Source organism: Nothobranchius furzeri, chromosome 11 (assembly GCF_043380555.1).
Source record: "Nothobranchius furzeri strain GRZ-AD chromosome 11, NfurGRZ-RIMD1, whole genome shotgun sequence".
NCBI classification, from domain to species: Eukaryota; Metazoa; Chordata; class Actinopteri; order Cyprinodontiformes; family Nothobranchiidae; genus Nothobranchius; species Nothobranchius furzeri.
This window is the reverse complement of record NC_091751.1, coordinates 71,153,353-71,224,822: the sequence shown is the minus strand read 5'-3', so window position 1 is coordinate 71,224,822 and position 71,470 is coordinate 71,153,353. Positions and strand designations below refer to the sequence as shown.

Genomic DNA, 71,470 nt, shown 5'->3' with positions numbered 1-71,470 from the left:
CCGAGTCGTGTTCTGGAGCATCGTGTGTGCGATGGGAGGCGCTGCTGGTCCCTCACTGACCTACATCTACATGCACAACAACAGGGGGTGCCTAGGTCTCCACGGCACCGGGCCGAAGCTGCTCCAACTTACCCAGCTTTTCCCGGGACTCCTCCAGCTTCTGGATCTGGTTCTCCAGGAAGAACATGGCCACTGCGAACGCCAGAAGCGCCAGGAGCTGCAACTTGGGCGGCATAATGAGTCTGAGCAGCCCCATCAAATCATCCAGAGGAGGTCTCGGGTCAGTCCATGCTCGGAGGGGACGCAGCGACCACCGTGACTACAAAGCGGCTGGCTCTCTGAGCATGGCCCTGTCTCGCGCGCTAGATATCCGTCTGTCTTCAGGTTCTCCAGTTACCACAAATGGGATCTGTCCATGATTAATGATTGCTTCCGGACAGTGACGCGTCGTAAAGCCCAGGAGATGTCCCTCCGGAGATAGGACCTGTCCCTCCGGGAGGAGGAGACGTTGCTGCCAGCCGCCGTCGCCACAGTCCTGTGGTGTGTGGAGCTGTCTCGTCGTCCCGTTCCCTGCCGAACCACGAACCAACCGTCAGTGGCGATCCGGCCATTGGACGGATCACGCGTCCACCGCGGATGTGGGGGTTTCTATTCGTCCGTACATCGCCGCCTGCTCCATCCGGATTGGACGGTTTCCCTCAGTGATTTAAAGCGGACAGCAGAGGGCGCTGTCGTTCACCTCGAGGATACTTGAGGCGATGAAGAATTTTTTAGGAAGCCCTCGTTTGCGCCAGAACAAAAAACTAAAATAAATAGTAAGCTGGCAAAGTAACATTATTTCTTTAAACCCGCAATATCCGATTATGTTTAGTCAGTAATCTGGAAAAACGCGAAAACGAAACGTTGTAGTTTCTGCTCATTTACGTTCGGGCGAAATTAAAGTCCCCTTAGTGAAAGTTAAAAAGGTCCTTTTGTAGTTTTGCTAACAGAGCGGGCTGTAAAATGTCGGGAGAAGTCTATCTACTGTGGCTTCTTTCGCTGCTAAAGACGGTGAGTTGATTTAACGTCAAAATGACCGACTTTACTCCCAGAAAAACGTCGTTGTAACCGACTTTCGGCCCTGCTGTGGTTCGTGTTCCGTGTTCTAATCCGCGTCCTGGTCCTGGAGCGGCTCGTAAATGACGTGGCTCGTCCTGATGCGAATCAAGCTTTTAAAGTGTTACACGTTTGACCGAATGATCGAAACTCCTAACGAAACATCTGCACGTGAGCTTTAACGCGGATAGGCGATGATCGAAACCGAGACCCTGCGGTGAGGCGGTGATTTCTGCTAGAACCGGCTAGAACCCGTTCTTTATGGGTTCCACGTCGGTTCACCAGTGTCTCCATTCAGCTTGTGGGCTTTATTCATCACCGATATGTGATTTATAATTAAAGCCTACGTTGTCTCACATTTCGAACACCTTTATGCACGTTACTGTGGTTCTAACAACAGGAAGCGTTAATCTGATGAATGAATGACTGATGAGAGCTTCTTTGGCTCCTGTCTGTCTCCAGCTGTCGGTGTACGGGGCCGAGGTGACCTCCGAGGCCTGCAGGGAGCTGGGCTTCTCCAGCAACCTGCTGTGCAGCTCCTGTGACCTGCTGGGAGAGTTCAGCCTCACCAAACTGCAGCCAACCTGTCAGCGGTGCTGCCAGCAGGAGGCTCAGGTGGAAGCACGCAAGGTAAGTGTGTGTGTGTGTGTGTGTGTGTGTGTGTGTGTGTGTGTGTGTGTCGTACAAACTGAAGCTGCAGCTTCATCTTAAGAAGACAGACTCCTAACAGGAGTCTGTCCCACTAGGTCACATCCTTCAGCCTGTAGACATCTGCTGAAAGCCCCCCATCGGTGGGTTTGTTGAATCAGGTCTGTGCCCTTTTGTCAGAGCTGCTCTCTCTGACCCTGGGGTGGGGGGTAAAAAACAAGGTCCAGGGATGGAAAAAGGACATTTTTCTCGTTTGATTTCAGTTAGTCCCCCTAAGTGGTATCCTAGCGCCACACTGAGCTTATGTAGGGGAAACACTGGTTGTCACAAACCCAGGGGTAAAATTTGATGCTGCTCTCAGGTTTGATGCACAAATTTTGACCTACGACTAAGCCAAGCTACGCTAAGATCAAGCCAATGCTGTCGAGGGCTCGTTCAGAAACCGTTTTACGTGCATTCTTATTGCCACGCCTTCACTATTGTAATGCTGTGTTTGCTGGTGTGAGCTCAGGTGCACTTGCTCACTTGTCCCGAACTCAGTGGCGAGATTGTTGTCTGGTACTAGGAGGAGGGGGCATATCAGTCCTGTATCTGCCCAACTTCACTGGCTCCCAGTTGAGTATCGGGTTAAGTTAAAAACCCTGCTGTGGGTGTATAAGGCCCTACGGGGCACTGCTCCATAGATACACCCCCTCAAGGGCCTTGCATTTCCTAGACAGGGAACCCTTGGAAGTGCCATGCCCTAGATACAACCCTAGGGGTGATTGTGCATTCTCGGTGGTGGCCCCAAGCTCATGGGACGCGTTGCCTTTGCTTGTGAGGAAGGCATCATCCCTCCAGTCTTTTAGGTCTCTTGTAAAGGCCTTGTGTGTGAAATCCACAGAAATCGTGGTAAAAAGATTTGACTCTTTAGCACCACACAGTTTAGAGTATGTATTGCATCTACGGGAGCCCCCGAGGGTCAAAAAAGGAAGTTTTCTTTCTTCATTTTTTAAAAACTTTTTTAACAAACAGAACAAATACAAGACAAAATAGATGGAAAGGGCAGTGTGTCATCATCTACACACCTTCATCAACGTCCTTTTCCCATTGAGTCACAAGTCAGACTTGGTTTTATTGTGATTTTAGTCTTTTATTGTTTTGCATTTGTTTTGAAGTTCACTTTTATTATTACTTATTTTACCTTTTTTATTGTCTGAGTGTTTTGTTTTGATATTCTTTTACTTAGCTTCGTTTTTTTATCGTGAACGTGTACAGCACCTTGGGTCCTGCAAAGGTAGTGGAAGGTGTTATAGAAATAAATGATGATCATGAGTAAGAAATGGATTAAAGCAGTAAAACTGGACAGCGCCATACTGGCCCATTAAGTCGTCCGACCGATGCGGCACAGGGGCGGGAAGAAGGCCCTAGCACTAGCTAACGGCACGCGGGAGACCCGGCACAGAGTCCCGACAGAGCATGGTAGACCTGCCTCGATTAAAACCAGCACCTGTTCGGGGAATATGTTCGGTCGATGAGATGTAATTCCTCGGAAGCACAAATGGACTGGATTGCTGGACATGCTAACAGCTATGTAGGGAGCAAAGCACACGAGGCTTGCAAGATGAGCACAAGGCCGGCGTGTGTAACCTCCAAGCTGGATTCAGGGGACTGTGTCGACATTTTAGCTCAACAAGTGACCAGGATGCTGGAGAGAATGGAAGGAGACGAGCTATGCTCGCTGTACCCTGTTTATAGGGCCAGGACCTGCCTAGGAGGCGGACGTACACAAAGCTCTTCAATGATTGGATAAGGGATGAGGATCAATCCAATAGGTGATGGCTTACAGGGTGGAGCTATACGAAATAGAACCATTGTTTCTAGTAGAAATTAAAACGTCCGTAACATTTTTACCGAATCGTTCAGTTAAAAAATCATTGACGTAGATATTATAGAACAATAACTGCGTTAAACGAGTCTTGACTTAAATGTTGTTCGTATTTATTGAGCGCTGAGCAGAAAAATGTTGCACTAGTGGCGCTTACATCGTAGTTTCGGTTCGGTCCGACCGGAATTTGGTTTCACACACAGGTCAGATTTACGTTTTCGGTTCCGAGGTGACTCTTTTTCTCAGACCTGCTCTCCAGCAGCCAGACTGGGATCTAGGCAACACTACGGACTGACTGGCCGGCTGAAATTACGCCTCTGATCTGCGAGAAGATTGAGCCAGCAGGGGGGTTCCTGCATGCACGATTTATTTTCATGCTGGATGCTGTTGAGTAAACTTCTGTCTATAGCACGGAGCTGCCGTTCCAGAGCTGCTGATCAGTGGGAATGGGAAAAGAGTGAAGGTTGGTTTATGCTTGACGCGTTCGCGAGGTCCGCGCGGCGAAATTGCGTCATTTTAACAACCACGCCCCTCCACCGCGCTTCCGCACAGCGGGCTTGGTCCGCTTCACCTCATGGTCTTTCTCCTGTCTGCAGCTCTACGCCGGAGCCATCCTCGAGGTGTGTGGATGAAAACTGGGGAGGTTCCCTCAAGTCCAAGGTGAGTCTGGCAGGATTTAGGAGCCCACCTGCTTTACAGCAGCAGGTTGTCGCTGAGGGGTACGCTTCTTCCTGCATGTGGCCATCTGCTGAAGATGCCTCTGCTCTCTTTAGTTTGGAGACGTCTAGAGCTCTGTTAGGGATGCTTATCTCAGCTGTACCCATGCATGGGCGTCTTACCCGTGGGGGGTGCAACACCCTCACTTTTCCAGCTGTTTTGCTCACCTCCACACCAATCTGGTTTCTTTATGTCGCACTCACTCTGTTCGCCTCATCTCCTTCTTCACCTCCCGCTTCTGACTGCCGATGTCGGGTTTCCAGGAGAGCAGGAGAGGGAGGGACGGAAGAGCTCGACTGAATTCATAATTTTACATCTTGACATTAGCTGTACAAAGTCTGAGTTTGATAAAGTGAAGAACAACAATTTGCAGAGGGTTATAACAGGCGCGGCGCCAGGTTTTCATTTTTGGGTGGGCCACGGTAATTTTGGACGGACCTTAATAAGCAGCGACTTAGTGAAGCAGGCAGGTCGCGCTAGAAAATTTAGTTTAAAAAGACGTCATAAACGTGTTCCCTCGTCATTTTAATTTATAAAATATGAAGTAAAAACTCCCAATTTAATTTTCATTCATTTGTCATTAATATTTAGTCTGATGGGAATCTTTTCTTGATTGATCTAGTTACATCCGCGGTGTGCGTAACGATTAAAATGTCAGCTCATCAGTGTGCATCGGGGTAATTCTTTCAAAACAACCAACATCCTTGAGTTTATCCGTCAAAATAAAAGTCTAATGGAAATATCTGTAAGCTGCCATTTAACTGTTTTGCCTTCTTGTGAAGATTGTTGCAAAGAGAAACAACTAAACCTGATTAACCCCAGAGCCACGCCCATGCGCTGTACTCCTGACTGTAAATGAGGGGAAACGATTTAATCGGATCCTTTTCTCTTCAACATGGATTAATGTAAAGTTTCATTCAGTACAAACTTTAGTTACACCGATCTAACGAGACAGAGCCTGGATTTGTATTCTGAACAGTTTCAACATGTTTAAACGGAGACACGCGTGACGCGTCTAAAATCTGCACCTGCTCCACTATTATGGAAATTAAACTAACAAGATGAATAACATGAACTTATTTTAGGCACAGACAACACCCCCCACACTTTTGAACAACGCGCCTGTACCCATGTGCCTTAAGTCACCCTGCAGCTGCTCGTTTGCTCCTCATCATGTCTCTCTACCTCCTGACCTCCATCTGTCTGCTCCCTTTTCCCTCAGCCTTTGTCAGGAGCGACAAGCCGAAGATGTTCAGGGGTCTTCAGATCAAGGTAGATGATTGTTAGATGAATTGTGTTTCTCATGAGCCAGAGTCGAGTCTAACCCCCCTCCGCTCTGCTGTTCTCCGGGCGCTGCAGTACGTCAGAGGCTCCGATCCTGTTCTAAAGCTGCTGGACGATAACGGGAACATCGCTGAGGAGCTCAGCATCCTCAAGTGGAACACCGACAGCGTGGAGGAGTTTCTGAGTGAGAAGTTAGACCGAATATAACAACATCATCTTTTTCTCTCGTCAGAAAGATGTGAAGGGGTTAAGGCTTCAGGAGAAGGAGCAAAGGTTTAGCTTTAGTCGTTTTTGTCCGCTGATCGTTTGGTGATTTACAGATTTCTGCACCTGGGCCTTGGTAGATGTTTATGAAGTTACTGCTGCACATGACTAAAGCTCATGTGGACCGTAGCAACATGGTGGATCTCTAGGGTCTGTCCTTTATTCTCTTTATCATTATTATTATCCTCTAAATGACGCTCTGAGTTGTGACTAAAGGAATCCGAGTGAAAGAATCCCAGTTTTCCTTCGGACGCAGCGAGTTGTGCTGAAACACACGAGAGTGAAGACCTGACAGGAAACCAGACGTGGGATGTGAGGTCTGATGGGAATTTGTGTGTTTCCACATCTGCTGTGTGGAGCAGAAACTGGGTTTGTCCGTGATACGCAACAATAAACGAGAGCTGTGGCTTTTCTTTCAACTTTGTCTCATTTGTTCTGTTAACACACACACACACACACACACACACACACACACACACACTCAGCAGGCGCTCCTGGTGGTTCGGCGACATCTAGTGGTCGTCAGTGGAAACTACAGCCTGGTGGTGTGGGTTAGGCCTTTCATCCGCACATGTGGCAGAGATGTGAAGTGAAGCCCTGTTAGGATGAGATCAACGTGGAGAACATCTGGATTTCTACTGAAACCTAACCTGTGACCTTCTACAAACTAAAACATCCAAAGCTGAGGCATCAGGCGGTAGAAGCCCTGTGGCTGGTGGGAGGTCTGCTAGAGGTTCCAGGGGCGCCTCTAGAACATTCTGATAGGGGTGGCCAGACGGTGCCAGAGGTCTTTGGGGCGTCGCACCAAACTGGTCCTAGTGGTAACTCTGGGAGAGTTTCGTCTGTGGCGATGTGTTGCATTGCTCCTTTCTTTTTTTTTAATTAAAAAAAAAAAACAGTATGGATCCAAAACAATTCAATTTTACCAACGCAAACATTTCAGAAAAATACATTTTTAGTTATTTAAAATGTTATTTCTAATATTTCAAAATGTTTTAGTTTAATTCTCCTGTTGCTGTGTTCCCAAAAACTATGGGGAGGGGGGGTTTGGTGCCTATCTCCAGCGGTCAATGGGCAATCAGGCAGGGTACACCCTGGACAGAGAGCCAGTCCATCGCAGGGCAACACAGAGACACAGGACAAACAATCATGCACACACACACACCCCTAAGGACAATTTAGACACACCAGTTAACCTAACAGTCATGATTTTGGACTGTGGGAGGAAGCTGGAGAACCCGGAGAGAACCCACGCATGCACAGGGAGAACATGCTAACTCCATGCAGAAAGATCCCAGGCTGGGAAGCGACATGTCTTCTGGGTGTTTAGCACCAGGTTGTTGTGGCTGCACCAGGACACCAGCCGTTCAGCCTCCATTCTGTAAGCGGACTCGTCCCCATTAGAGATGAGTCCGATGATGGTGGTGTCGTCGGCAAACTTAATTAGTTTGACAGACTCGTGCTTGGAGGTGCAGCTGTTGGTGTACAGGGAGAAGAGCAGAGGGGAAAGAACACAGCCCTGCGGTGAGCCGGTGCTGATGGTCCGAGACGTTCTTCCCCAGCCTGGCTTGTTGTTTCCTGTCTGTCAGGAAGTCAGTGATCCACCTGCAGATGGGGTCAGGCACGTTCATCTGGGACATTTTGTCCTGGAGGAGGTCTGACATGATTGTATTGAATGCAGAGCTGAAGTCCACGAACAAGATCCTGGCGTAGGTACCGGGGGAGTCCAGATGCTGCAGGATGAATTGTAGAGCCGTGTTGACAGACCTGTTTGCTCTGTATGCAAACTGCAGGGGGTCCAGGAGGGGGCTGTGGGGGAGAACTAGGTGCTCAAATGACTTCATGACCACAGATGTCAGAGCCACAGGTCTGTAGTCATTTAGTCCAGTGATTCTTGGTTTCTTGGGGACAGGGACTATGGTGGAGATCTTGAAGCAGGCAGGCACATGAGATGCCTCCAGTGAGGAGTTGAAGATGCTCGTAAACACTGGGGGCAGCTCTTCAGCACAGTGCTTTAAGCCGGGCGGACACTGTGCGACTTTTTCACTTTTTTGAGCCGATTTTCCAGTCGTCCGAGAATCCACGAGATCGGGGTGAGTTTAGCGCCGAGCGTCGTGTAGTGTACAGGGGTTACGAGAGGCGATTAACACCACGTGACCAGCTGCCAATCAGCAGTCATGAGCTCGCACGGACTTCTGGCGTGTTTGATATTTAGCTCGTCCCTCGTGAGGGTATCGCACTGTTGAAGCGGCGCTGCGAGCAGCTGCGACCCAAAAAGTATCAACCGCTCACGGCGCATGCGCAATCCTGCATCAACACCGCTCGCCCGCTATTTCCCTAATAACACACGTTGTTTTTATTTCTACACGTTTTTTTTTACTCACAATGATTGTCAAGAAAGCGTGTTTGTCGTGTTCGTGTCAAATTAAACTGATCACAAAACACAGATTTACTTTCTTTATTTCGTTTTCCTCATCCAACCCCCATAAATCCCTGTGTGTCCTCCTGCAGCACTCCCGAAGGACAACAGGCAAAACAAGACAAACAAGTCTGACGTGTTGAGTAAAAACTGCTATTTTTAGCACATTTTTAGGTCCGATGTGTTGCTACCAGACGTACAGTGTGAGCACATGACTCGTGAGATCTGCTCTGCGAGGAAGTCGTACAGTTTGAGCTGAAGCTGAACGCTGCGAGTGAAAAAGTCGCACAGTGTCCGCCCGACTTTAGAGCGGCAGGAGCCACGCCATCAGGGCCCGGGGCTTTTCGTGTGTTAAGAGACCTGAACTGCTTCTTTACATCTGCTTCATGACTGTGCAGGTTTGTGGTGGAGGTGTGTGATGTGAACACCTCATGAGTGGGGAGTGAGGGGGAGGGTGATGGCTCTGTAGTGGGGAGTGGCTGACCAGGGTCTCTATTGTTGGGGCTGGACAGGAGCGAGGCCTGCCTGATGGCTCATCAAACCGACAATAGAAATAGTTTAGGTTGTTTGCCAAGAGCAGATTATCGGTGGAGGCGGGGCTTCTGGGGTTGTAGTTGGTGACGTTCCTGAAACTTTTCCACACAGAGGTTGGGTCGTTTTCAGAGATTTGCTGCTGCATTTTGTCATGATGCTGGTGTTTTGCTTCGACCAATTCTTTGCTGAACCTGTATTTAGTGTCTCTGTAGGAGTCCTTGTCCCCCCTTTTAAATGCATCTCTCTTTTCTAACCACAGCTGTTTGAGTTTAGGGGTAAACCAGGCTTTGTCTTTGTTATAACTCACCCTGGTGTGTGATGGTACGATGCTGTCCTGACAGAAGTGGATGTAGGAGGTGACGGTATCTGTGAACTCATCTAAACTGTCTGAGGTGGCCTTCATTACCTCCCAGTCTGTGGTCTCAAAGCATGCGCGAAGCTCATCTGAGGCGTCTGTGTTCTGCTGTCTTGTTGACTTCACAACAGGCTTGGAGAGTTTTAGCCTTTGTTTGTAAGCTGGGATCAGATGGATGGTCACGTGGTCAGAGAGTCCAAGCGCAGCGCACGCCACTGCATGATAGGCAATGTGTCAATGGGACAAAACAATGGGAGAAATTTTGTGTTTACAGTATAATATGGATAATTTACAAGCTAACTGTCAGGTAAACATACAACAAGCAGTAATATAACAACTTCCAGAAGTAGTGTGGGTTAGGGTTCTCCTCAGGTAAACAGCCTGTGATGCACTAGTCAGTCTAGTAGCACATGTCCACGAGTAGCACGGGTAGTTGGAACACTTATCGAACGATTCTCAGGTGGATTCAATCCTCTATCGGCAATCAAGGCTCACGCACGTCCGCAGGCAGCCCCTGTTAATCGATGCTAGATAAATGTTATTTTTATTTATTGTTTATTTAACCAGGAAGGTTCCATCGAGATTAAAAACCTCGTTTTCAAGGGAGTCCTGGCCAAGAGGCAACAAAAGTTACAGTTACAAAAGTTACAGTTACACAGTTAAGTTAAAAGTTACAGAAGGCAGTTACAACACAGGGAACCGTCTCAAGGGCTCTCAGTCTGGTTTTAAATGTACTCAAGGAGATAAATGAGAACGGAAGGAAAGGACAGAGCGGTGGCGCTAATTCACCACCTCGTAGCTGCCAGCCACGACAAGAAAAAGGTGATGTCACTTGCCTCGTCCAATCATATTCACCAAGCGTCAGTAAGCCTAGCAACTATGAGCAGGTTGGTTCTCCAGCATGTGTTACCATGGTGACTGGGAGGGGCTTCAGGCTAGCCACGTTCGTAACAATGGCGCCCCCAAGGGGTGGCCATGGACCAATTTGGTGTGCCACCCCAAAAATGTATTTTGCCCCAACTGGCCACCCCTATCAAAATTTTCTGGAGGCGCCCCTGGTTCGTAAAACAGATTGGGGGGGAGGGGGGGTTTAAATCGGGAATCTCACAAGAGAGCCTGGTTCTGGAAAATCCTCACTTTGTGGAACAGCCCCTGGAGGCAGAAACGGCAGGTCAGGTAAGAAAAGCCGCTTTAATGAATAATGGCGGGTAGGATGACACAAACAGGGGCAACATGACCCGGTGAAGACACGAGGATGGGTAGGTCAGCAAGGGGCAGGGGGTGGGTCTAATATTTCTGAAGGGGGTGAGGAGCGGGGAGAGGTAAACTCACAGAGCAGTGGGGGGGAGGAGCAGGAGGAGGTGAGGAGGGTGAGGACATGAGGTAAAGCAGCATTTGACCAATATTCTCAAAGGAAGAGTGCGGATGTGCTTTATAAGTTCTACAGATGTGATTATCTGAGCTTTTCTAAGTTGTTTACCTGTAAATGTTTAAACATTTTACACAGTTTATTTTTGTTATTTAAATACATTTCTTGCACTCTGTTCCGTGTTGGAGTCAGAAGTTATTTTAAAATATTCTGCAACGTTTTCATATTTTAATAGATTTTCTTGAGCCAGTTTGCGCTGAAATGAGCCTTTATGAAGTCCCCCAGACCCCCCCCCCCCGTAGCCTGGATATCACACTCACAGCATCAGTGAGCTGACATACCCGGTGCTGCAGCCTCCCTCCAGCAGCTCTGCTGCATGTTTTACAAGAACACATCAGATATGTTGTTTAGTGACGATGAGTCCCTTCTGTAGTACGGCTGGGGAGACTTTCACTGGTCTCATTTGAAATAACAAAACGTTGCTTTAATGTAAGTTTGAACACATTTTACATCATTTCTGGTGACAAATTAATTTAAAAAACAAAAACATGCGAGGAGCCGTTTCATTCTAGTGAGCCGAACCGTACGAACCGGTTCTCTTAAAAGAGCCGGAGTTGCCAGGAGGTTATGGGTTAAAGTCCACACCACCGTGTTAACAGAAATAAAACATTTACTTTAATAAACACACATGAACTAATGAACAGACTCATAAATAAGACCAGATCATTTAAACCTGCGTGATGACGCGGGTCTGATGCGTCTCAGCCGTGATAAACAAAGAAAATAAAAAGTTCAGTTTATCGTTAAAGGGTTCCTGATTTTGACAGAATTATTACTGTTATTGCTTCTGCTGCGGTTGTTTTCCGGTTAGGTGTAAACATTTACAGAAGGAAAAATAATGTTTGAACTCCGAGGTTCTGGTCCAGCTCTCCTCCTGGAGGCTCCTGCTCCGGAGCTATGAGTCCAGGCCGCCCTTCATCCCTCCGGGGAGCAGGATGTAGGCCACCTGAGGCTGCAAGGACGCAGCGGTCCAGGTGCTGCAGCTGCACGGCACCACGTATCCTGGCCCAGAAACAGACGGCTGGCGTCCGGTGCAAGCCGAACCCCCGAACCCCGCGGACTGATATCCATATGTGTGCGCGCTGTAGGGGAGCGCGCCCGCGGCTAGCGCGTGCGGCACGTCCGCTATCGGCTGGACTGCTCCGGTACTGACCTGTGGCTCGAGCAGCGAGAAGTACGACGAGGAGGAAGAGGAGGAGTGAGCGAGGGGCGGTCTGGAGTTGTCCCCAGACAGGAGGTAGGAGTCCAAGGGGAAGCCCTTCAGGCGCTCCGCCTCCTCTCCATACAACACCGGCAGCGGGAAAACGAAACGGTTCCGCTTGAGAGGGCTTCTGGGTTTGCGCCGGGGTCTGTACTTGTAGTCCGGGTGCTCTCTCATGTGCTGAGTCCGCAGCCTCTTGGCCTCGTCGATGAACGGCCGCTTCTCGGAGTCAGAGAGCATCTTCCAGTCTGCGCCCAGCCTCTTACTGATCTCCGAGTTGTGCATCTTGGGATTCTCCCGGGCCATTTCCCTCCGTTGGCCCCTGGACCAAACCATGAATGCGTTCATGGGTCTCTTGATGTGTTCCAAAGGTTTGACCATTTCAGAAACTACCGACTTAATTACCAAAACAACCTAGGCCAGAAGGCTCGTGCTCTCTTCGTGCGTAAAACTGGCACGTCTCCAAGATGTTGTTTGGAGAATGAAGAAGCCGCGAGAGCGCACAAGTCCAAACTGGCTGAAGCTTTTCAGCAGAAGTGAAAACAACATGCAGCTAAAGCCCGAACGATGCATGACTGGTGCCCCACGGAATCAAGTGGATTAGGCGGAGCATGTCATCCACTCATCACCTCTCCACAGACACAGAGGGCCGCGCCAATGAAGAGCAGCGCGCGCACTGTAATCCCTTTAAAACAGGAAGCGTGACTGTGGGCCAGAGTTGTGCAGGAGCAGGCTTCAGGGATCAGACTAATGCAGTTTCTCACCAGGGTGGCTCTGTAAAACTGTCATCAACTCAAGAGTGGAGCGGCAACAGCTGATCACGTTTAGCTTATAATTATAATAAGGCTAATAATAATATTAATAATCATCATCATAATCATCATCATCATAATCATCATCATAATAGTAATAATAAAGACAACAACAATAATAAAACTTAATAGTAATATTATTGATGATAATAATAATAATAATAATAATAAAGACAACAACAATAATAAAACTTAATAGTAACATTATTAATGATAATAATAATAATAATAATAAAGACAACAACAATAATAAAACTTAATAGTAATATTATTGATGATAATAATAATAATAGACAACAACAATAATAAAACTTAATAGTAACATTATTAATGATAATAATAATAATAATAGACAACAACAATAATAAAACTTAATAGTAATATTATTGATGATAATAATAATAATAATAATAATAAAGACAACAACAATAATAAAACTTAATAGTAACATTATTAATGATAATAATAATAATAAAGACAACAACAATAATAAAACTTAATAGTAATATTATTGATGATAATAATAATAATAATAATAAAGACAACAACAATAATAAAACTTAATAGTAACATTATTAATGATAATAATAATAATAATAATAATAAAGACAACAACAATAATAAAACTTAATAGTAATATTATTGATAATAATAATAATAGACAACAACAATAATAAAACTTAATAGTAATATTGATGATTATAATAATAATAAAGACAACATCAACAATAATACTATTAATAGTAATATTATTGATGATGATGATGATAATAATGTTAATGTGTATGCTCTCATTTGTTAAAAGTTTTACTGAAACAGAAGGTGTTTTAAAAAACACAAGTTGATGATAAAAACCGACGCGAACACACGGAGTGTTTTAAAATCCCAAAGTCAGTAAACTACAATGTTAACCTTAAAATCTATACATGAGCCAAAAAGATCACATGGATCTTCTAAAACACACAAGGGGGTTTCAAACAAAGCGTCAGGCCTGGAGGACAGCAGAAGCCCTAGACTGCTGAAGATACCGCCTCTTTATCCCAGGTGTGGGTTGTCAGAGAGATTCAGGTCAGCTGTGCTCCTCAGCAGCCTGGAGGAGAGGAGGAGGAGGAGGGGTGGTGTCAGGCTGATCACCAGGGCTGGGTGATCCTGGCTCCTGCATCCAAGGTGGCCAGGCTGGTGGCCGTAACATGGAGAATCAGTCATGGTTAGATGTGTCTGTAATGGCGTTCCAGAGTAACACCTGATCGGTCTGATTGACCTTATCATTACCACCCAAACTCTGGGGTGGGGCGTGGTTATCTGTGGTGTTTGTATAAACCCTCTTTTTCATGTCAAATTCTGATTCGCCATAAACCAAAATATGATAATTATAAAAACTATTCCACGCCACCTTTTCTTTAGTTCAAGCGTTCTAGAGAAGTCTCGGACTGGCCATCCGGACTTCCTCTTCAGCCAAAAGAACCTCGACAAGTTGGATAAAATCTGTTGCAAGTTACATCTGACTGCAACGGTTCCTTCAGAATAAAAGCTGAACCTCACGACCCCTTCAGGGCCTCGGAGACGCCAGTGAACCTGTCGTGACCTGGAAGCATTTCAAGACTAGTTTGGTCGGCACCGCTGCTTTTCTACTGGCTTCGGTACCAAAGAGGGTCCAAGAGGACCTCGAGATTCTGGATCTGATGGAGGCATCCCCTGGAGTACGTAGACCGACAGATGGTGTTTCATGTGTGTTATAAATCAACTAAAGTTTAGAGCAAAACATTCACTCTCACTCAGAACTAACCGCTTCTCCGGGTCCGCTGGTTCTGATAACAACATTCCACACACACACCATCTGGGACGTAATTTTGGGGGGGGACGGGTGGGACATGTCCCCCCCCACTTTTTCAAAAGGCAGTTTTGGTCCCCTGCACTTTTTTCCGTCCAAAAACAATATTACGCTCCATTAAATGGATTTGGTTGAGCACTAGGACCGAAACGGAAACCGGTTTACTATTAGACCCGCCCAAAAGCTCATCTATTGGCTCTGCTGATACTTGCTAACGTATTATTGGCTGTTGCTGCTGTCACTCAAGTTGTAAACAGTCAGAACGTGCTCACGTTGTTTTGCTAGTTTGGAGCCGCTAGGGAACACCGGTACTGAGTCACATCGTCAACTAGACGCTGTGTAATGTCAGAGCTCAGCTCAGCTTCCATTACATAACATTTGAATAAGTGTTCATTTGTGAGTCTTTGGTAGTTAGACACAGCCAGGAGGCAGCATGTCAAGAAAACGAAAAGTGGATATAAGAGACTTCTTTCAAAGTCAAAACGTAAGTTGGAACATGTGACACCCCTGCATTAAGCTCAGATTCACCTCCTCCTTCACAAACATACTCAAAACTAACTTTTACAAACTCATCTCCTCCACATAACTGACTCCTCAGACACAATTTATTCGTATTATTATAATTATTATTTTTTTATTATTACTATTATCATCATAATTATTATTACTAGTAGTAGTAGAAGTGTAACTTCAAAACTTTTATCATTTAACTTTATTGTAAACTTATCTATTGCAATGCATATTTTCACATTAAAAAGCTCTGAAAAATGAACAGTATCATCATCGTCAACAGATTTTTTTAAGCTTAATGTCAAAGATGTACACTTTTCATTAGATTTATCTTATTTTTTCCATTTATTTTTTGTGTGTTGAAATGCAACAACTGTTTAAACACTTTTAAGAGAAAAAACATTTAATATGTTTTTATACACTCAAATGTTAGGGTGATGATCATGTGTAAAACATTAGTTCAGCATGTCCTCTAACACAGCAAATGAACAAACGGCCAGATCTCAGGAGGGACCGTTTATGTATAAATACTTTTTATACTTTTGACTAGGCCTGGGAATGTAACACATTTTGCTGGACGATATTTTGTCCAACAAATTGTTGATGATAAACGATATCATTGTCAACATTATCTAGACCAAAATAACCACTAATATAATGTTAATATATCATAATAATGCAAGTACGCCCTTTAAAATTCAACAAAGAAACCTTCATTTAACATTGAAATGTCCAGAACCAGAACTTCTAAATGAATAAAAATAACAAACAAAAATTGAATAAAAAAGGAATCTCACTCCCTGTTAGAAAATGTTGCACCAAAAACAATAAAAAAAGACCCAAAACAATAAATACAATGGCCTATCCATTGTCAACAGCCAAAACTGCACTTCAATAATGATAATAAATAAAAATAATAATAGAGTTGTACATTTTTTAACTTTGATATATATATATATATATATATATATATATATATATATATATATTGAGGATGGAAAAATTATTGAGATGGGCACGTGACGTGTCAAGGGGTCTTTACATAACACCCCCCACCCCAAATCCGCACAAGCCTGCTGTGTCCCCCCCACTTCTGAAATCAAAATTTCGTCCCTGCACACCATCATCATTCATCACGTCTCACTCCACCTTAGTCCATCAGTACACAGAGTGTTAAAGTTAGTCTTGTTTAAATTGTGTAGAAATAAATTTCTTAACTATTATAAACCTGACTCTCTTTCCTGGGAGTTAATACGAAGTGTCGCTTAATCCCTGCAATAAAAAGTTCTGATCTTCTGGTTAAAATAGTCAAAGATCCATCAGATTGATATTTCATAATTCTATGGAATCTCACATTTTATGGTTCATAAGTAAGATGTAAACTACCCATCCTTTACAGAAGCAACTGTCTCAGAGGGACAAACACTCAGGAGCAGGTAGATTACCCGGGCTTGGGACACTGGCTTGTTCCCAAATGGGCCGCTGCATTAATCTTTTTTGTCTATCTATCTGTTTGTCTCTGTCTGTCCGTCCGTCCATCTATCTATCTATCTGTCTACGATTATTTCATATTGATTTGTTTTCATCGATAAATAGAAGATGTCAGATAATTGCTTTTTAGTTATTTAATTTTTTATCAAAAACGTAACTGACACAACCTGCCATCCCTGAAAAGCTCTCCATCCACAACAGTTTAGGACAAAACATTTAAACATTTAAAGAGCAAGTCAACCCCTACCAGTCTAACTCCACTTCATGTTTGAAGGGTTAGGGTTGTTTTCAAAACGATTATTCTGGTGATTATTTTATCGAATAGTCGACCATTCTAATGACTAATTAAATGATTAATCTTTTCATTTTATTTTTATTTTTTGCTGTACAATTGATTTAAACCAACATATTTGAAAGAATTACCCCCAAAATTGTATAAATGACTTTATTACACAATGATTTTCCAAAGTCAAACATCTTCTGCTTAAGACAAAATAAAAGCAGTATTATTACTGGAACACAGTTCCAATAACTCGTTTTAGTGCAAAACAGAACACTGTGCAGGTCACAGCATGAACATCCCCGAGTGTTTAACACAAAATTAAACTGTTTAACAGTCTCTAAAGAAGAGCACCCAGTTGTTCAGCCTGAACAGAAGTGGTGAGTGATTTTTGAGGACCTCTTCTTTATGTTCTTCTTTAAATTCTCCAGAGTATCTTCATATGTTTTTTCCATCTGGTTTGTGAACCACCACCTGGATGGACATTTGAAGCCGGGGCAGGCGTATTCGACCATATCGATGAAGGCGTCACCCTCAACAAGAGACAAAGGCCTCATGTCTTTAACAATCAACTGTAAGAGAAAGAAAATATAAATATAGAAACAACATAGCATTCAACATTTAATTACTAGACAAATCACACAAGGACATGAAGAACAAAGAAGCCAACAAAAGCAAACGTTGGACATTAAAGAAACTGGACCCTATTGTCATATTTGTCATGTTTTTATCTAAGTGAGGGTGAATTTTTTTTTTACATAGTTAGCAGTTTCCTCCTAAAAGATGCTGAAAGCAAGCAACAGTTAGCTAATATTTATTACTTACTTTCAAGATCCTTTTATTCAGCTCGGCTGGAGGTGTGCATTGCATCTCTGGCCCAAGATAAGACGACAAGGTTCTTTGCTTTGCTCTGGAAAACACTACATCAATTCAAAGATTAAAAGTGTTTATTGTCAAATGCACAGTTAGAAACATGTTTCCCTGTTGCAATAAAGTCAACAATATAAGCTACACACAAGTATAGGCTTTGCAGAATGCAAATGAGAACATATTTGGAGCATATCAGAACAACAGCTATGAAATATGGCATCTTAAATCTGCTCTTAGCCTGATTGCAGCGCTATGCCATGATTAAGTCATTTGAGAATGCTGGTGTGGCTAATTTTGTAATGTTAAGTCAGGTTTTGTACAACAATAGATGTTGTCATTGCCTAGCAGCAATGGCCTGGTTAGCCGTTTGGGCTAGCATTATATGCTATCGCTAATTAACGTTAGCTAAATAAAGCTGTGTTTAGCCAAACCAGACACGCCCTACCGAAGTGCGCAGAGCTCACGCACATGTTACACAAACTTTAGCAAACACTGACAATATGATATGATGTTACTTACTTCTGTTCGCGGGAGTCACGGGTAACAGTGGGATGCCTCCGCTTCAGATGCTCTCACACGGACGTTGTGCTGGTGTGATAAGCTAACTCCATGGTGCAAAGACTGCGAGTAACGGCACTTTCACGTTTTGTGCTCCGTTTAAAATATTCCCACACCTTTGAGGTAGGGCGCCGGGGGTCTCTGAGACATTGCTGCGGAGTCTATCAGATGAACGGCATTTTGTTCTCCGCGCTGCTCTGTTTATGTCACGTGGTGCGTCGACTTCCGGATTCGACGTCGACGTTTTTTTAGACTCGAATCCTCGACGTCATCGAGGCGTCGCTACAGGCTTACTCCCAAATCTACTTTTTTTGCCTATAAACTATATAAATGAGTGTATAATCCTGCTGAATACATGTATAATCATTAATTTGGACTTTAATGCAAATGTCACATATGCAAATGTTGCATTCCGCTCTTTATGACATCACTGTAAGAGGAAGAAGCAAGAGTTCTATGACACATCAAAGGACTTGGACAGCTTCATTGCTTCATAGCAACAGACTTGTCAGCATAACAGAGCTCTTAACTGAACAGTTTGGTTGCGTTGAATTCTGACTTCAGGTATTCGTTTCTGATCCCTGTTTAGAGAACATTTCTACTAGGAACAGTAGTTTGTACAACTTTATCGAGCTTTTTCAGATTATTCTCAAAAATGGAAAGGATGAACTCGACATCTTATGTCACACAAGAGGATCCTACTCCGTTTCATGGAACAACGTCTTCAGGAAAGACCTTTTTTACTGATGAACGTGACACGGCAGCACAACATCATCGTGATCGGGAAATGAACCCAGTGGTTGAAATGCGTGCTTTTTCAGCCGAACAACTTGAGATCTCCAGAGTTCAGCTTCGCGATAGTTTGGAGAACGCTGGAAAACTGAAGAGTGAAAACAACAGGCTAGAAGTACAAAAGAATGAACTAAAACTGTGTGTGCAACAGTCCAAAGAGGAGATGGAAATAATGGAAAAACGTTTTAATGATCTGAAGAAGACTTTAGATGAGTTTGATGAATGTGTGAGCCAAGTGAATGCTGAGAGAAACCAAAAGTTTCTGGCTGTTTATCGAACACCAAACACAGTTAATGAACTGACCGATAAAACAAACACGATCATGGCAATAGCTAACGCTAAACTGGACTGCATCCTGGAAACATTTCTGTGTAATTTAAGGCAACAGCTATCGGCTACGATTCAAGTCAACGCAGGGCAAGCCTGCAGCTTCAAGGAGCCGACGCATCATCCTAAATCAGATGTGTTTCAGGTTAATAGCGGTTGTATAAGTGCTTTACAGAACACTGTCAAAGACACTGAATATAAAATCAGCAGATTCCACGAACAGCTGAAACTTTATACTCAAGAAATCGAGCAATTGCCAAGGAGAGCTGGACACCAAGACAGGGACCCATCTATCCTCTTAAACCAGGTGGGAAAACTTCAGATCGAGCTAGAATCTGCAAAGAACAAAGCATGGGGAGCGGAAAATGAGCTTAAACACGCCAGAGCTTATGCAGGTGAAAGAGATCAGATGGCTAAAAAGGTCGAGATCAAATTAAGCCATTATGAAAACGAAATTTTTCATCTACAGTCGGCTTTCAAAGACTTTAGAAAGTGGACAACTCTAACCAGAGCCAAAAACGGTAAGACCGATGCCTTGGCCAGTGTGATTGATCAACTTGAGATGAGAATAATGAACCTTACTGAAGTACGTGAGGAAATGACCACTGCGTATCCCCCCAAACCCTACAAAACCGTCCCAGAATTGAGTCAGTTGCAGCTTAACTTTAACGAATTGTCAAAAAAGTATACTGAGGCTGAAAGAGAGATCCAGCAACTGAAAAATGTAATGAGAGACAGCCCCAGCGAAGAGGAATGCAGTTCTTACAAAGAAACCATACAAGAGCTTCGTAACGAGGTCTCTCAGCTTAAGGACGAGCGCTCACGCTGCAATAAAAAAATTGCAAGCCTCCATCGAAACATAGAAAGGGTCGAGCGTGAGAAAATAAGTGTAGAGAGGGATTGTGGGGAGCTGGAAAGCAAAAATCAAGAGCTGCTGGTTTTAGTGAACGCTTTGAACGAGAATTATGAATCGCAGAAAGAGGAGTTGAAAAGCGTGCGAGGATCTCAAACTGCAGTGGAACACGAGGAGATGAAACACAAAGCTCAAGAGCTGGAACTTTTAGTTAACTCTTTGAACGAGCAATTTGAAAAGCTGAAAGAATTTCACAAGAAAAGTGAATTCAAACAGCAGCAGGAGATCAAACAGCTGTCAGACGAATTAGAGAAAGCACAATCTGCTGAGAGGGTGTACCGAACCAAACTCACTCAAGCTACAGCGGAAGTGGAGGAGATGAAAAACATAAATCAACATCTGAATGTTTTAGTGAACTCTTTAAATGACCAGTTTGAAAAGCTGAAAGAATTTCACAAGAAAAGTGAATTAAAACAGCAGCAGGAGATCAAACAGCTGTCAGACGAACTAGAGAAAGCACAATCTGCTTCGAGGGTGTACCAAACCAAACTCACTCAAGCTAGAGCAGATTTGGAGGAGATGAGAGAGAAACATGAAAGAACACTGGCAGTTAAGGAGATGTGCTTTGTAGGCACTGATGATGAAGTCAGTGAAGAAATGCACTCATCAAGCTCTGAGTTGGAACAAGAAAATTCTGAGCATCTACGTTTGACCGACGCTGATGAAAAAGGTGATCTGAGTTGGTCAGACTCCGATTTTGAATTCACGTCTTCTGAAGGAGAAATGGGCAAAGAACTGCGTTCATCGAGCTCTGACTATGAACAGGAAGAGAGTTTTGCAGATCAAACGTCTCCCAAGGAAACCAAATGCCTGGAAACTCCTGGTAAACGAAGGGGTGAGGTGAAAAAGATGGACAGATCTCCAAAGAGTGCTAAAAAGGAGGAAGGGTTCGGGAAAAGGTCCTCCAAACATCAACTGGTCAAATTAGAACGTGATGGGAGTGAAAAACCACACTCCTCAACGTCACGTCCCCAGCCCAAACCAACAGAGTCTGCTCCACAACCAGTCAGAGGGGAACCTATAGAGCAGAGGACAGTCCCCCACAACGTGCTCCCTTCTTTTTCTGGGAAAACCGTGCTTCCTCCACTCTCTGGGAAAACCGTGCTTCCTCCACTCTCTGGGAAAACCGTGCTTCCTCCACTCTCTGGGAAAACCGTGCTTCCTCCACTCTCTGGGAAATCCCTGCTTCCTTCTCTCTCTAGGAAATCCCTGCTTCCATCTCTCTCTAGGAAATCCCTGCTTCCTTCTATTCCTACTAGACCCACACCTCCATTTTAGAAAACTTTGTATTAGACAACTAGTGTATAATTATATAAAATTCAAAACGTTATTCTAGACACAAGTACATAAGAGAAGAATGTTGCTGTAAAACAGTTTTTCTGAAGAAGATATGACATTATAGTTTGAATGCTGTAAGCATTAAAAAACTGCAGCAGAAGTAAATATCTCACAGAGAACAGATCACCCGATCAAATTATTTCTGTCCTTTTTCTGCTGCATGGGGGGTTTTCTCTGGGTGCTCCAGTTCACCCCCCAATCTAAAATCTTGACACATTACACTGACGGATCTGCTCAGCATTCAAACAGCATTTGTGCAAGAAACGCATTCGAATAGAATAGAATAGAATAGAATAAAAATCGCCCTGTCAGGAAAATTTGATGTCAAAACAATGACAGTTACATGGGCACAGATAAAATAAATACCGCAGGAAACAAGTCACAATACAACAAACAACAATGATCCGACCCTGACACATACAAGACGGGAGGTATAAATACACAGGGCAAAATCAGGAACACATGGGCAGGTTAACAAGGGGCAGGTGAGACCAATAAAACTAATCAGGGGCAGGAGTCAGAGGGAGGTAGGAGCAGATCGTGACAGTACCCCCCCCCCCCCCCCAAGGGGCGGATACCAGACGCCCACAAGAAAACATAACCAGGAAGACACAGGGATTCAGTAGACTAGTGACGTAGACTAGGGAAAATACTGGAACTCGAGACACTGGAACTCGGTAGCAGGCGCGGGACCCTGAAGAGGCTGCAGCAGGCGCGGGACCCTGTAGAGGCTGCAGCAGGCGCGGGACCCTGTAGAGGCTGCAGCAGGCGTGGGACCCTGTAGAGGCTGCAGCAGGCGCGGGACCCTGAAGAGGCTGCAGCAGGCGCGGGACCCTGTAGAGGCTGCAGCAGGCGTGGGACCCTGTAGAGGCTGCAGCAGGCGCGGGACCCTGAAGAGGATGCAGCAGGCGCGGGACCCTGAAGAGGCTGCAGCAGGCGCGGGACCCTGTAGAGGTTGCAGCAGGCACGGGACCCCGAAGAGGCTGCAGCAGGCGTGGGACCCTGAAGAGGCTGCAGCAGGCGCGGGACCCTGAAGTGGCTGCAGCGGCGGGACCCTGTAGAGGCTGTAGCGGCAGGACCCTGTAGAGGCTGCAGTGGCGGGACCCTGTAGAGGCTGCTGCGGCGGGACCCTGTAGAGGCTGCAGCGTGGGAGGCCTGCAGGCGTAGACCCTGCAGGTGGAGACCCTGCAGGTGTAGGTCCCGCAGGCGTGGACCAGGGAGATGGTGTACTGAGGCAGTGACGCAAGGAAACCAGGAACAGCGGCAGGTACTTGACAAACATCAGAGCAGGTGCACATCACAATCCGCTGGGTCACAGGTGGAGGCTTGGGTGCAGGGAAGCAGAAAAGGAGTGGGGAGACCGGCCCTACCACCTTGGAGAATGTTGGCGTGCGTAGGGGGCGTAACTCCATCAACAGTGGCGGCTGGCCAGTAGAGGGCGCCGCCTTCCCAGTTTTCCCCAGCGTTTATAATTTTTATTTTAAAAAATAAATAAATAAAATTAACAATAATCACATATTCTAAGTTAATTGTGTGTTTTGTAACAAAAACAAATCATATATATATATATATATATATATATATATATATATATATATATATATATATATATATATATATATATTGGTCTCTGCCGAGCTGTGGAGGCGACAGAAAGGCTGTGAGCTGTGTTTCAATCGCCCAAACAGGACAGCACCAGCCGACCAATTGCTGACAAGAAAATCAAACGGTAGGAATGGGAATGTATCCAATCAGCGTCGACGTTGTTTCAGAAGCATAATGGGCGATAGAGCTACCGCCAAAGGCTTTCGTTGGAGTTCGGTAGAACTCGGAGAGTCTCGACTACTCCAGCACGTTTTTGGTCGTGACGCAGAGCCTACAACCAAGATACCGGATCTCAGCAGCCACTGAATTCAGTTCGGTCTCTTCTCCAGTATCCGTTCGAGAGGAGAACTATGGTGGAAATACTTAATGTCAAAGAGCTTGGACCAGATCAGCCTGACGTAAAGATAAGCCAGCAGGACAAGGAGAAGGGTAAACTGTACACACGACGCTTCTCCCAAAATTGGTACACCAGGAAGCAGTGGCTAGCTGGATGCAATCACGCTAATGCGTTATTTTGCTTTCTGTGTTTGTTATTCAAAACGACTGGGATCCACAGAAGGTGGATGTGGAACTTGTGTCTCATTAGGGACTCCATTCATTCTCTGACTGAGGAATGCAGCGCATCAGTGCAGCAGCCAACAAAGAAACGGAGGACGTTTGGACAGGGAGAACAACAGCAGCTGGGTGCAGAGGTAAGCTGTACATTACATTTCTGTAAACAAGACAATCAGAATCAGAAATCCTTGGTTGTCCCACAAACCGGGACATGTGTTTAATAACATGTTTAATGTGCAATAACTGTAAAAACTAATTTCAACACACATACCTATTATACATATTTAATCATGTAAATGTGTATTTCAAGTAAATTTGTACATACATCAGTCTGATTCCATTTTACTTGTTACACTTCTGCTGCAGCAAACACATTTCCCAGCTTTTGGGACAATAAAACATTTCTGATTCTCAATGAGATGTTTTTACATTTGAAGTAAAAACATCTCATTGAGAACCAGAAATGTTTTATTGTCCCAAAAACTGGGAAATATGACATTTGTAAGAGGATACTGATGACATTATTTCCTATGAAAGTGTTTCCACTTTCCATAAGTCCTAACAGTGTAAATGTCTGGCATTTTGTCTAAGTAGTGTTTACTACCATTACTGTAACAGTGACCTGCTCATACTTTTTCGTGTTCACTCAAATGTTGAAATTAAACAAAATGTTTTTGTTACTTGCCTCTTGCATTGTCTATTTACCATTTATGGTCATGTTATTTTATGTGCAATTTAATGCAGTATTTTTCAACCTTGGTCTGCAAGGCAGCGTGCCAATAGTCAGACACACCTGGATTAATCAGTTTGTCCAATGATGTAAGACAGGAAATAAAAGAGCTGTGCTTAATTCAGGAAATAGTGAAGTTGTGCACAAAGCTCAGAAAGCACAAGTTTGTTTAAAAAAAATAGCACAGCCCCACTAAAAATATTTTTCACCAGCCGCCACTGCACGGCAACTACCGTATTTTCCGGACTATTAGCAGCTACTTTTTTTCCCACGCTTTGAACCACGCGCTTATAATGAGGTGCGGCTTTACTGAAGATTTTCCTTCACCTGCAGGGGGCGCTGTAGCAGAAAGTGAAACAGGTGGAATTCAAAAGTGGAAATCGAAGGAAGTGCTCATTTTAATTTAGCACATGCAAGCAGCCGGCACGATCCATACCCCCTCATCATGGAAACTACACGTATGAGTTCATATGATGCAGCATTTAAGGTGAAGGCCATCGATCTGGCAGTAAAGGAGGGAAACAGAGCTGCCGCACGTAAGCTTGGCATGAATGAATCCATGGTTCGGCGCTGAAGACGGCAGCGGGAAGAACTCATTCAAGCCAGCTTCACCCGGGGATGATGACGGCAACACGGACAGCGACACCGACATCGCCACAGAAACGGTATGTGACGAAGCTCTTCTGAGGCTGTTCAACTCCGACACTGAAGAAGAGGACTTTCATGGCTTTAGTGCGCAGGAGAAAGATGATTAATAAACTAATCAATAACTTTTCTGTTTTGTTTGATGCTGATCAGTTCAGTTATGTTCAGTTAAACTACGTTTTCAGTTCAGTAGATATCTGCGGCTTTTAGCCCGGTGCGGCTTATATCATCAATTTCCCTCTGGGATTAATAAAGTATTTTTGAATCTGAATAAGTACAGGTCCATGTGTTTTTAAAAACTTAGTAGGTGCGGCTTATATTGAGGTGCGCTCTATATTAGCATTACTGAACAAACATAAGATAAGACACGGAACTTCTGCTCCGTATTCCCGTCATCAGAACGGGACAGCAGAACATGGCTGGAGGACTCTCTTTGAGAGCACAAACTACAGTCAGGACCCGTTCCCCGACCCGAAGGCGCAGGGAAGCTACCCTCTCGTCCCCCGGGGTAAACCCCAACACACAGGTAGAGAGTCTTGGGGCAAACAAAAAGCCAACCCCAGCCCTCCGCCTCTCACCCGGAGCAACTCCAGCAAAGGAGAGTGTCCAACCCCTCTCAAGGACTTGGGTTCCAGAGCCAATGCTATGTGTCGAGGTGAGTCCGACTATATCTAGCCGGTACCGCTCAACCTCTGCCACAAGCTCCTGCTCCTTCCCCACCAGCGAGGTGACGTTCCATGTCCCAAAAACCAGTTTCCTTGTCCGGGGATCGGACCGCCAAGGCTCCCGCCTCGGTCTGCCATCCGATCCACACTGCACCGGACCCTTCATGTTCCTCCTGTGGGTGGTGGGTCCACAGTTGGATGAGCCCATGTATCCGGCTTGGGCTGGGCCCAGCGGCCGGGCCCCATGGGCGAAAGCCCGGCCACCAGGCGCTCGCTCACGGGCCCCAACCCCAGGCCTGGCTCTAGGGTGGGACCCCGGTAACCCTCCGGGCCGGGTACTCCGACTCCTTGATAGTTCATCCATGAAAGATCCTGTGAACCGTTCTTTGTCTCACCCTTCACCTAAGACCCATTTGTCATGGGAGACCCTACCAGGGGCACAAAGTGCCCCAGACAGCACAGCTCCTAGGATCATTAGGGCACTCAAACTCCTCCACCACGATAAGGTGACGGTTCGAGGAGGAGACATCACAAGTTATGTATCAAAGTAATTATTTTCACTGACTGGAATGATTGGGCATTGATGATAATATTAATATTACTTTGCCATCCTCAGTGATTGTTTATTTGTTATAATGTTGATCTGCTTTCAAACATCTTTACCTGAATTCATGTTTTGTCATGCGATGGCGCCTAAAGGGTTAAGGGCTTACCAGACAGTTTTAAACCTTTTTCTGTTCACATCACACAGAGGGAATCAAGGTCCTGGTTCTGGTCTATAGGGCCTTACATGGACAAGCACCATCTTACATTGGTGATCTTCTCAGTCCCTACCAGTGTTGGGAGTAACGCTGTTATACTAAACGGCGTTACTAACGGTGTTCTTATTTAGGTAACGGAATAATCTAATTAATTACTTTTCCCGCCGTTGCAACGCCGTTACCGTTACTGGGGACGGAAGGTTGTGCGTTACTATGTGCTTGTCGAACGCTGAGCAGCAGCGTGAGGCTTTCTGACCGCCACACTTCAGCTGCAGCCAGGGAGAGAGAGGTGTCGGTGACACACTTACAAACACGATGATGATTGGCCGGGTGGGCGGAGACCCTCACCGTCTCAGTCGCTGCATTCTGTAGACCCAACAGAGCAGTGATGGGAATAACACCGTTTAAAATAACCGCGTTACTAAAAAATATTTATTTCAGTAACGAGCAAACTAATTAATTACGTCTTCTTTTATCAAAACAATGTTTCTGTTACTGGTAAGGAAATGCGTGCGTTAAGCAGCGCGGTGTGTTGAAGCTGTCATCAGCTGATCAGGAGCTAAAGAGGCAGATGTTTTCATCCAAGAGCATCACGGCCGTGAAGAACGAGGAAGACGTGATGAATATCTACGGCTGCAGGTGCGGATCTGCAGCTGCAGGTGTGGATCTGCAGCCGTGCCCTTCTTAGCGTGACAGCGGGACGTCCCAAAGGTCCGCTCACCTGTTCACCGCTCAGACGTCCTGATCTTCTACCTTCCTAGATCATCCAGCTGTAACCTGTTCCTGATCATGTCTTTAGTCCCGCTGTAACACTGATGCATCAGTCTCAGACGTCATGGAGCTCAGGTGTTATCAGAACTACCTGTGTGTGTTTACCACCCAGCTTCAGCTCTTCTGTGGTTGGGTCTGACCCACGTTAGTAAATGTAAGTCCTCCATCAGGCTTGTGCCTCTTCTAGTGTCATTTTAAAGGTTTTATTTATTTATTTACTAGATTAGCAGCAACAGAAATGCTGCTAAAAACACACAATTATGTGAAGCTGGAAAAATTAAAATACTGTACAAAATTACATTTGTTTCTGTAATCTAACTAGACTGAGAGACCATTTAAAGGCTCGGGAACCTTTACAGGTGTTTTAAATGTTAGCTGATTGGGGTCTTGTTAAATATCACACAGTGACCTTTTAATAGTCTAGATAAGTGTAATGCTCCTGTTAGTAGTTCCTCCTGTTAAATGCTTATTTATTTAAATTATTCAGGTTTATAAAAAACATTTTAACACATTTTATTATGTTCCAGTCATTAGTCGTTTATATTTCACTATTGTAGTCATTCTTGTATTCTTTAATGAAAAAAGTAACTAAGTAGTTATTTTTCTTGGTAATTAGTTACTTTTATAATCTTGTAACTCAGTTAGTAACTGAGTTACTTTTTTGACAAAGTAATCAGTAATTATAACTAATTACTTTTTTAAAGTAACATTCCTAACACTGGTCCCTACACCCCCAGCAGGTCCCTGAGGTCCAGTGATCAAAGCCTACTGGTTGTGCAGCACCAGGCTAAAGGTCAAAGGTGACAGATCATCTGCTGCTGTGGCCCCCAGACTCTGGACCTCTCTCCCCCCGAGCCTGAGATCAGTGGACCCAGTGGTGTGTGAACACCCATGTGCAGACAATCATCACCTCCCAACAGGGACATTATCAGGACAATGTGGACGAATGAATAGTTTTAGCTGGAAGCGTGAGCTGCGGTTCCTCTTGAGAGAGTCGTGAGAAAGGGCAGCGGTTCAACCGCACAGCAAAGAGCGAGAGATGGGTAATGAGGAATCAGCACCAGCAGCTCAGAGGTGGCCGTAATCCGGTTATCCCGGGCTCTAAGGATACGGGTCCTCTCCCGAGGACTCCATCTTTACTTCTTATGTCAAAACCGTCCTCTGTGCGCGCAGGCCAGGGGATCAGGCCAGGAAACTGACAGGTACCAAAGGAAAAGGAGAGAAAAGCCCGACGTCATGTTGAAGGAAAAAACGTTTGTGCTGCTGCTACAGCGTCTCCTCCAAAAAATCTTCTTCTCTCTTCAAAACACTTGAAGACAAGTTTTGCATGAAACTGTTTCTGTTTCAGATCACAGGAATGGGCGACAGCTGTGGGACGGGCTGGCGACTAGAGACTAGAGACTAGAGAGGACCGCCGCGCCGCGCAACAGGAACCGAAGAGGAACAGCTGAGCCTCAGTAGACATCACGTTTTATCATCTCTGAGGATCACTTCAACACTCCCTCCCTCTCCAGGGGGTCCTGACCCCTGCCTTGGGAACCACCTGGGGAAATAAGCTGTAGTGTGTAAGAAAAATAATGAAACTGTAGAAAATTAGGATTGCTTTTAAAGATTTTGATGACACTGTGAGAAAAGCACCAGACCCAAGAGGAAGAGCAGAACCTCCTCCATCCAGCTCATGACCCTCTGTCCTTCAGGCTGAGGGCTGAGCAGCCTCAGAGCCCAGACTTTGTTCTGAGGAGGCAGTGAGGTTCATGACCTCTGACCCCTCTGCTCTCCTGCTCTTTATCCACAACACTCTGATGGTTGATTGTGATTGGTGCATCCTGACAAACACATTCTGTTTCTGATAACTGAAGGTCCGTGAAGCTGCTCCGGCACGTAGACAGAAGAAAGAGTCACATCCTAGCGAGTCACTGGGCCGAGACAGCGAGTCCCCATCACACTCATGCCCCTGTAAGGTTATGCATGTGAGACTTTACGACTGGAGGCCGTCTACTGCACAGAAGCGGTGCCTGCCCCCACGTTTTGTGCCTCTGGAACATAATAAAGTTCAGATTTGCTCACAGTCCATTTTTTGTCACGTCAGCCCCGGAGGAACACTCAGAAAAGACATTCAGGTCCAACAAGAGTCTCTGACATGTCTCAGACGTCCTTCAGCAAAGCATTCAGGGGAAAATCCCCACGACGTTGAGCGCTGCAGGGAGGATTTCACTAAACCGTCTGCTTATTCTCAAGAAACTTAAAGTCGAGCAGTTTTCGGAGCTTCCACTGACACATTCATGCAGGAATATGCCTCAGCCCCATGCTGCCGGGGGGGACGTCTAAACCAAAGTCCTCCAACGTGTGAGGATAAACCTTTGGACGTGTGGCCCTATCAGCAGGCTAATACAGCCGAGTCAGCGGCCAGGCATCCGTTAGCGTCTCAGTGTCACAGAGCAGGGAGGTTTAAAGCGTCCTGCAGGAGACCGAGAGCTGCTTGGAAAGTTAAAGATGCTGCTAAGCTGAAGCTGCTTATTTAGCGTATAAGAGTTGGTAAATTGAGCGCTTTAAGAGCTCAGTATATTACCTCTACTCAGGACCAACAAGCTGTGATACTCTATATGAATATAGAATATCAACCTGCTGGGTCTTTACGGTGTTTAATCAGAAGATTCTAGGATTCTTGTTTACTCAGGGATTGTAAACACTTGGTTTTGATTCAAGGAAAGAGTCACGTTTATAAAAGTAAGAATTCATTTTCCAAACAATTAAAACGTGACAAGTTAACTAATATTTACTGTGATGGATGGATCTAGGTGGAGGAGACGTGATGTATGGTGCCTATGTGTGAAAACGAGGTTGTCAGAACTTTCGTACTGTATGGACAAAGGTTGTTGTTTAATCACTATTCTCTCTGAGAAGGAAATGAATGCATCTGCATGAAAGATCATCAGAGACTTGTTCTGTCAGACACATCGGTGAATAAAGTATCTGAGGAAGAAGAAGAGGGTTTTGGAAATGGACATACGGCATGCAGTGGTGCATCGTTTGCACTTACAGAAAGAGAAGAGTGTGTCTTTCTGTATATGTTCTAGCGCTGACATTGTTAGGTCCATTTTAATATCCCTAGCCTCCCTTTTGTAATGTGATGGACGTAGCTGCATTTACTAAATGATCAATAAGATGTGATATTCCACATAAATATGAATTATCAATCTGATTGGTCTTAGAATATTTGATTTAATATGAACTAAGGCTCTTTGGACTACAGAAAAACACACACTTCATATTATTCAGACAGAGTCAAGAATATAGTTCATACAAATGAATTTATTACTATATTTCTAATGATTATACATGACGAATAATGACCAGTGATGTTTTAACATCGTTACTGAGACAATGAAAGGAATGATGGATGTTATGTAGCAAAACCTTATTAAGTATCTGAGAAATTTCTGATGTCTGGGTTGTAAAATCTGTCCGACTGTTTGGTTAACAAGCTATCAGTTGTTCATAAAGCCATCCGGCGCCAGTGTGCAGATCTGCGATACCGTGTTGCGAGCTCTCAGAGGTCCGGAAGACCGGGAGCCAGGTTGGTGATGTCACCGGATGGACTGGCTCGTGGGATCTCAAAGGTCGTAGTTCCCTTTGGGCTGAAGTATCACCGGCTATGAGACGCTATCGGAGTCTGTTAGGAAGATGTTCCATGTCTGATGAGTTGTTGTGTCTGATGCCACCGGCGAGTATTGCAAAGAGGCTTTGACCACTTGTGCTTCGCTTACCCAGTCGACCAAACCGGGAAGCTGGCTGAGAACTGGTTAGTTCAGGAAGTGAACTCTAATTTATGAACTGTTGTTTACAAATTTAGACGAATCAGAATTTGACTAGTTTAAAGGACGTCACCAAGATACCTCAGGCATCCCTCCTTCGCTCAGACTCTTAGAGAGGTTATATTCTTCCTGTGAAGTAAATACATTAACCTTTAACAATAATATAGTAATATTAACGTGTTCATGCTGAGAGATTAACATTATTAAATTCAACAAATACTAATCTGGTGTAACTTAATATCTGAAATAAATCATTACAGCAATAACATTCATGTTAAGCCGGTCATGGTCCGTGGCGAGCTGCCCGCCTGTAACCCTGTTCACGGGTGGGCGTGTCTGAGAGCCGCCAGCTGCAGCTGATCCCATCATCAGGGCCCAGGGGATTTAAGGAGCAGTGTGACACTTCACCACGCCGGATGATTACCCTGTTTTGGGTAGCGCTGACTCCAGAAAGAGTGCATGTACAAGTTGCAGCTAATGTGGATCAAAATAAATCAAATGAAATTAAACTAGATAAATTTCATGTCTTGCAAAAACGCTGTTTGAATGCTGATTGCTGAAAACGATAACTGAGGCTGCTTAAGAACTGAAGTGAAGCTGGAACTACTAAGTTAGGCCCCGCCCAACAAGTACTTGGCCGGTGCCAAACTTTTTGGGGAAACAATTTTGAACCGTTAAATATCTTGATTGAAGCTCTGAGGAATTCAGGATTTCGGATCAGGTGGTAAAATAAAAAATCTGGTGATAATTCTGAATAGATGCATCTCTTATTTTTCTAGATAATAAACCACATACTTTAACAAACAAAAACACAAATAATTAAAATTTGTGAAGATGTTACATGCTCAATGCTATGATGACACTTGTGTAGCTGGCAGTAGTGAACTGGTCATCGGGAGTGTACAAAAGACTGCTGATTTACTTGTTTGTAGCTCTTAAGTCGGTATTTCCTCCTGTGTGTTTGGTAAGCAGTGTTAGTTTGTGCCACTAGGTGGTGATCGCACAACTGTGAAAGCTGAACACGGCCTGCATTAGAGTTTGACACCAGTGGAGAATGACACCGACTGTTTGACTGGACATGTTAGTTTCGTGTGTCCTGTGGAAGTGGGTAACAATATTTCCGCCTCATTCTTGTTCTTCTGTGGCTTATAGCTGTAGATTTATTTGGTTCGGTGGACTTTTGTGGCCGTTTGTGGAGTCAGCTGCTGGCCTCTCGGTGTTAGTTGCTACAGCTGTGTTTAGCGTTACAGATAAGGTCAATTGTTCGACAGACAGTTAATGTTTGTAACCACTGTCAGGTCAAACATTTGTTTATCAGCTGTGAGCTGCATATTCTCATCATTGGCAGAGATTGTTCATGTGCATTACAGTTTACGTGTTTGTAGCTTATGATAAGTTAACTTTTCATGTCAGAAGTTGCATGTTTTGTTCTTGTGGGCATTTAATGATATTATAGTTTTATCTTGTTGTAGGAAACCACACACACACATACACACACCTTCACACAGCTGGTCATTGTATGGAGGAACAACAATGCCCACAGATGGTCCCTTATAACACTGTGTCGCTGGTTCCTTGGGTTGATACCAGTATGGAGGACTGTTTGATGACTACAGAGGTGGAAAGAGTACTAAAATATCATACTTAATTACAAGTACCAAGACTTTGATAATTTTTTACTCAAGTACAAGTAAAAGTACTTGCTTAAATTTTTACTCAAGTAAAAGTACTTGCCTAAATTTTTACTCAAGTAAAAGTAAAAAGTATCGTAAATAAAATGTACTCAAAGTAAAAGTTACTTAGTTACATTGTTGTCAGCGTAAGGATGGCTACATCTAAGTAGTGCAAAATCACAATGCCAGTTCACAATTCACTCGTGTGCGCACACACACACACACACACACACACACAGGTTGATGGAAGGATTTCTGTGCAATCAGTGAGAACAGGACGTGCGCATTGATTGGATGAGGTATTCTACGATTGTACGTTTCAATTGTGATTAAAATTATTCTTTATTTTGAGAAAAAATATTTGTTTAGACGCCATCAGTGTGTGAGCTATCTCAATGTTCTCATGACAAAACTCTAACATGAGACTGTGCTCTAACCTGTCACATAACAAGCTAAATGAAAGTCAAACATTTCAGATGGACCGTATGACAGCTGCTAACGTTGGCCCTGCCCTACTTTACCTCTACATTACAGTTCCTTTATCCGTGTCCATCCTAGAGCTCCTCTCTGACCTTCATGCTTATTTAGAGCAGCTGATTTTTAAAGTTAGCAGAGTTCATCCTTGGTAGTGGGTTCACTCTCTCATTTAACCCTTCACCACTGAAACCAGTTTGTTCATCCCAATCCTCCTAAATAATCCTCCAATCATCCAACTGGAATCCTTGAGGGTCCCGTAAGATCCATCCTGTCAGAACAGGCCTTGGGAGCCCAGGTGTTACTAGAACTAATGGTGTCTCCTCACCAGCGTGAGCCTCCAAACTATTAAGGTTGGTCTCCAAAAGTGAACTTTAAATTCATGCATTCATCTCCTCTTGTGACCAGTGGCAGAGCCAGAACGTAACAAATGGGTGGGCCTAGAAAAATCTGCATGGGCCTGATTAATTTCAAAGGTCATATGAGATGTGCGCCACACACACGTCAGAATTACATGTTTAAATAAAATCTCTCAAGCCACAAATAATCCTATGATAAAAGATTATATATTATATACTTATTCCATGGATCTCTGTTAAATTTCAATTTAAGGACTGTTGCCGACGCTGGACTCCCGCTCTGGGCCAAGACCTGCACACTCTCTCGTGTGAACTTTCAGGACCTTGGACAGGTTCTAATCTCAGCCAGGCGTGCTGCCGTGCTCGTCTCAGCGTCCTAGCTGCAGGCTGTCAGCTAAGAGCTGAAGATCCAAAAGGCCGCAGCTTGCCAGAGGTCACCGCAAAAATCAGGATTTTTGACTGTTCTTCATGCTCCAGATAGCTCAGGATGCAGCAGGAGGTGGTGCAAAACCAGAGATCCGATCAGATGATTCTCAGCAACCGCGCCCTCCACCAGGGAATAATCAGCAAGCACAATCCAAGCGAGCGTGCACACACACCTTGACTAAGCAGCATACACCTCTGACCACACCTCCTCTCCTCACCGGCTCTCAAGGGTTCTGTCTCATTCAGGACCATGGACAGCGACTCGCTGCCGCGGTTCAGGACGACTCATCACCTCCGGGATCTTCCACCCGAACCCCCGGTCCAGACAACAACAACAATAAAATGAACAGAACCAATTAAAATGGCTTTAGAGGACTAAAGCAGACCCTACGAGATACCCGGATGAAACGATTTGTTTCCTTTACTGGATTAACGTAAGTGCGAGGAAAAGCATCAGATAAAAGGCCCTTGCTAGTCCGCTGCGTGCTGTGCGTCTGTCTCCCCCTCACACCCAGTCCTTTCTCAGTTTACACTGCTGGCAATATCAATGATGTCATCCGCAGACTCCGGGAGATGCCCGGTTCAGCTGTGAGAAGTCCAGGGCAGGAGGACACTTCTGAGAAAAAACAATCATGAACCTCACTGGGAGGTAGGGATGGCATCAGAATATTTTCTCTGCAGTACGTTAATGGTTGCGTAGTGTCAGTAAGCGTGAATGAAACATCCCGTTCTATCCCGCTCTGAACTTGAGACAGTTCTCCACACCTTCATCTCCTCACGCTTAGACTACTGTAACTCTCTTTTCACGTGTCTGAGCAGAACCTCCCTGAACCGTCTACAGGTGGTTCAGAATGCCTGTGCTCGGCTTCTGACCAAGTCCTCCAAACACACCCACATCACCCCGCTTCTCCTCCAGCTTCACTGGCTGCCCGTCAACTTCAGGGTTCATTTCAAGATCCTGGTTCTGGTCTACAGGGCCTTACATGGACAAGCACCATCTTACATTGGTGATCTTCTTAGTCCCTACACCCCCAGCAGGTCCCTGAGGTCCAGTGATCAAAGCCTACTGGTTGTGCAGCACCAGGCTAAAGGTCAAAGGTGACAGATCATCTGCTGCTGTGGCCCCCAGACTCTGGACCTCTCTCCCCCTGAGCCTGAGATCAGTGGACTCAGTGGTCTCCTTTAAAAAGCAGCTGAAGACTCACTTGTTCAAGCTGGCTTTTGTATGACCTTCTTCACCTCTCTCTCTTTATTCTGCTCTCCCCACCTATTCCACCTTCCTCAGGATCCACTGGTTTCCCTCTTTCCTGTTCACTCTCTCTCTTTCTTTACATTTTTTAAATCACAATTGTCTGTTTTTTGCTCATTTAAAATATATTTTAACCATTTTCTAAATTCTTTTTTATAGTTTTACATTTTTTGTTTTTGTGAAGCGCCTCGTGATTTTTATCTTGAGAGGCGCTATAGAAATGATATTTTCTTCTTCTTCTAAGCAGGTGCCAATTCACATTTATTTTAATAAAAAAAACAACAAATTACAACTCCAACAAGCAAAGTGGAAAACGTATTCATAATGTGATTAAAATTAATGCCAGATATAAAAGTTAAAGTATTGTTATTACACAGTGAATAAAGTGCACATTCATTAAGGTAATAATTTTATTTTGTAATTTTTGTTACAACATAACTGGGGTTGCTAAGCAGTTGCTTGCTTGGCCACATCTTGGTGTTGCAACACCAAGCTACTGCCTGGCCCTGCCCCTGGTGGGTGGGCACTCTGCCAAGGTGGGTGGGCCTGTGCCCACCCAGGCCCACCCATAGCTCCGCCCCTGGTTGGTGTGATGCATAAGAATCTTGATTTGACATTCTTTGGCAGATTTTTTGTGTGATACGCTTGTCAGCCACTAGATGGTGCCATCGGATAAGAGAAATACTCCAGAAAGGCACTTTGTTGGTGCTGCTGTAATTCTGAGCTCATTTCATTGATGTGGATGGCGATGAAGTAGAACACTAGAAGAAAATACCTCCAGCAGTACCATGGCCTCAAAATAACACAAAGTGACTCTGCACAAGCTACCACAAGCTCAATATTTATGACTGATGATCCTGTGCAATGACCAAGACCGTGTGTACGGTCAAGTTGTGACAAAACGACCAGTACAAATCATATTGCATTTAATTGGATTTTTTTATGAAGTTTGCACTTTCTCTGTTTGTTGCTATGTGATGATGGAGGATGTTTTTTTCACAAACGTAAACATTACCATACATGCACTATTATGCAAGATATGTAAACATAATAATAAGCAGTGTGTCCATGCCGCGGCTCTCTTGTGGGGGGAGGGGGGCGTCTCGGTTTGACAGGGGGGAACAAAGTCCTTCTTGCCTGGGGCTCCCAAATGCCTAGAAACGGGCCTGCTGGTAGGTCAGGCTACAGAAAGCCCTGAACAAAACATCCCTGTCAGTTAATTTGCTGAGAGACGTTCAAGTCAGGCACAGCCAGCCACATCTGAGGAGGAGAAGCTAATGTGATTCTACCTTTTTCAGCAACAAACCCCTTAACAAAAAAAAAAAAAAAACACAAGAAAAACATGGGCTCGTCCAGGATTTGAACCCGGGACCTCTCGCACCCAAAGCGAGAATCATACCCCTAGACCAACGAGCCGCCTGGAAGATATGGAACAGACAGTCTATATATAACAAATCATTTCCACAAACATTGGTTTACGAGTCATTTTCGGAAGTAAAGTGAAAATACTTATAACTTCTATGCGCGTGTAAAGCGAATGTAGTAGTCTAACGACCATTTTTAATAGGAAAACTGTATTACGTTCCACGGCAGATTCGGGTTGCCAGAATTATGACTTTTATGTGTACTTTTAAGTTGTTGCATCGGAGCGCATGTTTCAGTTGGGGTTTATCTGGCGGATAGTGATCACTTTAGCCAAGCAACTTAAATAAAAGAAAAACTATCCAAGGGTTTGCAGCTCCGCCTCTGTAGTAAATAACCGTTATCCCCTAAACGTATGAGTTAATGAGGTTAAACGCGTTGGTAACTGCTGTTCGCCGCTGATGTGGCCCCGGCCAGCAGCGCGCAGCCTGCCTGCACCAGTGCATTGTGGTCTGCGCTAAAGGAAGCTGCCGCACCGGAATCTGAAGAATTTGAAGTGTCCGTCAAGTCTGCTTTTCGCCGGCAGCTCGTCGTTTGTTTCTCTGTCTGTTCTCCATCTCCACTATTCTTTTCACGGACTAAGTGTAAGGTAACACACCACCCTTCATCACTTTATCGCCGAGCGTCCCGTCGCTGCGTTAATCTCGGGGTCGTGAAACCGTTGAAGCTAACCGAGCTGTTCCACATCCTGCAGCGGAGAGGCTATGCGGCTAGTCACAGTTAGCTAAACCAAGCTGGGCAGTTTATTATAATGCTACGGGGTTGTTCGTTAGTGTGGTCGACAGTATTCAGCTGCCACTCTGATCCCGCTGCTGTCTGGAGAGATAGCTGTAGCTAATTAACCAGCTACTCTCAGTGCCAATTAGAGCGTTAGCTAGTTAGAAGTGCTCATTCTACAGTAATGCACTTGAATTAGTTCACATGAATCCCCTTCAAACCCAAACACAGACGTGTTTACACGTGTGTTGTAAAAGAAGCGAATTTATTTCGTTCGCTCATATTCAGAGGGAATCGTTTTGATTTACTGCTCTGAAGTTGGCTTCGGAATCTGACTTCCGGCTCATCTTTTGGGTAAAGGGCGGTTCCACCCGTTTTCCATTTGTAGTCCTGGACTTATTTTCACACAAAACCTAAAATAGCGTTTTCCCCGTTCGAAAATAAGCGCGTTCTTGGTATCAAAATGCGTCTTTAAAATTCACGGACACGGCTTCCTTTTCCATTTTTAAGAAACTCCTGAAGACCCTGCTCTTCAGAGAGCATCTTCTTAACTAGCACCTTGCCTGCACCAGTCCCTCCTCTCTACTGTCCACTCCTTGGGAAAATGGCTGTAAGGTCAGCAAACTTCCCACAGGAGGAAAGAACCACCATAAATCTGGTCATGTGGTGAGTAGCAGCTACACTAGGGGAGAGGAGAGTATGTGGTGATGTGCAACGTGCCGATTTCTAGTTTGCAGTCGTGCTAATTACAAACTTTTACAAGCTGATAAATCTCAAAGTTTGTGACTGGCGTGGTCAAAACACCATCATTACTTTCCATTTAAATTGCAGTACAACATGTGTGGTCCAGGGCGTAAGGCAAAGCGGATTAGAAAATAGCGTCTTTAGTCCCGTTGACTTGCATTCATTTTTTCGTTCTTCCGGGGACTCGTGGTCTGGAAGTACACGGGCGTGACTTGGGCTCCCTATACAAACCATATGTAATGGGAAACAGACTTCAATACAATGGGTTGCAGGGTTTTCCTGCGTTCAAATTAGTGTGGCGGTGTCGGTACAAGATCAGCTCGGGTTAAAGATCGGCTCGGGGTCCGTCGACTGCCGATGACGTCAAAGTAGTTGATTGGCTGAACATGAACCTTACGGAATTACGTAATCACGTTACGTTGGTCCAGGTAAATCTTTCTGTTGGAAAGATGGACAACTTTTACAAAGAAATCCATCATTACCTCTTTGAAAATACACTTTTAGCATAGAGCTGCATGTATATTAGGGCTGAACGATTAACTGCATGTGCAATTAAATTGCGATGTGACAAAAGGAGATTTTCTAATCGCAAAGGCTGCAATTTGGCAGCGAGTGGTTAGCGCAATGCTAATATATGTGGAAAAACCCATAGAAATGCTAATGCTAATATCACCGATTACATTATTACAAATTATGAATTAGAAACGTGCCAAATGATTACATTTGGAGTCTAATAGAAAGTAAAACTACCATCAGTCATATAAGTACAGACAGGTATTTTAGTAAAGCCAGAAAACTTTTAACTCCAGAATTTTGGCTACCAGCTATGAGCGTACCTGAACTACGCATGGACAAGACGTCAAAAACTCTAAACACAAAATACTTCAATAAACGGGACACACTTCTTTCCTGCAAATACAATTTCACAGGTGTTGCTAATACCTATGATCCTTCAAGGGATGTGCTCAACGAGGAGTTCAACATTATGAATAAAATATAGTGTTTTATTTTACAAATACCATTATAAACACAAACTTACGTCTTAAGAAACATTATTTTAATAACGAAACTGCTAAATTCTTTCCAACAGTATAGATGTGTAGTGTATTTTGTCTGAGTGGGTTTGCCGTACTTTGACGTCATCGGCAGTCGAAGGACCCCGATATGGAACTAGGATTGGGACAATATTCAGCGTAACTTGTACCAAGTTTTGTAACTGCAAACATGTTTCATCACATGTAACTTTGGATTCGTAACTTGTAACTTTGTTTGCAGTTACAAAACTTGGTACAAGTTACGCTGAATATTGTCCCAATCCTAGTTCCATACCCTGAGCCGATCTTGCACCCGAGCAGATCCTGTACCGACACCGGCCGTCTCCAGCTAATGTTGTACCGCCCCAGCCTGATTTCACCCTGCCCACAGCTATAGAGCTCCGGGAGTTGACGTCACTTCTCCCGGCATGCAACAGTTCAAATGGAAACGGCGCCAGTTTGGCAGGCAGAAGCCCGCAGCTGGGCTGTTTGTTATTGTCAGAAAACTCAATCAAACGGGAAATATGGTAGATTCCTGTTGTGCTGAAAGATTTGTGCAGTAATCATAACCAGAAGGGCTTGGGGTCCCACCTGATTTTGTGTTGCATGTTTAACTCTTTGAGTTAATTAAATGTTTCCTGAAAACAGCCTGACCTGCATCAACTTCATACACACTAGTGAGCACAAACAGACTACAGCATGGGGGATTAGCATCAGCAGCTAGTGTCCTAGCCCTGCAGCGAGGGCCTCTGTGATGAAGAAGAGTTTTTGTGGTGAGGCGCAGCATAAGCCTCTGAGCACGGAGCAGACTTCCTGTCCCCCGCACAGTTACTGAGGCCTTTCATTCAATGACTCAGAATATTAAAGCAAGCCAAAAACATACAGTTGGATTCATTTTCACCGTTACATCTAACCGTTTGGTTTGGTTTGGTTTTCAGGTTGATCCAGGAGGGAAATCATGTCTCAGGCTGACAAAATGAAGGTAAGCTGTTGGAGATGAAACTGTGTCAGGTATGCGGTTGTACCTGATATCTGCCGGTTCTGCAGCAGGAGCTGCATCTTTTCATGTTTTCGTGTGTGAAGGGTGTTAGAGGATTACGGGGTTGAGGAAGTAAGAGTGTGTCTGTCTCTATTCTGAGACGTAACGTCACCCTGGGTGGTTTCAGTTGTAGTTTTGTGTTTGCAGAGGAGACTGAAGACATGGCGGATCTTCTATAGGAACACACACACACACACACACACACACACACACACACACACACACACACACACACACACACACACACACACACATTAATGTAGAATGGTCAGAGATGTTGTCTTCTAAGTGATTCAGAGCAGCTATCGATCTAAATACAGATCACAGCCTTGTCATTGGCTGTCGTGATGATGTCATAACAGCTGTTGGACCAGGCCCAGCCCCACTCTGCTATAGATCTGCCTCACAGCAAAAATATTAACATGTCATGGTTGTTTAGTCTCTCTCCTCTTGTCTTTGGGTTCACAGCAGGGACAGTTCACCAACCCTGAGACTCCAGGATATGTTGGATTTGCAAATCTTCCAAATCAGGTTCATCGTAAATCGGTTAAGAAAGGCTTTGAGTTCACCCTCATGGTCGTAGGTGAGTTTGGCGTTTTTCCTCTAGTAGTGGAGCATCGTTCTCCCTTTTACTGCTCGTGTCTTGTATGTTCTCTGTTTTCTTGTGTATTGGTTTGAACCTACGATCAGAAGTTTGGCGTTCGCAGCAGAAACCACTGGCGCGTGAGCCTTGGTGCCTGTTTGAAAGGGGGGGAGGGTAGAAGCAACGCTGCTCATCCTTCAGTTTTAAAATAAACCAGAGAGGAATGCAGGCTGAGCGCCTCCAGGGACTGATTCACACGGAGGACAGCGAGTCCTCCCGGCCGGCGCCCATGGAGCCCTGGGGGGTCAGAAGTAAATAAACAAGCATCTTTGTCAGCTTCTATTCTGGATATAACAGGGTTACCATTGAGATTCAGAGTTATGAAACAGCTCAGGAACACTAGAACTGTTTCTGTTTGGACAATCTGCTGGCCACTTTATTAGGTATACCCTGCCTGGCCCTTTTCTGGTTAGCCTTTACCTTCAGAAATTAGCCTGGCAAGCCAGACTAAATAAATGTATTATTTAATACTAAATAATAATAATACTAAATAAATGTATTATTTAATACTAAATAATAATAATACTAAATAAATGTATTATGTAGTCTGGCCACGCTCCATTGACGGCTCTCGGTTGTGGGGCGGGTTCTACCGTTGTCTTTCAAATGACCTCCACATGCTACTGGACAATGAATGTGACATACTCTTGTTTCACTCTGCTGCATCATCCCACCCACCAGGTATATAGAGCACTATGATTGGCCCACCATTATGGACCAATCACAGCTCTTTATGTGTTTGAAGCCCCTCTAGAGAGCTGTGATTGGCTAGCCAGAGTCCTGGTAGGAGCTGCGGAGGTTCCAGTGGAGCGTTCCTAGACCAAACTTTGCAAAGCAAGAATTTGGTCTAGTTCACTAGGCTATCAGAAATGCCTTGAAGCATTTCATTATGGATCTATCAAGCTGGGAAACCTCGTTCCTTTCCTCTTGTGTTTAGATAACATTTTAAAACGGCACGAGAGCTGACCAGTGTTCTAAACAGGGAGTTGAGGTGGTTTGGGCATCTGGTCAGGATGCCTCCTGGACGCCTCCCTGGGGAGGTGTTTCGGGCATGTCCTGCCGGCAGGAGGCCCCCGGGTCGACCCAGGACACGTTGGAGAGGTTACATCTCCAATCTGGTCCGGGAACGCCTTGGGGTCCTGCCGGAGGAGCTGGTGGAGAAGGCCGGGGAGAGGACGGTCTGGAGCTCCCTAGTTGGGATGCTGCCCCCGCGACCCGGACCGGATAAGCGGAGGACGACGACCACGACAACAACAAAAGGGTTAGGGTTAAGGAATACTTTGTTTTGTTATTTTTCAAATAAGTTTCGAGCATTAGATTTTCTTTAAATGGTATTCTGCACTCTTTAGTCATCTTTGATCTGCTGTAGTTCATCAGGTAGGTACGAATGTTCAAAAGCTTCATTTTGACAAACAGAGAAAAGGAATATATCAGGATGGACAATGGGAAGCTAACGTTTGCGCGGCCTTGTTAATCTTCATGAGTTTCCTGTATACATGGTTGGTTGTTACGATAAAACGGTTATCATACAGGAGACACACACGGTGATATTTGAGAAATGAAACGGTTTATAGAAAGTGTGCAATAATTGTTTAAACAAATAAGGCAGGTGCATAAAATAAAGAAATGAACGATCCTCCCTTTGCAGAAATAACAGCATCTAACGCTTCCCATAGCTTCTAATGAGAGTCTGGATTGTGGCTGAAGGTGTTGGGGACCATTCTTCTACTAAAGTTCTCTAGTTTTTCAGGTCTGGTGCCTCTGAGCATGGACAGCTCTCTCTAACTCGCCACAGACTTTCAATATTATTCAGGTCTGGAGACTGAGAGGGCCGTTCCAGAACGTTCTACTTGTTCCTCTGCATGGATAGTAGATGTGGAATGATCCAGTCCTGGTGCAGCTTCAGCTTTGTCACTGATTCTGGAATCCTTGCATCCCTCAACTTTAACAAGATTCCCAGTCCCTGCACTGGTCACACAGCCCACAGCATGATGGAACCCCCACCATGTTTTACTGTAGGTAGGTGTTTTTCTTGTGTTCTGTTTCCTCCATGCATAACGCCCCTCGTTATGCCCAAATAACTCCGTTTAGTCAGTCCACAACACCTTGTTCCAAAATGAAGCTGGCTTGTCCAGATGTTCTTCAGCATAGCTCAGGCAGCTGTTTGTGCTGTGGGTGGAGAAAAGGCTTCCTCCGCATCACTCTCACATACAGCACCTCCTTGTGTAAAGTGCGCTCAATAGCTGAACGATGCCCAGTGACGCCATCTGCAGCAGGATGATGTTGTAGGTCTTTGGTGCTGCTCTGTGGGTTGATTGGCTGTTCTCACCATTCTTCTCTTCTGTTTATCTGAGACTTTCTTGGTCTGCTTCTTGGAGCCTTAACTTGAACCGTGTCTGTGATCTTCTTTTTCCTCATTATGTTCCTAACTGGAAACAGACAGCTGGGACCACCGAGTCAGCTTTCTGGATCCTTCTCCTAAACCATGATGGTGAACAGTCTTTGTTTTCAGCTCATGTGAGAGTTGGTTTGAGACCCCGTGTTGCTGCTCTTCAGAGAATATTCAACGAGGGAAACTTACAATTGCCCCCCCCCCCCCCCCCCCCCCCCCCCCATTACTCTTTCTCCTAGCTGTAGTCACCTGTGTGTGGAGGTCAAGGGTCCCAATATGATATATTTAATTAGAATTTTTATTGTAACAACCAACAGTTTATACAGGAACATCATGAAGATTAACAAGACTGCCCAAACGTTCACATCCCCCTGCAGATTCTGGACCACACCAGCATCAGTCTGCAGCCTGATGAAGTGTCCAGTGAGGGGTGTGTTTGGTTGGCCATGTGCCATTTTAAAACCACAGTCCAACAAATCGCTTCCTATCATGTTATGAAGTAAATAAAAAGTAAACCTTTGGTATCACATCTTCATCAGCAGGATATTAATGACTCATCCTTAATTGTTGTAATGATTGTTGTGAAGGTGAGTCTGGACTTGGAAAATCCACCTTGATCAACAGCCTCTTCCTGACCGACCTTTACCCAGAGAGGGTCATCCTTGGGGCTGCAGGTGGGGCCCACACACACACACACGTGCACACACGTACACACGCACACACACACACATACCTACACACTTACACGCGCACGCACACACACACACACACATACACACACACTTACACACGCACACACACACACACACACACACACACACACACGCATGCATGCACACACACACAAGCATGCACACACACACATACATGCATGCATGCACACACACGCACGCACACACACATACACATACATGCATGCATGCACACACTCACACACACATGCATGCACACACGCACACACACATGCATGCACACACACACACACACACACACACACACACGCACACACACACATGCACACACAAGCATGCACACACACACATACATGCATGCATGCACACACACACGCACGCACACACACACACACATACATGCATGCATGCACACGCACACACACACATGCATGCACACACGCACACACACATGCATGCACACACACACACACACACACACACACACACACGTGCACACACATACATGCATGCACACACGCACACACACACATGCACACACGCACACACACACATACACATACATGCATGCACACACGCACACACACACATGCATGCACACACGCACACACACATGCATGCACACACGCACACACACACACACACATACACATACATGCACACACACACACACACACACACACACACACACACACATACACATACATGCACACACACACACACACACACACATACACATACATGCACACACACACACACACACACATACACATATATGCATGCACACACGCACACACACACATACACATACATGCATGCACACACGCACACACACATACACATACATGCACACACACACACACACACATACACATACATGCATGCACACACGCACACACACACACACACACGCGCACGCACACACACACACACACACGCGCACGCACACACACACACACACACACACACACACACACACACACACACGCGCACGCACACACACACACACACACACACACACAGGAACACTACTAACTCTTCCCAACACTTACACCCATACTTGCAATCATACACACACAGCGACTCAGGAAAAGGCTGACTGTTCTGACTCTGCTGATTGGCTCTAATAGAAAAGATTGAGCGGACTGTTCAGATCGAAGCATCAACTGTAGAAATAGAGGAGAGAGGAGTGAAGCTTCGTCTCACGGTTGTGGACACACCAGGATACGGAGATGCCATCAACAGCCAAGACTGGTAGGAAGTGACTCCTGATATCTAGATCCTGTTCTTACAGTTGAAAATACAACCTGAAAACAGAAATATGGTTTTTAGGGATGTTCCAATCACATTATTTTGCTTCCGATCCAATTCAGAATAATTTGATTTTAAGAATCTGCTGACAGAGTCCCGATCCGATACTCTAGACATGCATTAAAGGCACACTTGGCAATTTTTCATGCTTTCAGCACCCCCTAGTGTCCGTTATTAATTCTCTGGTGAAACTGAGCTTTCCTCTTTTTAACAGCTTAGTCTCCCAGCCCTCCTTGGTGCCTACAGGAGGAATTCATCACTAAATAAAATATATCAGCTGGGTTTACACAGCAGTGTATGCTATCTTTAAAGAAACACAGACATCTCAAAGTCCTCATTTAAACCTAGTGGTTGAAGCGTTTTCAACGTTTAATCCAGAACAGTTCCCTTTGGCAGAGTTTTTTAATCTATCACCTCTATGTAGTGAAATATGTTCAGTCCCCTGGAACCTGAGTGAAGACACGGGGTGTGAAAAGTCACTGAAATGGCGTGCTGCTGGATAGGTCAAGTCTTTTCTCCTAACTGATCCTCTGTTTGGGCGGCCTTGTTGTTTTACCAATGTAGATTTTGTCGCAAGTGCATTTCAATGACTTGTCACACGTGTCACCTTTATGTTAATATTGTTGTATTTGATGCACTCCACTTTGATCAGCACCAATCCAGCAACTGCTGCATTTTAATAACTAGTATTAAAGGTGAGTACACCAATATTTGCACAAGAATAATTTCTGTTTTAAACTCTCAGTGACACACTTTGCAGGGTGGGGGGGTGGGGTGGCATTTAATTTTTCTTGGCGTCTGGAAAACATCTTCTGCCCCCTGTATTTTGGTCCAAGATCATTACCGGGCTGGCCCTGTTAAACACCTTCTACACCCCTGCTTAGTAGACTTAATGAAGTATTTTTAAGCCAGTATAAAAATGACTGAAACACAAATGTACATATTTGGCATTACTGACCAATATCTTTGATTTAATTTATTTGTTAAGAACATCAAGATGCATTACAGTGAACATTATAATAAAGTACATGTTTCCAGTGCAGAGAGGAGACAACCCATAGAAGCACTGATTTGATCTCATTTCAGAGAAAACTAGAACAGGTCAGATGCACCTAATAAATAAAATTACTAACATAAACTCGGGAATCTGTTTCTTTGCTTCATTGTTCTGGTGCTGAAAACATCACTAATGCGGATCAGATACACAGATGAATGCACCTCTTATTTATTATTTGGACATTAGTGGGTGTGGTTTACATCAATACATTATTTTAAATCTGAAATTGATGTGGATTGATCAGAAGTTGCTATGTGTATTCATTAGAAAACTATTTACAGAGCAGCCTCAGAATTGAGATTAAATATTTTACATCACAATAGTAAAGGAACTATTACAGAACAAGTTTTTCAGTAAAATCAGAACATTAATGTTTAAGTGCATGAATTAATGCATCTGAACTCATGCAGTAGGAACTAGGAAATATGAAATGCTAGAACCATTTTATTTTCATTTGATGAAACTGATTTTTTCCTATTATTGTTGGCATTTTTCCCCACACACAGTTAAACAAAACAATGTTGATGTGTGTGTGTGTGTGTGTGTGTGTGTGTGTGAGGGAGAGAGGGAGAGTTAAAATAATTTAAAAAACCCAACCGGAGCGGAGGCAGTGACTGACGCAGCACGAGCCGTCTTCAGCTCTGTCTTGTCAAACGCACCACGTACGTTAGTTACGAACAAAGTAACGTTAAATATTGAACTGAAAAAGAGGCGATCTGAAGAAAACCTAGGGAGTTCTGAAGAAACGTGAGCAACAGTGACGCAAGCACAGAGAGATCCGTGTGTGTGTGTGTGTGTGCGCGCGCTGGGCTGGAGCAGAGTTTTGTGTGTTGGGAGGGGCGGGCGCTCCATGTGACTGGCCAATCACAGAGCGTGAAGACAGTCAGTTACCCAATGAGGATTTTCCTTCAGCACGATTGCAGATATTTACGAGTTTTACTTGTTTCATGCTCGTATTTGTCAAAAATGCTTTATCCGCGGCTCATCCCTAGCTGTACCACCCTACCCTGCCTCCTCCTCCTTGCTGCCTGCCGGCTGTGATCACAAGCAACAACAGAGTAGTTCCCGCTGCTTCTTCGGGAAACGGTGCAAAAAAGAAAAATGAATCTATAAAACGGGATCTTGCAGGCGTGGCGCTGGGATTTCAGCCGTGGCGGGCTGCCACGGCTACGGCTATGTAAGGGAAACCCTGGGATCTGTTTAGGGGGTCCGAGGATCAGGTCTCTGCATTTTGCAGATGATGTGGTCCTGTTGCCTTCATCAGAACGTGATCTTCGGCTCTCGCTGGAGCGGTTCACAGCCGAGTGTGAAGCAGCTGGGATGAGATTCAGCTCTTCTAAATCTGAGACCATGGTCTTGAGTCGAAAAAGGGTAGAAGGCCTTCTCCAGGTCCGGAACGAGGTCCTGCCCCAAGTGGAGGAGTTTAAGCATCTTGGGTCTTGTTCATAAGTGAGGGAAAGCTGGAGCGCGAGATCGCCAGACGGATTGGTGCTGCATCTGTTGTACCGTCTGTCGTGGTGCAGAGAGAACTGAACCTGAAGGCAAAGCTCTCGATTTACCGGTCGATCTTTGGGTAGTGACGGAAAGAATTTTAGAGATAGGATGAGAAGCTTGGTCATCTGGGAGGGGCTCGGAGTAGATCCGCTGCTCCCCCACATCGAAAGGAGCCAGTTGAGGTGGCTCGGGCATCTGGTCAGGATGCCTCCTGGACGCCTCCCTGGTGAGGTTTTCCGGGCACGTCCAACCGGGAGGAGGCCAAAAGGAAGACCCAGGACACGCTGGAGTGCCTGTCTCACGCCTGGTCAGGGAACACCTTGGGATTTACCCAGAGGAGCTGGTCCATGTGGCTGGGGAGAGGGAAGTCTGGGCCTCCCTGCTTTGGCTACTGCCCGACCCCGGATAAGTGGCAGAGGATGGATATTTGGGTCTTGTTAGGCTCTGCTGCGCTGCTGCAGGTGGGGAGGAAAAGGAGCTGAGCTCTCAGAATAGTAAAACAGAAAGTATAATATCATTTTGTTGTGTCAGCCTGTAGAAGTTCTTGCTAAACTTTATTCTGTTTTATGAACTAGGGTGACTTGAATTAATAAATTCAACCTTCTCATTTATCAAACACTCCGTAGAATCCTTACTAAAACCGTACTTAAGCTCAGCAAAAAAAATTTCTTACGCCAAGCAGTTGTGTGATCTATCAAACATGGAGTACGCACAGCTGCACGCTATCTCTGCTTCATTAATCACACTCTACCTAGAAAGGTTCTCAGGTGTTTCTGGATCACTTCCTGCCCTCACCACACTCAGTTTCTGCCATAAATGGTCAATGCAAAGTACCTTGTGGACCTCATGCATATACATAAGCCGGCTCGTTCAGCGCTCCACCATTAACGATGGCGACCGTAGATCAAGGCAGATCAAGGAAGCGCTATTACACAGAAGCAGAAGTTGAGGTACCTGTGGGTGAGGTGGAGAAATGAAAGGAAGTCTTCGTCTTCGTCTTCCTCCGCAAAACAAATAAGAGAAAATCCACGGAGTGGCACAGCGTTGCTGAAGCCGTCAATGCTGACTTCTTCAGAGAGATCTGTGGCGGATATAAAAAAAATGGTCCAATCAGGATTTGATCCCCAGATTCCCGGGTGAAAGTCACACACGCTGACCAGTCAGCCAAAGGGACATCCCTTTGTTCAAGTAGCCAGGGTCAATCGGGTCACAGTGACAGGACACACACACTGTCACAGACGCATGATGTTCTGTCTCAATCTGCCCCCCTGCTGATATTCTGCATTCCTTATTCTGTGCTTCAGGCTGTGAGTGTGTGTGTGTGTGTGTGTGTGTGTGTGCGTGTGTGTGTGTGTGTGTGTGTGTGTGTACAAGTGATAATGCTGCAGGATTTCATAATTGTGTCTTCTCAGCAGCAGCACTGCAGGTGCTCTCCATGTCCAACATGTGTGTAAGCCAGGTCCTTCGTCAGCTTAAAGTTGCGCTCATTTTTCCACAAAGTTTTCTTTCATAAATCCCAAAGTTTGCGTGGAAAGTTGCTTACGCAGTTTTCCGACCCCGTTTTGTGCGTAAGCTAGCTTGATGAATGAGGCCCCTGGTCTGTAAAAGAGTAAACACTACAGGCTTTCCATTTGTATGACACTAAGTGACATTAGGGCTCAGGAATAAAACACGAGTCTGAACCTTCCCGTGCTGCCTAAGAATAAATCCTCCATCTTATTTTAATATTGTCAGCAATAAAACACCAGATCATCATTGTATCTCCTGTCCTTCACTAGTTGAGCCTTACCTCTATGAGCAAAAGAAAAACATGAAAATGGACTTAATGAATCAGAAAAGCAGAAAGAAATGTTATTTCTGTCTTTAGATGTTTCACTTCAGTTTAAACTGGTTAGAGTTGTGTTTATCACATTAGAGATAGGATGAGAAGCTTGGTCATCTGGGATATCACCTTCAGCTTTACTAATGATGAACATTTTTGTGCTGTTTGAAAAAAATAATCATAACAAATCATAACAATTACTATAAAGGTTTGGTACTGTTTAAAGTAAGTTTTGAACTGTTCCTTAAAAGGCACTATGTAGTTTTTAGAAGTACTATGACATAAGTATTCCACCCCCACCACCCCCGAAGGGGCACGGCCACTCTTTCCTGTGGGACACCCACCTTCCCAGCCTACAGCGACATGTTCTTGTGCGGGAATTCTGGGACTACTTTAAAGCGTGGGACTTAATGGTGTTGTCCGTGGAACTAAGACCACTGATGTAGAGGAACTTGTTGAATTTAAAACTAAACAGTTGTTATTCCATTTGCTGATCTCTTTCTCAGGATGAAGTTTAAAAGTCGTGTTGGTTTTAAATGGTCAAATTAGATTTTTCCCACCCAATTCCGATTAGCTGAAAATCAGATTGGAGCATCCCTAATGCTTTTAGGTGTTTTATCCAGGCTTTTATTCTGGAAATAATCTGTCATTTGAGCTCTGCCCTGTTTGCTTTTTCATCCAGTTTCAGCACCATCATCAGTTACATCGATGACCAGTTTGAGCGCTACCTCCATGATGAAAGTGGCTTGAATCGCAGACACATTGTGGACAACAGAGTCCACTGCTGTTTCTACTTCATCTCCCCTCTTGGACATGGGTGTGTCCTTCCAGACGCATCCACACAAGCTCTAAATTAACTTAATTTAATCAATCCTCACCTGTTCTCTTGTTCATTTCAACCAGACTCAAACCGCTTGATGTCCAGTTCATGAAGGCAATCCACAACAAGGTGAACGTGGTACCTGTCATCGCCAAAGCCGACACCCTCACCCTCCGAGAGAGAGAGAGGCTGAAGCGCCGGGTGAGTAAAGCAAGCTCTCCCATTGGTCCAGTTCCTGACTCTAATTGCCCCAGTCACAACGATCTGACCTGTTGTGGATAGCCTTCTGAACAGCCTGTGTTCACAGAAAGCCTACATCCTGCAGGACTGATGAGCTAACGGCTAGTCTCAGCACAACTGTTTGAAAACAAATGTGCTGAATTTCAAAGATGTTCGTGCCAAAAACAGACATTCCTTCTTTCTGCTGCATAAAATGACAGAAACATGATCTTATCCTGCCAGATGCATCAGAGGTGTTTAATACCCAGATGCTGTTTAACCAGCTGCATTGTAGAAGGTTAGAATAGAGCCGGTTTGAAAGAGACTGAGGTTAAGCTGTGTCACTTTATGTTTGAGCATAGAAGTTGTAAATTATGTGCACAAGTCACATCACAAGTCCTGCTGCGTGATTTGTCTAATGAACTTGACACGCAGCTAGGGTTGTCACGGTAACCGGTGTAGCGGCAGGGTATCCGCGGGTCCTTAAAAAGACTTAAAAAGTCTTAAATTGGCTTTTCCAATTTTAAGGCCTTAAAAATCCTTAAAAATGACACATAATCCTTAAATACAATTTCCAAAGGTCTTAAAATACCAAAGGCCCACTAAACAAGATTATTTTATTTCTATAAAATTTTCATGAATTCCTAGTTGGTGTTCAGCGTTTTTTGTGTACGATGTTGGCGTAAGCGGAACCGTACACATTCAGTTGGTTGTGAAAGGGGGCTATTTTTAGATGAGCACATTAGCTGGTTAAGCTAGTGGGAGCTTGCGCCAAGGAGAAGTGCAAGTGTAATGGTAACTAGATGGCTAATCCCACGTTCGCGACGTGGTTAGCACCGGTTCCAGGCAATAGCTGGAAATTATAGCTTAAATTTAATTTTAAAAAATAGCTTAAATTTGGTCAAAGTGGCCTTAAAAAAAGTCTTAAAAAGTCTTAACTTTGGTTCCCTCAAACCTGCAGATACCCTGAGCGGTAAACCCCGGTAAAAAAGTTGACAATAATAACCGTCTTGTTTTTAAAAAACTATATTATCTCGGTGGAATACCGTGGCTGCGGTGTAGGCGCGGTGACCCTTACCAGCCACCGTATCATCTGCTGAAGTTGCCGGCGGCACATGCGCACTTTGTTGTTTACAACCAAAACTTTCTTGAAGCTAAAGCTGAAATAATGGTCAAAGGAGGAGACGGCAGCACTCAGGAGGGCATTTTATTATCCCTCAAAGAAGACAAAGTGGGAAGTACGGGCATCTTTGGATATTTGAAGAATGCCGAGGGACAGTTGATAGAAGACGGCTATCCTGTTAGCAGCACGTGCAGAAAAAGTGTCTGTGAAAGGCAGCAACGCTTCAAATCTCATGACACATCTGCGTGACCATCACCCACAACTCTACAGTCAACGCAAGGCAAGCTAACGTTAGCGTTTTAGCTAAAATGCGTGATCCGAGGATTTGGGTTGAGGGAGAATGCAACGAGTCGCTATATAAAGCAGCCGCAGCGCCGCTACCTGCATATAAACCGTGTTGCGGACACCGCCATGTTGAAATGACGCTATGCATTACGGGGCTCCCAGGGGCAGATAAGAGTTGGTCTCTCTCCGAGAATAATTATGAATTTAACAATGATTACTGCCTGATGACATTTTCCCACATCTGCAAAGCTCCCTGGAAGGACACAAACTGAGGACGATATTTTCCTGATATAGGGTTTATTACTCAAGTAAGGGTAAAAAAGTATCTGATTAGAAGGCTACTTGAGTACTGAGTATCATCTGATCTAATATTTTAAAATGATGACATCAAACAGACAAAAAATAAGAAGTTATGGGCAAATATTGTATTTTAAAGACTAAAGGGGAAAAATGTAAACAAATAAACAACATAATTACAAAATAACACATTTTAGGCAACATTTAGACACAAACTGAGGACAATATTTCCTGACATACAGGGTTTATTTAACTGTCTGAAAATGTAGCATGTTTAAAAAAATACCGCGATAATACTGAAAACCGTGGTAATTTTGGTCACAATAACCGTGAGGTTACATTTTCACACCGTGACAACCCTACACGCAGCATCCACCAATCACAATCGTTTAGAAAATTTGACCATGTAAGACGGACAAACCCTCCACACTGTTATCTGTATTTTTCTGTAGCACAGAGGGCAGCTCCCACCACTGCCATCAAGGCCACGTCACTCCTCATCACCACCAGAAAGTACAAAGATGCAGCTCAGAGTGGGGCTGTGAAGGTGGGGGCAGATGATTGACACCCACCAAACTGAGCTGACGTAGCTACAAGCCTACTGCACTTACCAAATCTAATGGAGTTCGGTGGGTGCTTTCAGAGAACATCTTGGTTGCAACCTCTGCCTTCTAGGCCAACGGTCGGCAACCCTTTCCCATCAAATGACCCGTTTCCCACAGTAAAGAAAACACTGGGTGCCACAGCAGCCATGTTGTTGTGGGTGGGCCTACCCACTTGCACGTGAGCCCACCCTAAGACAGCCGAGAGCTGCTTTAACCGATCACAGCAGGTGACAGCACCAATACTGTTCACTCATGTACCTAAAAGTTATCTTTCAACAGATAATTAATAAAACAGTTTGTATGAAGTTGATCCAGAAGTTGTAGCGGGCTGTTTCTACAATATTTTAACCCTGTTAGTGGTTTAATAGTTGAGCAGGTTCTGCTTTTTGGCGCGTCACACCTGTCTGTAACAATTTTCACAAGAAGGCTGAACAGCTGAATGACAGGTTCACATCGACCGGATATTTCCTGTATTTGATCGTTTACTTTGACGGAGAAACCTCCCACCTGCAGATGCACTGACATTTTAATCGTTACACACATCGCGGAGGTAGCTACATCAGTCAAGAAAAGATTCCCATCTGAACATGAGAGATGGACACTGAGCTCAGCGCAGCTCGCTGTCAGAGTTCACGTAAGGTGGACAGCGGGCTGAAGATGTGGAGAGGGGCTTGGAGCGATTCGCAGAACCAGAACCACGCAGGAAGATACCTCTCACTGAAGCGAGTGTTTTCCATACCCGGTCTCTCAGAGTCTTATCACTTAGAAAATGTCCCTGATGATGAAACTTTGGCTGAATAGCACTTGTTCTGTAAGAAATTCATGTGAGCCACAGAGCTGCTGGTGTTAATGGGATGGTAGTTCAAACTCCTGCTGACTTTAGTTGCCAAATGCATGAAGAGCCGAAGTGCCTGACGGCTGCAGACCCGGAGACTGCAGATAGAGTAGTAGATGCGTGAATCTGCAGCAGGTGTAAGTCCGCGGTCTCCAGCTCTGCAGCTGCACCTTTGTCGTGAGCCTGGCCGAACACGGTTTATGATTGGTCAGTGTAGTGATCCCCCACCACGGTAAGCCAGACACATCCACACACCGTCAGATGACTTTGAGAATCGTTCATTTACTGCAGCGCTTGACACTCGCAGGCAGTCAGGCGCGCGCCCTCCCTGCGTCCTGGCTACTTCCTCTGTCCTCTGTCCGTCAAAACCCCTCCTCCTCCATCACCTGTACATGTAGAGTCGGAGGTGTGACTATTGATGCAGCTCACCTGCGTCTGTGATCTCATCTGTCCTCTGCTCTCCCCAACAAGCAGCCCACTCCCAGCGCGCCACCACAGTCGGTTCTCGACATGCTCAGATTATCATTCTCTTTCCTTTCCCCGGAAGAACGATTTGGAGCACAAGTGGTTTGTTTGTTGCTAATCTGCAGGGAATATCTACAAGAAAGTTCTACAGAAGTAGCAAAGGGTCCTCGATAATGCCAGGTGCATTTTGGGAAAAAACATCATTGGGAGTGTCAAAAAATCGTTAGGAACAGCTACAAAGTCGCTGAGTTGGCGACACTGGGGAGCATTAAATACCAAGATGGAGGTGTGGTTTCTGCAAGCAGAACAAAATTATGCTGTAACTACTACACATTTCACAAAATTACACGCAAATACTGTTTCTCTCAAATACGTAGACTTACACAATTCTAATCTGCTCTTAAACCAGTACAGGCACTTAGCACACATGCAAAAGGCCCAACGATTATCTATATTGTAAACGATATGAACCGGATGTTAGCTTAGCTTAGCTAATAAGCTAACAGTGTGACTTAAGCACTGCTCTCGAAACATTAACAGTCATTACTATAACGAACTTTAGGGAACTTCAGTCATGAACGCACACCATCCTCAAGGTAAACATGGTCCGTTAACAGGTTAACCTGGTAGGAACGACATGGTGCACCACCATGTTGGTCTGCCATCTGCCTCATGTGTTAGGTTAGACTTCCCTCTGGTGGGTGTGCAAGGAAATGCTATTGATCAGGCTCATACGAATAACCTAAAGCCTTTCGTATAGTAGCAAGACAAATATAAACTCACCGGCCACTTATCTGTCCAGCTGCTCGTAAAAAAAAAAGACTAATATATATATATATATATATATATATATATATATATATATATGCATATATATGTATATGTATATATGTATATATATATATACGTATATACGTATATGTATATATATATATATATATATATATATGCATATATATGTATATGTGTATATGTATATATATATACGTATATGTATATATATATATATATGTATATATATATACGTATATACGTATATGTATATATATATATGTATATGTCGATGAGTATGAAGTAAGCGACATAACCATAGTTTTTACTGACGAGAGACATGCAAAGCAAAATAGACATCAGTTGTAACCAATGCACACTGAAGCTGCTGGTGCAGTTGCATTGTAAAATTCATGAACGGACTGCTGGTTCAGTTTGGTGAATCTCTCCATCTCTAGTGTGTGTGTGTGTGTGTGTGTGTCCCTGTGCTCTGCATCGGAACTCTCGCCCCATCGACAGCTGCCCAGGGGAGAAAGCAGTGTGGGTATGTGTGTGAATTCTTGTACATACTATGTACCGAGGACCATTTTGACCATTTTCCCTACAAAGTGAGGACATTTTTTTTGGTCCTCACTTTTATTAGAATCTTACCAGAAGCTTACTATTACCAGTTAGAGGTCTAGTGTGAATTAAGTTTTAGTTAAGGTTAGGGTTAGGAGTAGATCAGCATTGGTCATGGTTAGGGTTGTGGTATGGGTTAGGCACAGTGGAATCACAAAAATGAATAGAAGTCAATGGAGGGTCCTCACTATAATGGAAAGACTCACACACACACACACACACACACACACACACGCAGCACTGCAGCACAAGAATATGAGGACACATACAGCAAAATAATGAAATAATGTGGTTCAGAGTTTCCAAAAGCAACACAGCTCCTTTGTTTACCTCATTATGGAGGACACCACTGGCTTTCCTGCACGTATAAAATGCCGCCCATGTGCCCAGGGATTTCTGCATTCCTGAGAAGTCCCTTGGTTTTTATAAGTAAACACTACACCACCCGTGAGACCAAACTCACGCCATCCAGCCCGACCGTACCAATGCTAAGCGCCATATTTTATATGTTACCGGGGTTGTTCCACAAAGATAAACAATCAATGATGAACAGGGGTCAGCTTCTAGACCTGCAGAAAAGGGACACACAACAATACATCAGGAGCAAGCTATCACTGCGTCAACCTGATGAGGAAACATAAAATCAACATTGTTTTACTGAACAATCACACTATAGTAAATCATAGTGCATTTAGTGCCAACCACAGCCTTAAGACGAGTTGAACGTGCCCAAGTCCATACTTATGAGAGCACCTGTGTGCGTACCCGCGCTTGTTTATGTAAGGTTTCTCTATAGGAGCGTCCAATAGAGAGTGTGAGGGGCCACAGATCTGCCCCCCAAAAATGCGTAGGAGATGGAGGGAGCTCCAAGTCCCAGAGATCCAGGAGCTGCCCCAGAACACAGGAACCCCAGGGAGACTGCAACCAGAAAAGCCCCTGCCCCCCTCGAGAGGCGCAGAGGATTACCCTGGTGGACCACAACCAGCAGCATGCAGAGTCCCGGGAGATACCAGCGGCAAGCCCACAGGCTCGCCCGCAGCCTCCCACCCCCTAGCCGGCCGAGCCCGGAACCCAACAACCCGGGACCCAGGTGCGACCAGCCCTGCCGGGGACCATGGCTGTGGTGATTGGGCAGTGCAGGCATTGTCTGGCCTACGCCAGCTGATGCCACCACACCACTCCACTTGCACCCACAGCCCTCAGTGTCTAAGTGCAGTTTAAAATTGGAAGTGGGCACCGGCACTCGGGATGAAGTTGAAATATCCCCCTACCAAATGCTGTTGAATGTGCTCACTCCCAAGGTCCTAAGTGTGTGTTTGCGTGGAATGTCATTGGTGGAAGTGTTTAAGGTGCAAATAAAATTGGGGGCCAGGGCCCAAAGGAGTCTGAGGGTACCAACCCAGCCCCACCCCAGCAGAATATCTACTCCCATCCCTGCATTTGCACAATTTCCAGAATATATAAGACGTAGGACCTCCAGGTAAGGTTGGGTCCTCCCCCTCTTGGACATCCCCCTCTCCTGTGATGGGACAGCAGAGGAGCCAAGGTCTACCTGAGGCCCCTGAGCCCGGGCCAGGCGCTTCCGCATGTTCCTGCCTTCTTCCCGGCAGCATACGTGTCAGGACCCGACCCCCAAGGCCCCGCCCAGATCCCCACACGGGACCAGCCACTCCGACACCCCGAGCCCCCAGGCCCCCACCCAGACCTACTCAGGGGTAATGCAGCTGCCAGGCGGCAGCCCATGGCCACCGCCAAGACCCCCAATAAACAATAACTTTCAGCGGGTCTATAGTTGCTGACCAGGGCTCGGCGGATATTCCGCATGTGATCCTGACACCACCCTCTGTTGCTCCAAGGTGTAATCTTCATTCACTAGTCTCATGTTGCAGTAATATTACTACAAAGCTTGGTGGCATAAAAGCTGCACAATGGCCCCATCGCCATGCCGCCATGGTACTTCCATAAGACACACCATATTACGCTGATTTGCCAGCATGGTGTGTCGTAGGAAAGTGGCTTAAACAACAGGTTTGGTCTTGGATTAGCAATTAGCTCATCAGTCCAGGTTGTAAACTCAGTTTCTCTTACCTAAGGCCAATCAGGGTGCTTTTTGGATCAGATAATTTACACACCTCAGAACGATTGAAAAAGCCTTTGACATTGTTGTGACAGTTTTTTTCTCATATTTTTAAGATCCTCGATGAGATTGATGAGCACGGCATCAAGATCTACCACCTTCCTGATGCTGAGTCAGATGAAGACGAAGACTTTAAAGAGCAGACCAGGATCCTCAAGGTAGAGACCACTGGGCTGCTCTGAAAGTTCTTTACATGAGAATGCCTGTAAAGCATCTGGCTTCAGGATTTATTTGGGTGAACCATGACAGGAACCTCACTTTTTCAGGCTAGCATCCCATTTGCAGTGGTGGGATCCAACCAGCAGATTGAAGCCAAAGGAAAGAAGGTCAGAGGTCGTCTGTATCCATGGGGGGTGGTGGAGGTGGAGAACCCAGAGCATAACGACTTCCTGAAGCTGCGGACTATGCTGATGTGAGTGTGAGCCGATGAAGAGCTGTTGCAGCAGAAACGCTCTTGTTTGTTGCTTCTAAAGTTCTCGGCACCAAAACAATGCCTGACTGAAAAAGTCTCGGGTCTAATGATCTACAGCAGGTGCTTTAACACAACTGCAACAGGCTGTTTTAGACCTTTCAGAGCAAGGATAGGCCCATTTATGATTAAAATATTACCATCGGCACCATGGAGATGTCATTTGTTCTGTCTCTGATGAGACTCTTGGATTCCGTGAAACCCGGCCTCCACCTGTGTGACTTCCACTTATGGCCCTTACATTCGAGCGTCGGCTCCGCAGTTCCTGTTTATTAACAACTAACTTTCACGCTTTGGAGCAGAAAAAGTGCTTAAAACCACAATAATCCAAGTTTGCTTCACTCTGATTTACTGTGATGCTCACCTGTTCCAGCCAGACACCTGCACCTCTGGGGTTGGACTCTGAGCTGAGGAAGGAGCTCCTCAGTGAGACTCCTGTGTGGGTTTGTTCATCTTCTTTACAGACAACAGTTGTTCACATAGATCTACACTCACCTAAAGGATTATTAGGAACACCTGTCCAACATCTCCTTAATGCAATTATCTAATCAACCAATCACAAGGCAGTTGCTTCAGTGCATTTAGGGGTGTGGTCCTGGTCAAGACAATCTCCTGAACTGAAGGTCAGAAGGTGAAAGAAAGGTGATTTAAGCTATTTTGAGCGTGGCATGGTTGTTGGTGCCAGACGGGCCAGATTGAGTATTTCACAATCTACTCAGTTCCTGGGATTTTCACCCACAACCATTTCTAGGGTTTACAAAGAATGGTGTGAAAAGGGAAAAACATCCAGTATGCAGCAGTCCTGTGGGCCAAAATGCCTTGTTGATGCTAGAGGTCAGAGGAGAACGGGCCGACTGATCCAAGCTGATAGAAGACCCTAACCCTCGTTACAACCGAGGAACGCAGCAAAGCGTCTGTGAAGCCACAACACGCACAACCTTGAGGCGGATGGGCTACAACAGCAGAAGACCCCACCAGGTACCACTCATCTCCACTACAAACAGGAAAAAGAGGCTACAATTTGCACCAGCTCACCAAAACTGGACAGTTCAAGACTGGAAAAATGTTGCCTGGTCTGATGAGTCTCCATTTCTGTTGAGACATTCAGATGGTAGAGTCAGAATTTGGTGTAAACAGAATGAGAACATGGATCCATCATGCCTTGTTACCACTGTGCAGGCTGGTGGTGGTGGTGTCATGGTATGGGGGATGTTTTCTTGGCACACTTTAGGCCCCTTAGTGCCAATCGGGCATGGTTTAAATGCCACGGGCTACCTGGCATTGTTTCTGACCATGTCCATCCCTTCTTGACCACCATGTACCCGTCCTCTGATGGCTACCTCCAGCAGGATAATGCACCGTGTCATAAAGCTCCAATCATTTCAAATTGGTTTCTTGAGCATGACGATGAGTTCACTGTACAACAACGGCCCCCACGTTCACCAGATCTCACCCCGATAGAGATCTTTGGGATGTGGTGGAACGGGAGCTTCGGGCCCTGGATGTGCATCCCACACATCTCCATCAACTGCAAGTTGCGATCCTATCAATATGGCCGACATATCTAAAGAATGCTTTCAGCACCTTGTTGGATCAGCACCACGTAGAATTAAGGCAGTTCTGAAGGCAAAGGGGTCCAACACCGTATTAGTGTGGTGTTCCTGATAATCCTTTAGGTGAGTGTGTGTGCTGCTGAACATGGAGAGAATCTGAGCAGCTTGACCACCCTGTTGGGTTAGGGTGTCGGGGAGGAAAGATTAAAACCTCAGCAGCCAGAGTCATACTGAGTTGAACGTGTCGCTAAACTGGAGTTAAATCATCTCCGTCTGCTGGTTGGTTGGTGAACATGTTGGCCGTGAACAGATTACTAAGAGGTACAAAAGACTGAATGTCTGATCGTTGCCCCTGAGAGCATGGTTCCTCTGATTAGTCTAAAACTTGGTCATTTATCTTCTGTCGTCAAGACAAACTTAAGGAATTTGGGTGTTTTTGACCAATCAGTGTCTCTTGAAGGTCACCCAAAAACATTGGTTTGAAACTGTTTTCACCACTTAAGAAAGATCTCCAAACTGCGAAGGTTGGTGTCAAAACATGAACTTGAAATGGTTCTCCATGCCTTTATCTCCTCCCGTCTAGATTACTGTGACACACTCTTCACATGTTCTAACAAAAACATTCGCAGATTCGAGTTGAAACTAGGAATTCGAATTTAAAAATTTGAACGATTCCAGGAAAAACTGACAGTCAAATCTGTTTCTAATCAGTGCTCGATGCCCAACCCTAGTGCTGACCCAGGGTTGTACCAGCTGACTGTTCCCTGAGGATCTCAGCGTCCTGCTGGGCATAGATGCAGAAAGGATCTGACGTGTATTCTGGCCCCATGAAAGAAAGGAAGAAAACAATCTTAATAGCACCTTGTGATTTTGTCGTGAGAGGTGCTACATAATCGATCAGTCAGTCAAATTTTATTTGTATAGCACCTTCCACTGCCTTTATGGAAGCTCTAGGCACTAAACATGACATAAAAATAATAAAAGAGCGGAGTACAACAAAACACATAAAAGCAGCATGTAAAAATAACTAAAATGATAAAACACAGATGATAAAAGACTAAAAGTCTAAAAACCATGTCACATAAAAGCCAAACAATTAAAATAAGTCCAGCCAGCTCTTGAAGACCTGCAGTGATGGCGACTGTGGGAGCTTGTTTTAGAGCATAAAGCCAGGACAGAAAAGGCCCGATCACCTCTAGTCTTGTACCTCGTTTGTGGGACTATTAGTAGATGTTGATCAGCCGAGCATAGGGAGCGTGATGGGGCATGCATTTGTAGTAACCGACCAGATATGGCAGGGCACAACCGTGGAGGGACCGGAAGAGTCTTTAAACGTCGCCCGGTAAGTAGTGCTTAATTTTAGCAGGATCTTGCCGGAACAAGATCCGGGAACTATTTTATTTGGAATGGACCGTTCCGGCAACTGTCTGCTAGGATCCGGCAACTCATGCGACAAACTTGTGCTATACGCAGGATTCGAATTACATGTGAGCTAAAGGGAGCTCCTGGAAGCCCTCAACACACCCAGCGGGAGCCCGAAACGATCACGGTTCTACTTATATTACATTATCTATGTGGATTCTATTTAGAGCTGAGAGGCGCAGAGCTCTGATCGCTGATGCGCTCCAGACAGATGCGTCCTGAGGACGGCCACAGTAGCATTCTCAAAGTGTCGCCACCTCAAAAAACAAATTTAACATGCGATCGTTCATGTCGGCTTATATTATTTTATGATTTCTGTCTTTTATTTGTGCCTGATGTGTTTCGCTGCTGCAGAGCGGAGCGTGTCACCTGTTTGCAGTGACCTCACCGGTGCCGTCTGCTCGCACTCCGCTGTTTTAGCGGTCGGTAGATCTTTTAGAGCTGCAGTTGAAAGGTAACTCATGAGGTGAATATATTTGAAGCCAGGTAGCAGTTTCTCTTTAGGATTGAGAGGAGATGCAGGAAGATAAACAGGCAGGACAGAAAAATAGTCAAATAAAAACAAGTTTTTGTACCTGCTGGTTGCAACAAACACTGACGGTAATCAGAAGTGAGGAATTATTTTAATGTTTAGATCATTAAAATATGAAGCAGGGGAACAGTAAAGATGCAAAAACTACCGTTGTTAAAATAAATGTGTGTTATTTGTGTTCCGGGAACGTTTGATGTACAAATCAAGCACTGCCGGTAAGCCGCAGGGAGCCAGTGTAATGAAGCCAGCACAGGAGAAATGTGCGTTTTCTCCGAGCCTGTCAGGAATCTAACTGCCGACTTTTGAACTAGCTGTAACCGTTTCAGTGCTGCCTGACTCAGCCCAGCATGAAGTGCATTGCAGTAATCAAGCCGCGATAAAACAAATGCACGCAGGACAGACTCGAGATGTTTTATGTTTATGTTGTTTATGTTTATTTATTTGGCATACGCTTTTATCCAAAGTGACTTACAATTTATAACCTATAGGGCATGTTGTGATCTGTGGGGGAAACCGGAGTACCCGGAGGAAACCCACGCATGCATGGGGAGAACACGCAACTCCACGCAGAAAAAAGAGATGAACTCTCCGTAACATCAAGCTTGATCTAGGCGAGACGGCTCAAGTGAAAAAAACAGGTTCTCACAACTATGTTGGTGTGGTTATCAGATTTGAGTTCAGAATCGATTACCACCCCAGGCTTCTGACAGCGGACTTCTGGTGTGGTGTCAGAGCATCCAAATCAAGAGCGTGCTAGTGGGGAGGAATCAAAAAGCTCGGTCTCACTCTCATTAACGTGGAGGTAATTCGCTGCAAGCCAGAACTTGACCTCATCCAGACAAGTCAGGAGCTTGGCAATGGAACCTCCCACCTCAGGACACAGGGGACAGGAAACAAGGGAGTCGTCTGCATGTAGACCGTTTGTGTAGGATTGCTCCCAGTGGGAGCAAATAAAGGGCAAAGAGGAGCCCAGGACTGAACCCTGTGGTACCCCCACCGCAGGTCTTCTCAAGAGGACACAGGATTGCCCACCATGACACAAAACTACCTTCCCTGAAGGTTTGACCACAGCCATTCAAGAGCTGATCATCCGATGTTTTCCTGGGATCGGATACACATCGCTGGGGGCATTTGGGTTGGAATCGGCGTTTGGCTCTTGGTCAGCGAGCTGCTCACGTAAACAAATTGGTGCGTCTTGGGCGATCATGTGCAAACAGGACAAAAGAGTCTGGCGATCATAGGAGACGGTAGCCGGGACACTACCGAAGAGGATCGCAGACAGAAGCAAGGTGGAAAGAAGGTGGTTAGTAGAGAAAAGTTTGGAAAAGTGACCTAAACCAAACTCAGTTTCAGGGATGTGTGAAAAGTAATGAAAATACGGGACGGTCCTAGCCTGGCAGGCCATCCTATATATGTGAACTGATAAAGCAAAATTATTTAGTTTCAGGAAATGACGGTCCAGATTCTAGACCAGGACCAGCGACACCTGGTCACCTTAGAGCAGCGGTTCTCACCCCTAGTCCTGGAGGGCCGGTAGCCAGCATGTATTTGTGTAAGCCTTGTTTAAACAGACCTATTTTCAATCAGCAGGTGATTAACAGGCTTCTGCAGAGCCTGATGCACAGGTGAGTCAACCACTGAATCAGGCGAGTTGGAGCAGAGAAACCAGTAGAAGGTGCTGGATACCAGCCCTCCAGGACCAGGGTTGTAGTGTAACAAACCGTAATAAGGAAGCATGCACTAGTGATTTTCTGTGTTGCACTAAACCTGAGAAACTTTATGTGCACCCCCAGAACCCACATGCAGGATCTGCAGGAGGTGACCCAGGACCTGCACTACGAGAGCTTCCGATCAGACCGTCTGAAGCGTGGTGGCAGGTTGTCCTCCCATGGTTACATTCTGCCTCTGTCTCCTGTGTACGTACCTGTCCGCCAGCTTGCTTCTTCTGCACCCCTCCCGAGGAACAAGGGAACGTCGAACATCCAGAACACTGAGTGTTTGAGCTACATAAACCAGATCTGTGCAGATGGGAGTTTACTTGTAGTGAAGTTAGTAGCTCTAACTAGTAGCCTGAGCCCTGCTGTGGTAGAGGAACATAAACTTTAGTTCACATGTGTAGGATATGGGTTGGTTATGAGTATGTGTAGCTGAGAGGCTTCTAGAGCCTAGAAACTCGATTGTATATAATTTAATCTGTAATCTAGATTAAACTAGGGTTTTAGACTCCGTTTCAAAGCCAGTCTAGGATAAGGGAGTGATTTTACTGTCTCACCACTGGTCCCTGGAAGGCTGTCTGGAGGCCTGTTGGAGGTACTGTTGTGTGTTTTGGGTATTGGGGGGGGGGGGGCTCGCTAACTGCTAAGGCTTCTTGCTTCGTGTCTTCGTAGCTTTATCTCCTAGATGCCTTCTGAGCACTAATCCACTAACCCCCCTTTCTTTCTTTCAGCCTGGCTTTTGTCATTTTTGCCTTAAACTGTTTAAAAGGCACAAAGACTCGTGCCGACTCACGTTTCTGAGCTGATTCTGTTAACCTTTGGAGATTTAACTCGATGTGTTGATTGAACTTGGACGCTGATTCCTGTAGCAAGCAGAACAAAGGTAACGAAGTGTGTGTGTCTGGTGTAGAAAAGGACCAGAACCAGAGGAGACGGACAAGGACATGATCCTGCAGGAGAAGGAGGCTGAGGTGAGACGATTCATCGTCCGTCTTGGGTCTGAAGGGCTTGTTTCCATAGAAAGCGTATATTCCTGGTTCTTCCTGAAGTATGGCACGATCAATGAAAATCTAAATGGCTAAACAATCAAACATCACGATCCCCCTCTCCTATTCCTCAAATTGGTACGCCCCACACAAGCGTTTCCGATGGGGCGGGGCCATCCGTTCCGCGGGGCGCCGCTGAAGCAGCAAGTTAACCGCCACCCGTTCTAATAGTACTAAATATATCATTTCTGTGCCAAATTTTGGTACTTCCCTACTAAAATGTCCCTGTAAAGGAGCTGCAGCACATCACCTGACCGTAGTTGTACAACGCTCCTCCGAGGTGGTGGACTTAGAACATGCTGGGGGGAAAATCAAAGCTTATGCTCTATTTCTCTAAAGTAAAAGAAAACAGAACTAAACGATGTCTCTAAATATGGAAATTTAACGGAGCACCTCGTTATTGTGACATCAGTCTGCGAGCAGAAACGTGACCCGTCTGTGTGGTCTGCCATTTTAACTTTTAATCACCAATCACAGTTTTGTAGCTATTTTAGATAGCTCCATTATAACTGGTCCGAGTCGACTATGAATCTATTTAACGTTTAAGATGAGCAGACTTAAGTTAACATCTTAGAACGGTTTAAAAACTTTTGGTTTGTGAAACATCGACATCAGCAGAAAACAGCGGGATTTGAGGATACTCCGACATTTAATTCAATTCATGTTTATTTATAAAGCGCCAAATCACGACGAGTCGTCTCAAGGACCGGCACACAGGAAACATTCCAATACAGGTCAGTTCATTCAGCCAGTCAGCAAAAAGTTTCCTGTATAAGGAACCCAGCAGGTCGCATCGAGTCACTGACTAGTGTCAGAGTCTTTACAGCAATCCTCATACTAAGCAAGCATGCAGCGACAGTGGAGAGAAACCTCCAGAGGATCCTGGCTCAGTATAAGCAGCCATCCTCAACGACTCACTGGGGATGGAGAAGACAGAGCACGCACACACACACACACACACACACACACCTACCTCAGATAGAGGACATCTCTCGTCTGCTTGGCTGGTTTTTCGGTGAACGTGCTCATGATGGAGGCCCACCCTGCTAGTTACAGGAGACAGCCATTTTTTTTAATGTCCCACTCAAAAATTACTCTCTTGGCATTTTCATGTTTGTAAATAGTTGCCACAATTAAAAACAAAACATGCCCCGGGTACCGGGGGCTTTGCCCCCTGGCCCCCTCAGGGGCGTTGCCCCCTTCACCCCAGTGGGGGCCCCGGCCATTTTCAGGTTTTTTTCAATTAACCCAACCACATCCGTGCTACTGGAGACCACAGCAAATGTAGGGAAAATGAGTGAATGAGAGCTTTAAACTCGGAAACCTTTAGTTGGATTTTGTGACCAAACGTCTGATTAGTAAAAGGCTTAAACTGAGCGAGTTCTTCACAAGTACTGATGCCATTTAAAATCCAACAAAAGACCCGCTGAGCTAACATACCTGGCTTCGTACCGTGGTGACATCTGTGATTAACGATGCGTTTAGCCGGTCTGAACCATGAAGAGATGACTGCTGCTGATCGTGTTTTACAGCTCAGGCGAATGCAGGAGATGATCGCCAAGATGCAGGCCCAGATTCAGAAGGGAGGAGAAGGAGAGGCAGATGTGTGAGGTAAGACCTCCAGCTGCTCAGTTGCATCAACATGCTGGTCTGGGATCAGCTCTGTGAACACGTCTTTGTTCTCCTGCAGGTGTTTCCAGCACCTGATCCAGTTTGACCAGAAAACCTGGAAAACTTCACGGCTTTGTTTTTCCGGCTCCACGTGGGATCTGAAGTCCGTTTATACGTTCAGTTAGCTTTATAGTATATGATATGTACCATTTTATGATGTATTCTTTTGCAAACATACTTACAGGAAGTCACATGACCCTTCTGTAGTTTTATTTCTGGGACGCTGTTACTTCTATCTCACGCTGCTGCTTCTGGTTACTTGTTAGTTCTGTGAAGTTTTGTTGGGAGAGCCTGTTCTTTTGCCACGCCGTTGTTACCCAGAAGTCTTCCTGTTCACACGTACGCAGCCGCTGATCCGGTCAGGTGAAAGGAATTGTTGGTCGTCGTCCCTCTCCTGTCTCGTGTAGACCTCATCTCACATCAGTGTGATGATGTGAGACTGCCTTCTGAAGCGGCGAGCTCCTGAACTCGTTCGCTCTTTCATAAACGAACGCGGGACAGAGTTGAAAGCTGATGCCTGTGTGGTGCTTCACATTTATCAACTTTTCTTATACTTAAGATTAATGCTGTGAGGATTTTAACTCGAAAGTGTCCAAACTGCCGAGTCTGTTTTGGTTTCCGTGGTGATGGAGGTGGACCAGGTTAGGTCAGAGTTTCCCACACCGACCACTTCTTCACATTCCTGTTTGTGATGTTTTTACCAACAATGAAGTACCAAATATTGTTCGTAGTGCTTATATTAGATGAAAATGTTTATTAAACTTTGAATAACCATCTGTGGCTTGAGCCTTTTTTGTGTCAGCAGTAAGATTCAGGCTGTGACTGGGCCGAAGCAGCATCATCCGGGAGAAGGGAGCTTGCTTACGCAGCTTTACAGGTGCTGCTCATTAAATGAGAACGTGACAAAGGTGGTATGTATTTTTTTTCTCATATTTATTTCATTCAATTAAAAAACAACAAATAAATAAACAACATGCATGTAAACACAATACAACTTGAATGAAAGGGAGCAGATGGAAGAAAAAATATAATTTCTGCTCCTTAAACAAAGATTATTGTTATGCGTTCCCTCGAAGTTCATTCTGTCACGTTCCTTGTCCGTATTTCAGTTCTAGCCACAGACATTATTCACGTTCATATCCACCCGATACTTGATCTAAAGTATTCTCTAAACACTTTTAGAGTTCTTGTCTCTTTCACTTCTCTGTCCAGGCATTTCCATCATTTCACACCATTCACCAAAATACTCACTTCCTTCATTCTGGTTCTAAATCTGGGCTTCAGTTCCCTTCAACATAAAACTACTTTCCCTCTTTTCAAACAATCGCTGAATGTTTTTTAGGAATGTACCTGTATTAGCTTTATGCATTGTATGCAATATTCTCCAGTCGACCAAATCATGAAATTTCATTACTTTATATTTTATAAATAACGGGTTGGATGGAACTCTACTGTGACGATTAATAATTCTTAAAGCTCTTTATTTCAGTTCTTCCATTCAAAGAGTGAAGCTTGTATATTAGATTAATTCATTATACACAGACTGACATACCGTAAATCCTCTAATAGAGGCCCGGGCCTGTATTTGAATCAAGCGCATCAAGCTCCAGGCCTTTATTGGAAGGAGGGCCAGTATTAGAGACAGGCCTCTATTTCTATTTGAGCAAAATGAACTAATGGTTCGCTGGAGTTTTTGACAATTAAAATTGCGCCCACATTTTCAAAGTTAAACACATTTCTTTTAACAACGGTAGTTTCTGCTTCAGCCCCCCCCCCCCCCCCCCCCCGCGCAGCGGCCGCAAACTCACCGATGCGCCTGCAGCCTCTCGGAGTTCCTGCTGCTCTAAACATTAAAATAATTATTTCATTTTCTGTTCCTCACTTCTGATTACCTTCAATGGTGTCTGTTTGTTGCAACCAGCAGGTACAAAAACTAACTTGTTTTTATTTGACTATTTTTCTGTCCTGCCTGTTTATTATCTTCCTGCATCTCCTCTCAATCCTAAAGAGAAATGCTACCTGGGTTCATATATATTCACCTTATGAGTTACCTTTGAACTGCAGTTCTAAAAGATCTACCGACCGCAAAAACAGTGTAGTGCTCGCCGGCCGCATCAGTTAGGTGCGTCACCGAGGACAAAACAGGTGATGCGCCCTGATCCACAGCAGCGAAACGCATCAGGCACAAATAAAAGAATAAAAGACAGAAAACATAAAAGGAAATGAGCCGACATGAACGATCGCGTGTTAAATAAATTTTTGAGGTGGCGACACCTGATTTGATAACGTTACTGTGGCCGTGCTCAGGACGCAGATGTCTGGAGAGCGTCAACAATCAGAGCTTTGCATGCACAAGCTGGTTAAGGTTAGGATGGGGTGAGGGGAAGGTTAAATTGCAAGAGGGTAAAGGTCACCATTTGGTCAAATGTCCGTTTTACGGCGGGTGTCAGTACCGACGCTCTGGCACAGCGCGTTGCCTCCCGACGCGCAGGAGCCTGTCATTTGCTGACAGCAGGCTGCTGTTGTTTCCGTGGACTGCATCTTGCCGGTCATTATCACGTGACAGCGACTAGTCGATGACGGGCATAACAAGTCACTACAGAGCGGTGAAGTCGACTAGTGACTAGTTCATACAACCCCTGCTACTGCTCCCCAGAGTGTTCTGCAGCATAATCAGCACGTTCTCTTTGAACTTGATATCAAATTTTCGCCTCCTCTTCGTCTCCGCACGGTTAAAGTTACCCTCGCGGTCTATCACTGGCAAATCAAAAGTGAGATGGACGACACAACACCCCCCACCCCACCCCCCCGTGGTACTTGCTTGTTACCACATTCCACCCGGCCACAATAAGAGACCGGCCATTATTCACCTCCGCCGACCCCGACACCGGCCAAAATATGATACCCGGCCGTTAATTGAATACAAGCTAATATTAGAGGATTTACGGTATTTCAATTGTTGATCATTATAACTGACTACTAATGAAAATCCTAAATTCAATTTCTCAGAATGATAGAATATTGTGAAATGGTTCAATACTGAAGACCCCTGGTGACATTTAAATGGTCTCTCAGTCTAGTTCTGTAGGCTACAAAATCATGGGGAAGACTGCTGACTTGACAGTTGTCCAAAAGACGACCATTGACACCTTGCACAAGGAGGGCAGGACCCAAAAGGTCATTGCTGGCTGTTCACAGAGCTCTGTGTCCAAGCACATTAACAGAGAGGTGAAGGGAAGGACAAGATGTGGTAGAAAACGTGTACGAGCAGCAGGGTTAGCCACACCCCGGACAGGATTATGAAACAAAACCCATTCAGAAATGTGGAGGAGATTCACAAAGAGTGGACTGCAGCTGGAGTCATTGCTTCAAGAACCACCAAGCACAGATGTATGCAAGACATGGTTTCAGCTGTAGCTTTTCTTGTGTCAAGCCACTCTTGAACCAGAGACGGTGTCGGAAGTGTCTGGTCTGGGCTAAAGACAAAAAGGACTGGACTGCTGCTGAGTCGTCCAAAGTTATGATCGCTGATGAAAGTAAAGTTTGCATTTCCTTTGGAAATCAAGGTCCCAGAGTCTGGAGGAAGAGAGGAGAGGAACAGGATCCACGTTACTTGTGGTCCAGAGTAAAGTTTCCATAGTCAGTGATGGTTGGGAGGCCATGTCTGCTGGTATTGGTCCATTGTGTTTCCTGAGGTCCAAGGTCAACGCAGCCGTCTACCAGGAAGTTTTAGAGCACTTTGTGCTTTCTGCTGCTGTCTTAACTTTATGAAGATAAGGATTTAATTTTTCAACTGGCTTATGCACACAGCGCCAAAGCTACCAGTACCCTGGTTTAAGGGCCATGGTATCCCTGTTCTTGATTGGCCAGAAACTGGCCTGACCTTAAGCCCATAGGAAACCTATGGGGTATTATGTATATCAGTGGCGGGCCGTGCATTTGTTACCTGGGCCTTCAGTGCTGCTTACTGACGTCATATGATGTTACAACAATTATACATGCCACCAATATGAAGAACTGGTATTACAGAGGTCATTCAGACCTGAAACCAAAATAATGTCTGGCTCTAATGCTGCCATTCAGACCGGCTTGTTACATTTATTTATCTAAATAATCATGCTTTATACAACTAGAAAATAAAGAGAGAAGGCTGTTGAAATACTTTCATCAGAAAGTTTCCTCAAGAACTTTTTACTTAAATTTATCATCATGAGGCAGCAGATTGTTTATGGAGTGCATGGAGAGAGGGAGAGGTTGAGGGAAAGTGACAGGAGCTGCATGATTTCAACATTACTCATGAATGTTTGTTCATCAATTAGCAATTTTGGCGAACCGCGAGAATACATGAATTTTGTCAAGCTGTGTCAGCTTTGGAGGCTGTTGCACAGAGGGGGTGGAATAAGGAGGACTTCTAAAGAGGTCGGGGTAACGGTTATACCAACCCAGTTTGGGTATCAGGAGCCTGATGTCGGACAGAGAAACATCCTCAGAAAATAAATCTGGTGACAGTAAAGTTGTTTCTGCGTTAACAGCTCATTTACACAAATAAACTAATGCTGTTCATTTTTTAACACACGATAAACACAGACTTCCAAACTTTGGACATCTCCCATGATTGAACTGAATTTATTCTTGAATTGAATTGAATTAATTCTATTAGAAACAAAATCTTTAGCATCCTCCCTAATGCGATTTCTTCTTCCTCAGTAAGTGAGGCAGCTTCAGAGGTGACTGTAGAACCTCATCTGTGTTAGAACTGTTTTGATCCAGTTGAGCTTTCAGATTTATCAAAAATATTAGCTTCATCTAAACCTTCAACTTGCATTTTGGATCCAATCCCAACCAAATTATTTAAAGATGCATTTCTTTTGGTTACTGCCCCAATTCTAGATAAAATAAATTTATCCTTAGTAAATGGATATGTACCACAAGATTTTAAGGTTGCTGTAATCAAACCTTCACTTAAGAAGCCTTCTCTGGATCCAGATGACCCAATGAATTATAGACCAATATCTAACCTTCTATTTTTATCCAAAGTCCTGGAGAAAATAGTGGCCATCTAAGTATGTGAGCATTTAAACACTAATGCTCTGTTTGAGGAATTTCAGTCTGGTTTTAGAGAGTATCACAGCACTGAAACTGCATTAGTGAGAGTTACAAATGATATTCTCATGACATAAACAACGGGCAATCCGCGCTGCATCCAGTTGAGTTCCGGTTCTCACGGCCTGGATCAAAGGCATGAAAAGGGAAA

General features: G+C 44.9%; 5 protein-coding genes, 1 long non-coding RNA gene and 1 other non-coding gene across 9 annotated transcripts in view; 3 read left to right on the top strand and 4 right to left on the bottom strand.

The window, feature by feature from the left end:
* hs2st1a (heparan sulfate 2-O-sulfotransferase 1a) overlaps positions 1-355 on the bottom strand; it is a 57,320-nt gene extending 56,965 nt beyond the window's left edge. The window contains exon 1 of the mRNA XM_070541819.1: positions 133-355. Coding sequence (XP_070397920.1) covers positions 133-256 — 124 coding nt within the window. The 5' untranslated portion in view covers positions 257-355. The remainder of the gene's footprint in view (positions 1-132) is intronic.
* Positions 356-771: 416 nt separating this feature from the next.
* On the top strand, positions 772-6,294 carry selenof (selenoprotein F). Its single transcript, XM_015941034.3, has 5 exons — positions 772-1,050; positions 1,558-1,725; positions 4,207-4,270; positions 5,550-5,599; positions 5,687-6,294. The coding sequence occupies exons 1-5, from the start codon at positions 1,003-1,005 to the stop codon at positions 5,816-5,818; spliced, it is 462 nt and encodes a 153-aa protein (XP_015796520.1). The 5' UTR covers positions 772-1,002; the 3' UTR covers positions 5,819-6,294.
* A 5,077-nt stretch (positions 6,295-11,371) lies between these two features.
* LOC107372831 (transcription factor SOX-14-like) lies at positions 11,372-12,285 on the bottom strand. The gene has a single exon (XM_015941035.3). It carries the CDS (start codon positions 12,192-12,194, stop codon positions 11,508-11,510), a length of 687 nt encoding a protein of 228 aa, XP_015796521.3. The 5' UTR covers positions 12,195-12,285; the 3' UTR covers positions 11,372-11,507.
* Positions 12,286-16,888: 4,603 nt separating this feature from the next.
* Positions 16,889-18,385, bottom strand: LOC139061891 (uncharacterized). Its single transcript, XR_011515532.1, has 3 exons — positions 18,127-18,385; positions 17,563-17,657; positions 16,889-17,309 (listed from the first exon to the last, which is right to left on the bottom strand). It is a non-coding gene; the product is annotated as an uncharacterized lncRNA (long non-coding RNA).
* A 435-nt stretch (positions 18,386-18,820) lies between these two features.
* LOC139061942 (putative leucine-rich repeat-containing protein DDB_G0290503) lies at positions 18,821-21,475 on the top strand. Its single transcript, XM_070541892.1, has one exon. The coding sequence runs from the start codon at positions 18,821-18,823 to the stop codon at positions 21,473-21,475; it is 2,655 nt and encodes an 884-aa protein (XP_070397993.1).
* A 15,132-nt stretch (positions 21,476-36,607) lies between these two features.
* On the bottom strand, positions 36,608-36,679 carry trnap-ugg (transfer RNA proline (anticodon UGG)). Its single transcript has one exon. It is a non-coding gene; the product is annotated as a tRNA-Pro (tRNA).
* A 417-nt stretch (positions 36,680-37,096) lies between these two features.
* On the top strand, positions 37,097-66,990 carry septin2 (septin 2). 3 transcript variants are annotated; one of them, XM_054738244.2, is made up of 13 exons: positions 37,097-37,274; positions 40,119-40,162; positions 40,688-40,802; positions 43,842-43,928; positions 45,077-45,200; positions 50,313-50,447; positions 50,534-50,651; positions 57,865-57,966; positions 58,075-58,220; positions 63,578-63,661; positions 64,410-64,470; positions 66,078-66,156; positions 66,236-66,990. In XM_054738244.2, the coding sequence occupies exons 2-12, from the start codon at positions 40,139-40,141 to the stop codon at positions 66,153-66,155; spliced, it is 1,074 nt and encodes a 357-aa protein (XP_054594219.1). In that variant the 5' UTR covers positions 37,097-37,274; positions 40,119-40,138; the 3' UTR covers position 66,156; positions 66,236-66,990. The 3 variants fall into 3 exon arrangements, with proteins under 3 accessions (XP_054594219.1, XP_054594217.1, XP_054594218.1); XM_054738242.2 differs by having other exon boundaries at positions 63,578-63,700; XM_054738243.2 differs by having other exon boundaries at positions 37,130-37,269; positions 63,578-63,700.
* The last annotated feature ends 4,480 nt before the right edge of the window (positions 66,991-71,470 follow it).

Coding starts and splice junctions, on each gene's coding strand:
- LOC107372831 (XM_015941035.3), bottom strand. CDS start 12,194: ATGGTCAAACCTTTGGAACACATCAAGAGACCCATGAACGCATTCATG.
- LOC139061942 (XM_070541892.1), top strand. CDS start 18,821: ATGGAAAGGATGAACTCGACATCTTATGTCACACAAGAGGATCCTACT.
- septin2 (XM_054738242.2), top strand. CDS start 40,139: ATGTCTCAGGCTGACAAAATGAAG. Junction 50,448..50,533: donor ATCTCCCCTCTTGGACATGG/GTGTGTCCTTCC, acceptor CATTTCAACCAG/ACTCAAACCGCTTGATGTCC. Junction 64,471..66,077: donor TGCAGGAGAAGGAGGCTGAG/GTGAGACGATTC, acceptor CGTGTTTTACAG/CTCAGGCGAATGCAGGAGAT.